The following is a 72,089-nucleotide window of genomic DNA, read 5'->3' on the forward strand; positions in this document are numbered from 1 at the left end:
ATACCTCAATCTGAGAATCGCCAACTGTGACTTATGGTTACCTCAGCACGTGTGGTTACTATAACATGGTTCTGCCACCACCAATGAAGTTAACGGGAGTCGTTAGGTTCTCCGCTCAAATCTCAATTTGCACACTCACTTACATATAGGTACGTAGCTTTGACCTCACAGGCTCGTGAATTCGACAAGAACACGGAGAATACACTGGATTAAGAAGGTTTAATCTGAAAAATATTTCCAAGGTTATTGATTACAGAAAAAGATAGTACAAATATGGAGAATACAAATATATCACAAATAGGTTTCTGAAAATAAAAGGAATTAAAATGAAAAAGAACCCAGAGTCTTTACATCTAGACTCCATCGTGAAGGAGACACAGGAGCATTGGATTCTGGCCAGTCGTCAGGACTCTACTTGGGCACAAGAATACTCATCACTGAGGGAGATGCATAGTTATACCCTCACAGCTGCACTAGCCCCCACCTTTGGGTTTTTCACTCTTTCATTGCTGTACACTGGGCATTAAGATATCGGCCACACCCTTCCATATTGTCTATAGGAAGTGGGAGTCTTGAAACAGTGTGAAGGGGTCTTTAGAAACCAATAAGCAGGTAACATACCCTACATTCCTGTCATCTCCCTCCTATAGGATTTTATATCCCATGTCCTGGCTTGACTAGGTCTGACCATCTGCATTAAGGATGGATCTCTCCCCAAACTTTATGGCCTGTAGAGAGAAGAGAAGGTTATCTAGATGCCTGGTTCCAGGAAGACAAATCTCCTCCAAGCCTTGTATTCCTACAGGGCAAATACAAGACACTGCCTAGAATCCATGTTGATACACACATTTATATATATATATATATATATATATATATATATATATATATATATATATGTGACATCATTCCTGGTGATTATTCTCGGGAATAAACGCCACAAAGTGAACCAGTTCCATTGGCAGCCATACATGCCCACGCCATGACACTATCACCACCATGCTTCACTGATGAGGTGGTATGTTTTGGAACATGAGCAGTTCCTTTCCTTCTCTTCTCTTCGCATCACTCTGGTACAAGTTGATCTTTGTCTCATCTGTCAATAGGATGTTGTTCCAGAACTGTAATGGCTTTTTTAGATGTTGTTTGGCAAATTCTAATCGGGTCTTCCTGTTTTTGTGGCTCACTAATGGTTTACATCTTGTGGTGAACCCTCTATTTTCACTCTTGTGAAGTCTTCTCTTGAGTGTTGACTTTGACACATATACACCTACCTCCTGGAGAGTGTTCTTGATTTGGCCAACTGTTGTGAAGGGGTTTTTCTTCACCAGGGAAATAATTCTTTTGTCATCCACCACAGTTGTTTTCCGTGGTCTTCCGGGTCTTTTGGTGTTGCTGAGCTCTCCGGTGCGTTCTTTCTTTTTAAGAATGTTCCAAACAGTTGATTTGGCCACACCTAATGTTTTTGCAATCTCTCTGATGGGTTTGTTTTCATTTTTCAGCCTAATGATGGCTTGCTTCACTGATAGTGACAGCTCTTTGGATCTCCTATTGAGAGTTGACAGCAACTGATTCCAAATGCAAATGTCACAACTAGAATCAGCTCCAGACCTTTTACCTGCTTAATTGATAATGAAATCACGAGGAATAGCCCACACCTGTCCATGAAATAGCTTTTGAGTTGATAGTCCCATTACTTTTGGCCCCTTAAAAAGTGGGAGGCACATATTGAAACCGTTATAATTCCTACACAGTTCACCTGATTTGGATGTAATTACCCTCAAATTAAATCTGAAAGTCTGCAGTTAAAGCACATCTTGTTTGTTTCATTTCAAAGCCATTGTGGTGGTGAATAGAGGCCAAAATTTGAAAATTCTGTCAATGTCCCAATATTTATGGACCTGACTGTATGTGCACTCTCTGACCCCAGTCTTGAGTCTTCTTGCTGTGCTGTTGACGGAGGTTTCTAATGCTGATACCGATATCTGGGCCCAGAGCGTGTGTGTATATAACAACTGTACCTTGGGTCTGTATGATTTATTTGCGCTTATTATATTAGATCACAGCATGTAACTATCTGTAGTTTTCTTGAATAACTTTTGTGCGTTGGACCACAAGTGCCAAAGTCTGAGAGCATTTATTGGGGTGTGCGACTGGTCATAGCGCTACTTAGCGCCATCTATGTCTAGAGGTTTATAGGCATGATTGTACCAAGGTTTAATCAGGATATAACATAAGTAAGTACAGCCCTTTGCAGTGGTGATAAGTATGTACAGTCCTTTGCAGTGGTAATAATAAGTACAGTCCTTTGCAGTGGTGATGATAAGTAAGTACAGTCCTTTGCAGTGCTAATGATAAGTACAGCCCTTTGCAGTGGTAATGATAAGTACAGCCCTTTGCAGTGGTGATGATAGGTAAGTACAGCCCTTTGCAGTGGTAATGATAGGTAAGTACAGCCCTTTGCAGTGGTAATGATAAGTACAGCCCTTTGCAGTGGTAATGATAAGTACAGCCCTTTGCAGTGGTGATGATAAGTAAGTACAGTCCTTTGCAGTGGTGATGATAGGTAAGTACAGCCCTTTGCAGTGGTGATGATAAGTAAGTACAGCCATTTGCAGTGGTAATGATAGGTAAGTACAGCCCTTTGCAGTGGTGATGATAAGTACAGTCCTTTGCAGTGGTGATGATAGGCAAGTACAGCCCTTTGCAGTGATGATGATAAGTACAGTACTTTGCAGTGGTGATGATAAGTAAGTACAGCCCTTTGCAGTGGTAATGATAAGTACAGCCCTTTGCAGTGGTAATGATAAGTACAGTCCTTTGCAGTGGTAATGATAAGTACAGCCCTTTGCAGTGGTAATGATAAGTACAGCCCTTTGCAGTGGTAATGATAAGTAAGTACAGTCCTTTGCAGTGGTGATGATAGGTAAGTACAGCCCTTTGCAGTGGTGATGATAGGTAAGTACAGCCCTTTGCAGTGGTGATGATAAGTACAGTCCTTTGCAGTGGTGATGATAGGTAAGTACAGCCCTTTGCAGTGGTGATGATAGGTAAGTACAGCCCTTTGCAGTGGTGATGATAAGTACAGTCCTTTGCAGTGGTGATGATAGGTAAGTACAGCCCTTTGCAGTGGTGATGATAGGTAAGTACAGTCCTTTGCAGTGATGATGATAAGTACAGCCCTTTGCAGTGGTGATGATAAGTACAGTACTTTGCAGTGGTGATGATAAGTAAGTACAGTACTTTGCAGTGGTAATGATAAGTATGTACAGTCCTTTGCAGTGGTGATGATAAGTATGTACAGTCCTTTGCAGTGGTAATGATGAGTATGTACAGTCCTTTGCAGTGGTGATGATAAGTATGTACAGTCCTTTGCAGTGGTGATGATAAGTAAGTACAGTCCTTTGCAGTGATGATGATAAGTAAGTACAGTACTTTGCAGTGGTAATGATGAGTATGTACAGTCCTTTGCAGTGGTGATGATAGGTAAGTACAGTCCTTTGCAGTGTTAATTAGAAGCAAGTAGAGTTGAGACCTAGGTGTGCAGTGGTTCAGGCCTAGAATAGATTAGTAACACCAGCATATCAGGTGCAGTTTAGGCCGGAACGAGCCCAGTCACTAGAGCTTCACATTCTTCTTCACGTAACATCAACATTTCAGCAATAAATAAGAATATGAATCTACACAGTAATTACAGCATGAACTAAGGGCCTGATTCAGAGCCACTCGCAAACAGTTTGTTTTAAGAAATCCGTCCTCCTGGCTGCTCGCTAAGCTGTGGGTGACCACCCACAGCTTTAGCGAGCGGCCAGGTGATGCGACCATTGGGCTTGTGACGAGACTCTTGTGGTAGGGTCTTGTCTGCCGCAAGCCCCAGTGAGCTTCCAGCTCTATTACTCGTGATGTCAGTATGGACGCCCACAAACGGCAGGCGTTCCTTCAGGAACGCCTCCGTTTCTCCAGCCACCCCCCACCCCGCCTACAAAACGGGGCGAGCTGCCGATCAACATCGACAGCCGCCCCATTTGTAGTGAGCCCCGGAGCGAGAGAATTTCTCTCTCGCTCCAGGGCTTGCAAACACCGCGCGTGCACAATGCCCCACCATTGACCCGCTTGCGAGCGGATAGCGCTTGCGTCCGGCTCTGAATCAGGTCCTAAGTTTCTTCTTCACTTAACAACAAAATACTAGGAATTAAATGCACATCACATGGACTAATATTCTTCTTTGCATAACCTCAGCGTTTCATCAGTGGATAGGAACATAACTCTGCATTGTAACTACAGCACAGATTAACCTATTTTCTGCACATAACATGGACATATCAACAATTACTAGGAGCATAAACTTGTATACAAACAGCAGCATGAATTAGCATTACCGCATTTAAGCAGCCACGTTGGAAGGTTTCAACTAAACTGACCCCTAAGCCTAATACCAAAGGAGGATTTCCTGAGCTCATGCATTTGGGGGCATCCTGGAGAATATCAGCAGATACTTTTTTTTCCACAGTTCGCTTTTAGGGGGCATTCTCAAGGGTGAAGGCTATTTTTTTTAAGCCTGCACCCCTAAACCCCAATTCTGCACTTTTTTTCACCTGCTAAAGGCTGGCGAATATTTATCCCCGTTTTTTTACCTTGACTTTTCGCACCGGCGAAAAGTCAATGTAATTGAATACGGGGATAATTGAAATAGGCGAAGATGACATCATCCGACATTTCGCCTCAAATTGAAAATGGGCATGAGATGGTTACCTATCCGGCCAGGAACTAAAGGGAGATACCCCACCTTCCCCTACCTATATAATGTGGTGTGTGGGATCTGGTGAGGAGCTGACTCCTAACACTGAAAGGGTTTGGCCATACTGATTCTCTTTGCAGGAGGGCAGGGGCATTTTAAGAGAGAAGGGGGCCCATGTGCAGAATCCATTTGGGCCCCCTTCTCTCTGTCGGTGCACTAAGGAACTCAGGCCATGATTCAGAGCCGGACGCTCTGACAGAGCGCTCGCTCTGAATCAGGGCCGTCCCTCCTACCTTTTGGAGCGGCCTCCTGGCCGCTCGCATAGCTGTGGATGACCACCCACAGCTATAGCGAGCGGCCAAAATGATGGTCGCGATGGTCAAGACCATCGCGACCATCGGGCTTGCGACGAGACCCTTGTGGTAGGGTCTTGCTGCCGCAAGCCCTGGAGTGCTTTTGGCTCTATCAGAGCCAAAAGCACTCCCACTGACATCACTAGTGATGTCAGTGGGGCCGGCCCCAGACGGTAGGCATTCTCATGGGAACGCCTCCGTCTGGGCAGCCACGCCCCCACCACGCCCATCAAAGGGGGTGTGCTGTCAATCACCATCGACAGCACGCCCCCTTTGGTGCGAGACCCATAATGATGGCTTGGCCGTCGTTATTCGGGTCTCGCGCATGCGCACGACAGAGCCGCCTCCGTCGTCCGCATGCACACTTGGGCAACATTGACCCGCTTGCGAGCGCTCAGCGCTCGCGAGCGGGTCTGAATTAGGCCCTCATTCAGACCTGCTTGCTAAGATGCATACTCTCGCTGCTGCCAATGGTATGCAGTATGCGCATACCTTAGCGAAAGTTCACAATGCATTCGCTCGCTGCGCAAAGACAGCCCAGCAGAGTGAATGACAGGGGAAGCCATTTGTAGGTGGTAACAGGGGCCGGCCATTAAAAACGGGGGAATGGAGGTGCAAACGCAGGCGTTCCTGAGCATCTCAATGGCGTTTTAGAGGTGTGCATAATTAAAAGACAGCGTCATAGTACACGTTACCTGGCTTGTTCTTACACTGAAGTGCTCGCAGCGATTGGTCAACCTGGCATGTTGCGATAGCATCCGATGTACTGATGGTTGCATACACTTCCTGGACATGACGTGCACAAGTGGGCAGTTTAAAATAGGCGGGTGGGTGTCGGCATAATGCATTGCAGTGCAGTAGTATTGCCTACGCAATTTACACACACATCGTGCGAGCGGTCGCATCTAGCGAGTGGCTCTGAATCAGGCCCTGAGCACAGTAGATTCTGGCTTCATGCTATTTTCCCGGGTACACATGTGCAGTTCGCCGAGGAAATGTCCGCCGCCTTTTTCCCAGTGATTTTTTGCTGCTCTGCAGCGCCAGTGTGGCGTTGCGGAGCACCACATCGGAATCTGTGGAGAGGTACTATACGTATTTATTAACTATGGGTGCAGGGTGTGTGGTGTGGTCCCCCCTGGACCCAGGGGCCGAGTGTACCGCACACCATGCAGCCTTTATACAGATGCCTATGCAGGAGGGAAGGAAGGCCGGGCTAACAAGGGTTAATAGACACCATGTATCACTGTCCTCCGGGATTTAACTCATAAACTGACAGTGTCACTAAACAAGGGGAGGGAAAAGTTTGATCTCACCCACTACGGCAGCCCAAGTCCTTCCTCCACGCAGCACTGAATTCCTTGGCAAATGGGGCAACTGGCGAGGGGCCATCCTGTGGACACGTCTCCTCCAGCCGCGGCTCCCTGGCAGCGAGGACAGAACCAGCAGGAACCAGCAGCGTACACCATCCATAGCAGGACCTGTAGGCGATATGATCCACTGTCAATTCTCTGGCTGCTCTCCAGACCCATGCCCTAGCAGAATCTGCCAGACATCATCCGCGCAGAATGCGCCCACCACTGATCCCTGAATTCCTGAATTCCTGCTCTGCGGCTGCCCCAAAGCCCTTCCCTGGTGTACATCCATGTGTGTGATTGTGCAAGGACTGAGACGCCTGTCTAGATGACTTGCTCCCTATGACATACATGTTTATCCTTAAATATCTAAGGCACCTGAAATAACTATTTTCCCTAATGAGCCTCTTCATACAGGAAGGGTAAATACTAAATGCTCCTGACGTCTTTGGATGCTCCCGAGTTCCCTGTATTGTCCCAGTCCACGTCACTGCAGCCACTCTCTCAATAACCCAGATTACTGTAACTGCATCTTATAGAATCTCCTCTGAAACTGACTTGAAGAAGTTCCAACATATACTGTATGTGGGTTCACCGACTATCTGCCAATAGATGGAAGACAGACGTGTCCTAGATTTCCCAGGGCTCCAAGTAAATGGAAATGACATAAAGGCCCCAACTAAAGACTGATTCCCCCCCCCCCATACTACATATACAGCAGAGAGGAAGCAGGGGTGTTAGAATCCATGGTCAGTTCTTGCCACAGTCTGATAAGTAATGACTCAAAAGAAAAAAGAAACCTGGAGACACTGCCTTTCAATTCAAAATGGGATTAAAGCCCATTAAAAATATCTCTTACTGTAGCATAATAAAACCCCACAGCTAGACTGCGGAGGGCGAGCCCATCACATTAACTTGAAAGAATTCATGCTCTCTGCATCCCACCCTGGCCACGCATCACAGGGCATGTCCACACAACAAAAATCAAAGTCTTTTTGGTGTGTAGCATTCAGAAAACTTCAGGCCGTGATACAGTGTGTAAGTCAGTAGGTCAAGGGCCAGTGGCTTAAATAATATAAAAAAAGGAAAATGATCCCCTAAAGGTGTGCAAACCTCTGCTGCCTCCTTATAGTTCTAAAAATGGAGCATCACCTTACTCCAATACGGTGAAAAAGCTAATTTCTCTGATCGAAACGCGTTGGTGGAGGTACCCTCGACTGATACACTGTTTTTACTCTGGGAACTATACTAGTTGGTAGTCTGGGAAAGTCCGGCATTCCTACACTAAATAGCATTATTTATACCATCTTTTCCAGGGTCATTATATTGGTATTATCCTGATGTTTTTTTAGATTCTATGTAATGATTATAATAAACCACATGACCGGTTCCCTTTTTTTGCCATATAATCTACTGCATATGTGAGGGGATGAGGAATTAATGAGAAGAAGTGGAAAAGGATTTTACATAAAGAAACCTTTACATACATATAAAAGCCGGCTGAATTGCGAGTCTAGGTACGCTTTTTTTCACCACTCAAGTTTGAACCACACACCGGTTGAATTTGGGATTGGAAAAAGAAACCTTTATGTCTTCACACCACCTGCTATATAGTGAGTGGGGTATGATATATATCTAAAGTTAAAACAAACTTTGATATTTGTGGTCTATAAAAAGGAAAGAGACTTGAATAGACTTTCACTATTTTCCATTTGTTATATTTTTATATTATTTCTGTTGTGAATTATCATGTTGGAATTGACATTTGAAGTTGTATCATTAAAGACATCCATTTTTGGATAATTTCACAAGTCAAAGTATTATTGTATCTTAACCAGCACCAACTTGTGTTCTAAATGTTTTGTGTGATATGGCTTAAATAATATGTTTCTGCATAGTGCTTCACTCAGAGTTGGTGGACAGTTGTTGCTTTTCTAAAAAAAAAAAATCAAAGTATTTTTAATGTGTGTACAATAAACGTCAGACTTCGATATGGGTCACGTTGATCAATCTATAGAACAGCAGGAGCACCAACCAAGTACTAGCACTGCAGCTGCTGCCATGAGTCATGATGGTGCTAGTTCTCTACTAAACATCATCTACTAAAGCTGGTACTCAAAGGCATAGAGATTATAAGTCAGGGCATCTGAAGTCAAAACAATATTTTGCATTGTTGCAAAGGGAAAGTTTCCTGCAGAAAAAACATCAAATTGCCAACATGCCATACACCACACGCAGTTCAAAGGCTCAGACCTTGGCCTTTATTTTTGAGTTATAGGCACCACTGTCAATACCTGAAAAGTTAAGCCAGACACAAGTGCAACAGGGGACCAGGAAAGGATGCTAACTGTCCATTCTACCATCAGCATTGGTGAAAATTATTTATACCAAAATTAAATTCTAACCAGTCCCCAAACAGATACAGAAATATAAAATAAACCCGGATCACTTAAATCATAGAGGCACGTATGGTAGGGCATCCTCTAATAGCTATTGATATCTGCCCTGCCCATGACATGGTCTAGGTGACCCTGAACAAGCAGGTAATTTGGAGCATAGAGCTTTAGGGTCTGTGGGATCTACAAAGCGGGTATCACCTCCTTAGCTGTCTTAGATTTGGTGCTGGTGCCAAGCTTTGCCTCTATTACATCTATCACTATGGGGCTTATTTATCGACCTCTCCTGAAATCATCCCAAAATAATAATATCTAAACATATATATTTTTTCCCATCAAAACTTCAAAATTGCTTTAAAACTTCTGTAGAAATATTGAGGCTACTTTAAGATGTTAGTTGACCTACAAAGACCATTGGGAAATTACAATTCCTTTAGCGGGTACACCTTATCATATGGGCAGCCTGTCCTGGTGAGCCCAGGGTATATGCCCCTAGTGTTGCCACTTTCATAAATGCATAATATTTGTCATAAGCAGCGGCAGCTCCTATCTGTTACCTCAGGGGGATAGGGGAGGTCTGAGCTCTTTGCCAGTACATGCACCCAGCCTGTGCCCATGAGCGGGATCCCGATCACAGATAGCCCAGCTTCTGGCGAGTGCATCGGCTGCAGCCCCTAGAAGCCATATAGGGCAGCCATTATAGCAGGGGAGTGGCTTACTACTGGAAGTGTCTCTCTCTCTGCTAAATGCCATCCGGCTGGCAGTCCCAGGCAGAGAATACACCTACCCCTGTGACTGGCTGTCCTGTTATGATTAGCACTGAGCGCTTCCAATGGGACCCTGTAGGTGGTGGATTTTACTGGGGGGGGGGCTGCAGACCCTAGGTAAAATCTAACACTAGTTATAAATAAGTAAATAACCAAAAAAGGACTACCAATATTTAGCGTAGTCTTTTACCAGCCAAGTCCAAGCAAGGGGTGTAATGTATTTCTCAGTGTCAGTTATGTTTATGGCAGGAACACAGCCTACTACAGACCTGAGTTACAGAACAGCAGAGAACACAATATATTTTCCCTCACATAAAGAGTGAAGTGAGGACAGGAGAAAGGTCGCTCTCTGCATCTCTTAATCAAAAGAAAAGCCTCTGGTGCATTTGGAAAATGTTTTGAATTAATGTGAATTCTTTCCTCTACACTCTAGGCCTAGGTATTGTTTTACCATAATGTACTTTTTTTGTACAACTGGGTGCATGACACACACCCCAAGCCCCCAAATGCATTGCATGTAATATAATAATTCTCTATGATGTACCCTGACCTCCATCAGGTATAATCCAAAGGTGCGTATCCACTAGACGATATATTGGATGATTTGACCGATAACAATATCATTATTGTTCATCGTCCGCAATATCCTTCAGTGTGTATGCCGTCAATGACCAGCGATGCATGCTCCCGCTGGTCGCTGACGACATCTTTCATCGCTCGTACTTGCAGGGCAACCTGACAATATCATTAGGTTCTGCAAGTACAGGGTTGAGGGAGGGTGGCGCCACTGAACTATGGGCCTGATTCAGACCCGGTCACAAGTGCTGATGGCTCGCAACCGGGTCGATGTTTGCCCACTGGGCATGCGCACGACGGAGCCGGCTCCGTCATGCACATGAGCGAGACCATGCTAGTGAAGGGTGCTTGATGGTGATTGACAGCTCGCCCCGTTTGGTAGACGGGTAGGGGGGGTGGCTGGCCAAACGGAGGCGTTACTGAAGAAACGCTTGCCGTTTGGGGGTGGCCCCACATCACCAGTGGGGCCACCTCCAAGCTCTCTGGGGCTTGCGGCCACGAGACCCTACCACAAGGGTCTCGTCGCAAGCCCGATGGTCGCAATGGTGTTGACCATCGCGGCCATCAACCTGGCTGCTCGCAATAGCTGTGGGTGATCACCCACAGCTATGCAAGCGGCCATGAAGCCGAATAAAATAAAAACAAAAACGCCCTGATTCAGAGCGAGCACTCGTTCAGAGTGTCCGTCTCTGAATCAGGCGCTATATCGTTAACGAGGAACGGGGAAAAACTAGACGCTATCACTCATGGAGCATATCGTCTAGAGGATATGTGTCTTAAGCCTTCAGTGACAAGCAGCGGCCGTGCTTCAATGTCTATGATAGAGAAATTAGATTGTAAGCTCCACTGCTTCAGATTGTAAGATCCACCAATGCGATAAAGACTTCTGTTTGTAGCACACAATGGGATAAGTTACTGCTATATAAACAAAGGATAATTAAAAAAACATTAATTGGAGTCATGGATCAAATGGGCAAAAGCGGTTTTCCTGGAGCAGCATAGTTAAAGCAGCCCCTTATGAATAATGAATAAAAGGGAACTGAAAGTAATTTATAAAGTAACTTTATTTAATAACTTAGTAGCCAAAGTGATCTCAATCCTCCTGTAGCTTTTATTGGATTTCATTTGAAGAACATGACAGGAGGAGAAGATTAGCAGCTAGAATTATTATTGGCATGTAGCACTGCTCGTTCCTTTATCAGTGACAGAACCACCGGCATTATTTCATATATACTGGCTACTGCGGGGTCTGTATTTCCCGTGGTACAATCTGTACAGTGCTGGTGAATCCGACATGATGGCTCTTTGCTTCTGACACTCCACAGGTGAAACAGCTGAAGGTCACAAGTATGGAAATATAAATAAATGGGGTCTTCACCTTCAAATGACTTTGACCCAGACTGATTCCATTGTGTAATGCCCTGTGTGGCTGCTGGGTGCAGGCACGGATACACCAACCAATCTATAAATAAAATATGCACCTTCAGTAAATCAATTTCATTGGTTTGTAAACTTTGTATATGCCGTCCTGTAGCTTTTACTTCACACATTGTATTATGTTCCAGTGTTTTTCAACCTTGTTTTTATGTCTTTAGAGTTATTTAGTTGCCCAGATAGCTATTCCTGTGGTATCAGGACAGGGGGTATTGCCACATCCCATCATGACGTGGCCACACACACTATGCTGATACCACGGATAGGAAATGTTAGTAACTACTCAGGTCTTCTAGCCTAGCTGCCCCATACTCTCCACCAAGCACCCACTTATTGCTGTAAGCACCAGCGGCAGATGCATGTACCCCATACCCCACTGTCCTGCTCTGACATCTCCCCTCTTTCCCACCCACCCGATAAAGCTGTTCTGTTTGGGAAAGCAGGACATGGCGCTCAAGTCGGGACTTGTGCCGCCTAAATCAGCACGGTTGGGAGGCATACCTGTGTGATCATCCAGAGTAACACAAATGCCTCATTAAATAATGGCATACTGCAAGAAAGACAAACACAGATAGAATGACAGAACAGTGTAATCGGCATCACTCTCCACTGTCCTGATTCTTGGACAGTCCCAATATGAGGGATTTGTTCCGCCATTGTCTGGACTGGGTGGCCCACGCTCCTACCACTGGTGTGCCCCAGTGACTGGTTGGGTGGAGGGGTGCGGAGAGTTATAAGGGTAGCACAGTGCTTTTCAGCGATAGGCGCTCCCCCGGGGGTGAGGTTATGCCTCCATGATGGCGCTAGGCCACCCCCATTGGCCAAACATCCTCTATCGATTCACTGAGCCTAAACTTTGGGATGTATGACTCAGTAATTGTCATCTGAAGGTGGATTTAGTATTTATTAATGCCTCTGACTGCAATTGTGGATTAAATGAAGATGCTAGAATTCGGCAGTACGTGTCTCTACGACTGCACCCCTGACTTTGGCCTCCAGTTCCACAACAGTTGGTCATCAATCTTCGCATTAAACCAATCAGATGGTATCTTTATATAGAAAAGCGGACTCTGTATATATCAATGGCAATCACAGGAGAGACCTCAGAATGCTTATGGCTTCAGCAGATGTTTTACTCCAAGAAATGATTTACTATACAAGACATTCAGAAGACAAAATACAAAATAGAAGCCGTCACTTACCCATAGGCTTCTGTGTCAGTTCATTGTTTGGTTCTGCAATGCAGAGATTACCTCGGCTGTGATGTTGTCTTATTCAGTTAATATCACAATTGTGCTATAATTTATTGATGGCTGTAACATTGATTAAGACGGCTTGTACTAAAAATTTGCCAATAACGAGAGTCGTTTTAAGCAGTTAGCTGTCAGCTGGTAGCTGGTAGATTTATGGCCGGACCGGGCACCGCAAGCCTCTGTAATTATAATTCAGGAGGTGGTTTCACACTTGTATACTCGCACTTCAGAAGGGGCTGTGGACAAGAAGAGAATTTAAAGTTGGACAAGCGAGACAATTATACAAGTTCAGAGCTTAGAGTAGTAGCTGTCCACTCTTTTATTTCCATTTCTGAAACGTTTGTAGAATAGCACCTTTATTCAGTTTTATACTGCTTACGGTCGGAAAAACATTTCATTGTATCTGCAGCTCTAAGGAAGAAAAGCGATCGTCTGACTGTTTTGCAGAGAGCCGCAACTCAGAGTTCCGAGCTCTGAGAGTCAATATAGCAACACAGTCTATAGTGGCGCAAACATTGTATGTAATCACACAAATTGTAATATATGGATGGAATAATAACAGTATCAGTATTAATAATAATGACAATTATTTTGCTGTTTATTTTAGTATGTGATACTGCAAATAGAAATTACAGCCGGGATGAAGCAGGCAGAGCGGGACACATGCACTTTACAGCGTAAAATACAGATGGGCCCAGCTAGTTTGTTGCTCCATATGCCATGCATCTCGCTCCACACACTACGCCTTGAATGTTTCGTAAGGGAACATAGCGTAGCACTGGAAAAAAATCATAACATGTAATACAACTTTTTGTCCACCAAGTGTCACTTTTCCTAAACTACACAGCGCATGCGTCAGAATTCCAATGTTTATTGTATATCACCCCCCGATGATTGACTGACAGAAGCTGTGATTCGGTACACGAAAAAAATTGGCAGTTTGATTCTGAAAAAAAAAAAGACCCCTACAGTACTGCACAACAGTACTATTACAACAATAGAATTACTACGGGTATTATTACAGTACTGAGAAAAAAAACACAAGTACAGAAAGAATTAGTGTGTAAGGAGAACAAGGTTGGAGATGAGTACCGGAGGGGGAGAGTCACTGTGAATGGGGAAAAAAAAGTAGAGAGATACAAGCCAATGTAGTGTACAGTACTTACAAAGCCTAAAGGAGGAGGAGGCTCCTTCTCCTCCAGTTCAATGACCAGGCAATCTGTGTGTATAAGAAAAAAAAATATACAAAAAAAATAAAAAAGGCAGTAGCAGTACACTAGTGTGTCCATAACTGATGTAATCATTACCCCTCTCACCTTCCTCCTCCTCCTGCATTGATGGTGTTGGTGGTGTCTGCACTGTGGAAAATGAACACTGTACCGTCAGTTTCCTTCAAAACTATTTGGAAACAATAAACCCCTACTGTACAATTCTTGACCAGACCCTACATATCACCAAAAACAAACACAGTCTACTGAAGAGTCTACATACAGTACTGTAGTGCTCACACGAGAAGTGAAAAGTACAGTAACACAGTACAATTAAAAACTGTAAACTCTGAAACTTTTTAAACTGGCCCAATGTAACAGAGTCGGAGAACATGCACACTCCCATGTTTTTACAGACAAAAAACTCTCACCATGTAAACTCTCATCCACATGTTTTCCTATTTTGAAGATACAACTCAGCCCATGTGAGAGATTACTGCTAACTCTCACTCTATTACATTTGGCTCGACGACTTCAAGGGCTCTATTTATTAACATTATTTTTACTAAAATAAAGTGAATAAGGCTGTTTTGTGTTTTCACACCATTTCTCATTATTTTAGTTTCACCTATAGTTACTAAAGAGCAATTGGACTAGAATTCGTAAAATTCTGCTCCAACCCCTAAGTATCACTTACCGTATATACTCAGTATAAGCCGAGTTTTTCAGCACATTTTTTGTGCTGAAAAAGCACCCCCTCGGCTTATACTCGAGTCATGCCCGCATGGTACGCTGCTGAGTAGCGTACCATGCGGGCCGCGGTGCAGACTGTGTCACTGTGACACAGCCTGCACCGCGTGTGTAGCGCTGACCGGACGGAGTTCGGTCAGCACTACACACTGCCAAACACACAGCCGCCGGAGCCGGCAGCTATGTGTTTGGTGTAATCAGCAGCCGCTGAGAGTCTGTCAGACTCTCAGCGGCTACTGCTGCTCCCACTGCGGGAGCCATCTTCCAGCTCCCGCAGTGGGTAATGGGAGAGACGTCGTCATGACGACGTCTCTCCCATTATGCAAAGCGGCGGAGGAGCCTGTAGCAGCGTCGGGACCAGGAGCGGGGTTACAGGTAAGTGTTTTTTTTTTTTTTTACATGTCTTTCTACTGGGGGGGCTACTACCGGGGGGTACTACCAGGGTGGGGGATATCGCTACTGGGGGCACTACCAGAGGGGGGGGGATTAATAATGGGGGAACTACCAGGGGGGGGATGTTGCTACTGGGGGCACTACCAGGGAGGGGGGGGAATACTGGGGGCACTACCAGGGGGGATGTTGCTACTGGGGGCACTACCAGGGATGGTTAATACTGGGGGCACTACCAGGGGGGGATATTGATACTGGGGGCACTACCAGGGGGGGGATTAATACTGGGAGCACTACCAGGGGGGGGGATGTTGCTACTGGGGGCACTACCAGGGGGGGGTTAATACTGGGGGCACTACCAGGGGGGGATATTGCTACTGGGGGCACTACCAGGGGGGGATTAATACTGGGGGCACTACCAGGGGGGGATATTGCTACTGGGGCACTACCAGGCGGGGTATTACTACTGGGGACACTACCAGGGGGGGATATTACTACTGGGGGCACTACCAGGGGGGGATATTACTACTGGGGGCACTACCAGGGGGGGATTACTACTGGGGACAGTACCAGGGGGGGGGGGGAATACTGGGGGCACTACCAGGGGGGGATATTGATACTGGGGGCACTACCAGGGGGGAAATTAATACTGGGAGCACTACCAGGGGGGGGATGTTGCTACTGGGGGCACTACCAGGGGGGGTTAATACTGGGGGCACTACCAGGGGGGGATATTGCTACTGGGGGCACTACCAGGGGGGGATTAATACTGGGGGCACTACCAGGGGGGGTATTACTACTGGGGACACTACCAGGGGGGGATATTACTACTGGGGGCACTACCAGGGGGGGATATTACTACTGGGGGCACTACCAGGGGGGGATATTACTACTGGGGGCACTACCAGGGGGGGATATTACTACTGGGGGCACTACCAGGGGGGGATATTACTACTGGGGGCACTACCAGGGGGGGATATTACTACTGGGGGCACTACCAGGGGGGGATTACTACTGGGGACAGTACCAGGGGGGGATTACTACCAGTAGCTGCTGCATTTCCCACCCTAGGCTTATACTCGAGTCAATAAGTTTTCCCAGTTTTTCGTGGTAAAATTAGGTACCTCGGCTTATATTCGGGTCGACTTATACTCGAGTATATACGGTATGTTTAGTAAGCAGATCGCATTTCCCATAATTGTAATGGGAAATATGATCTGGCCAAAGTTACTAAAAATAAATTGAGAAAAAATACTGGGGAAAGCCCTGTGATAATAATAACGCCACCTGGAGGTGATGTTATCCAGGGTCTCCCCCGGTTACCGGACTCCTGCTCTGCTCTGACGGGGAGAGCAGAGCCCGGAGCCAGCCCCAGTGATCAGCTGTGTGGTCTAAATAGACCACATGCTGATACAGTGTAAAAACAAGTAAAAAAAAAAGTTCAAAAAAATTAACTTACCTGACTCCAGGGACCGGAGTTCGGGGCTCTGGTGATGTCCTCCCTCCGGTCAGCTGGTCTTCCATACTGCACTGTGGCCCGATCATCAGGAGACTGGGTCCCAGTGCAGTATGGGATGACACCTGAGGACATGGAGGACACCACCGGAGCCCGGATCATGCAGGTAGGTGTAATTAAGGGAGAGGGGGGTCGCAGGGGGTCCGCGATCGCAGGGGCGGGGTTTAGCCCCGGGGGGGTAGCAGCAGTGGCCGGTCGGCGCATGCGCAGGGCACTTGTCACGGTATTTTTTGGTGAAAGTACAGTGACTAGTGTGCGGAGGGGATTCGCAGGGACAGAGCTTTATCGCAAGCTCTGTCCCTACAAGGGATTTGTAGTAAATCCCTGTGATATTGCCTGAATTCGCAATGCGTATTCACTCGGTAATATCACACTAAAATCTGCATTACCAATGCGTATTGTAGTAAATAGGGCCCCAAGTGAGTTAAAAGGCAGGGAACAAAGGCAAAAAATCAGTGAGAAAGGAAAGTACTGTGAGATGCTTGCTTGTAAGAAATACATTGGTTTATTGCTTCTAACCCTTAACAACCTTGTATAGCTTACTTAACTTAAACTAATAAATAACGACACAGACAACCAGAGCTTGGCTAAAAAAGGTCACAGCTTTTATTTATAATGAATTAACCTAACCAGGGTGGCAAAGAGACGCTGCAGACTCAGTTCTAGCTTTTTCTTTGCTGAAATACTTGGGGAACGACTGACACGTCCCCCCTCTAGACGCACTAATGCTGCGAGGGTCCCACTTCCCTCCTGGGCCAATCCGAGGCGCTTCCGTACCAAAAAGCGCCCGGGTCCCCCCCGTGCGGAGCAGGACAAATTCGCCAGGTTCATCGAGGGCAAGTGCCCCCACAACGTATCTTACGCCACATAAAGCCACTGAGCTGCAGCGTACTCCCGCCAAAGCCAGACTCCAAAGGAAACTGGCCCGCCACCCAACACGACCTAGCCCAAAACAAGAATTCCTAAATAAGGAAACTGAATCCAAGTCATCAAGATGCCCTCAATCAGGATTGAAAAATACCGAGTTAAATCTCCAACTAAAAGCTATGACTCACAACCAAGCCACCCAGTGACTCCTAATGACAGTCTTCTGACACATTCACCTTCTTCTTCGTCCTGTCTAACGCACCATGCTTATACACCACTCTCTGAGTCACACTGTACACCATACAGATCATACATCCTCCCATTTGGCTTGAAGCCCACAAAATCTCTCACTACGAACGATCACCTCTCGCCTTTCTGCTGACGCACCTTGTTGCTCCTGACAGGCAACACCTCCTAGTCAGACATATCCTATTTAGTCACTGAGGACACAAGAAACTCAAGCACGAAACTCAACACCAAACCGCGCACATCATTCACAACCCAAATTGTCAACTGCTGCAATCCCAGTGGGCCACAAAGACCCGCACCATGAGTATCGCACCAAACCCAAACCATCCCGACACAACTTTAAGAAAACACATGGCAACTAAATAGCAGGGATGCATAAGAGGGGAAACAAGTAACCTGAGTGAAGGGGAAAAACTAAAAAACCTACCTGTGAACCAAATTGGGCCGGATCAAGGCTTCCGGGAGGAAAAATAAAAAAATCCCTTCACCACCCCCCAATTGTTGAATGCTAGTCGTTCAACGATTGGTTGGTAAACAACGTTTCAGGTTGTCGCCAGGTGCGCAACTAGTTCTATTCGCAACTGAATACTTGTCTCATAGGCAGCCGTTTGCACACCCTAAACTCTGCAGGAAAATGCCCCCGCAATCGCTGCGCCGATTCGAAGAAAATGAGTACTAGAAACTGAAGCATAGAAACTGCCCCAATAAAAACTTAGGCCAAAAACCGCAGAAAACTAACATGTAGTATGTAGGATAAGAGTGGCTTGTAAACCACCCTCGTGCTCTAGGTGAACTGTAGAATGCAGGGTAAGATTGGCATGTAAACTTTCCTTGTGTTCACTAGCAGGGCACCGCATCTGTAATGAACCGCAAGGTGTACCGGGCAAATAAACCTCTGGATGTTGATAAACGGAAACTATCCACCCCCACCTTTATGGTCTGAACTGCCCAATAAAAACTTGCAAGGCACCACTAATCTCCTGAAAAAAAATATTTTAAACCAAATCCCTAATGAAACTAAACACTCCAAAATTGCAGCTGGAAAGTTCAAATGTAAAAGCGAGGCCTCACGCCCTCCTTGTAAACTCTCCTTGTGTTCACTAGCAGGGCGCCACATCTGTAATGCACCGCAAGGTGTACCGGGCAAATAAACCTCTGGATGTTGCGAAACGGAAACTATCCACCCCCACCTTTATGGTCTGAACTGCCCAATAAAAACTTGCAAAGCACCACTAATCCCTGAAAAACAATGGCCCTCATTCAGAGCCGTTCGCTATTTGCGGTCGTTCGTTTAAAAACAAGGGGTGGCTATTCAAATGATCCGTACGCACATTGCAGTCTGTTCACACCTCTAAGTCTGAACGAGCGAGCAAAACATACGCTCGTTTATTTGTTAAAAACGCCCCCTGGCCGCTCGCACCATACGTCATGTCCGCTATTTATTAGATTAATCGAGTACATCGACCAGCGTATGAATTGCTCGCTATTCTTGTGGTTGGTGTTTGCTACCACAACTTTGCGAGCAGTTCTGGCTATAAAATAACCCAGTGACGTGGTCAATGACGCTGCTGTTTTAAATATACACACCCATAAAACGCCTGTTTTGACCTTTAAGCACGCCTGCGTTCGGATCTCCACTCCCCATTTTCAAGCACCTTCCCCTGTTACCACCCACATACGCCTCATTCTGTCACTCAAAATAGCAGGCACTCGCTATATAGCGTACAAACGATTTTCGGCCGCACTGACTGGTTCACGCATGCGTACTAAAAAGCGTACGCATGCGCAGATGTGCAAACATCGCTCGGAACGAGCGTACTGCCGCTAACGAGCGGCTCTGAATGAGGGCCAATATCTTTAAACAAAATCCCTGAAGAAACTAAACACTCCAAAATTGCAGCTGGAAAGTTCAAATGTAAAAACGAGGCCTACCACCCGTCAGAAGCCACCTGCCCCTAACCACAAGCAATGCATCAAAAATGCACATCAAAAAGCCGCCGGGAGACGACGCGAACGGGGAAACCATTCACCCAACATGTAATAACTGACTGGGTATGTACATGAATACATTTAAGCTTACAATAGATGAGATCCCCGCTGGCGCCGCCACCGCAGAGACTTTGAAGCCACTCCACTATGAATGGCTCCAAACAAAGAAGTAAAGTAAATATTGAAAAACCGTAGATGGCTGAGCCCATAAACTCACCAAAATTGCCAGGTAGACGAATACCTCCTAGGTATCATTGGGACGAGAGACCGAAGCGCAATTTGTATGTAGAAATATAATATTCTGAACCTAAATGCACAAAACTAAATGACAAAACAAATGCAAAAGGAACGAGTTTCGGTTGTAGATGGCATGAGCTGCACCCAATTGCGTAGATTAGAAAATAATTAATCCTCAGCGCACTGACCAGCCTTATAGGGCCATGAAAATTGGGAACAGCTCCAACAGCAACAATTACTCGAAAAAAAAAAAAACCTGTATCGTAATAAACCACGCTGAAAAATTTCCCTCCAATTGAAAGCCCAAAACACCTGGCCAGCCAGCCGCATTGGTAAACAAATTGCAGCAACAATTGCCGCTGAAGTACAAATTAGTTCACCGTTAAATTGAACAAGAAACCATGCCTAACAACGAAATGCGTGCTCAAACTGTGTAAACCTATAAATCAGCCGCATTTAAGCAAACAACTTACCAACCCCGTACATCATTCTTTTTTTTTTTTTCTTTTTTTCTTTTAAATGTTTCCACTGAGGCTCAAAACCTTAAATGCCTAGTGTGATATGTGGTCCATTTCCCACTACGCTACAAAATCTACCAAACAACCATAACCTGCTATCGTGACTATCTCCTTCTCCAACCTACCAACTGGACACAAAAACCTATCAACATATCACGCGCAACTGGAACACCCAAAACACGGAAAAAAGGTGACTGCGCCCCAAGAGGAGGTCCAAACAGACGTCACTCCTTCCCGCCCCCATGAAGAGAAATCCGTACGGACGATGTGCTACACCGACCTGGTCAGTGCCGGCCTAAACATGCGAAAGAAAAATGGATTTCTCGATATAGGTGCCGGAAACCGCACCGCCTGAAGGCAAACATTATTTTGCTAATTCACCTGAACACCACTAAAACCCCACGCATTGAAACAGAATACATGGAGGAACACAAACAGAGGGAGATATCAGGCCAAGGTGGAAACCGAACCCATAACCTCTTCGCTGGGAGGGAGGAACGCTAACCACCACACCACCTGCGCTGCACAGAGAAAAACAGCCAAACAAAAAGGCGCCTGAGCCCGACTAGCTCCCTTAGAGCTAACCCCTGAGACGGGAGATAAAACCACCTATACACGTAGGCTATCCTTGGACAGGAGCTACCCCCGCAAGTGCGGCATGAGGGCAAACGACAGCCCAACCTACAACGCATCGGGGACCATAACTGGTGAAACATATACCTTAATAAACCAGGATTACCCCTGTTTCGAAGAGGTAATGCGGAGGCAGCCCCGTGACCAAGGAGGGTCGACGCTGCTCCGTGACCTATAAACAAATTGAAACACCCTTTGTACCCAAAAGGGATAACCACCCTACCGCCATGGTTCCGCCCTCATTGGGCATCGAAATCGCCCCATGCCAAATTCCTGGACTAGACAAACATGTTACTACAACACAAATGTATAATAAATCCACCTGTGATCCGCACTCTGTTCGACAAATAGCCCATGGCACAGATGAGAATGTAACTCCACCCCCAACCCAATTTATTATATTCACAAAAATTGCGACACTCGCCTAAGTCGCCTGATTCCACACTATGACATCCCAAAATTGCACAAGAAAAATCAACAAATTTACTTCTGCGGATCCTTATTCGCTGAAACGCAAAGAGCACAGCAAAAGCTGAATTCACACAATGAACAGTACCCTTGTTTCCTAACCCCCATAACTGCGTCATAAGCCTCCCTGTAATTACCGCCTAAACCCCTTTCTAACCTCTGCGCAACACTCCTGTCAATCTAACGCGAGCGCGCCAGGCAAACGTTAGATGTAAAACAAAAACTGGAGTCATAACAAAATTTGTGACACAATCATACTCGCCAGCACCAGGTGGACCCAGAACCTCCTCTACCATGCTTCTGCGAGGCGCCATCTTTGATGTTTTAAGGCGGCGGAGCCACCAGCTCGACCACCATAACCGTCTCCAGGATCACTAGAGTCTTCTCCCAACACTCTTCCGTAATCCCGGGCCATCTCGGCGCGCACTGTAACAGCAGCCGTACAAACTACTGCATTGACTTGAGTGACCACATCTGAGCCCGGCAGACCTGTAACTAAAGGAGAAAGGTGAGCAGAAGAAAAGGGTGCAGGCACAGGGGGGGGAAAACACTAGGTGCAGAAGCAGGGGTTGCAAGCAGAGGGGGTACAGGGGACCAACCGGGGTGGAAGTATGTTGAAACGAAATAGGAAGATGGGGTGCGAAAATGCCAGGCGGCAGAGCCGAAATAAGGGGCAGTGTGCCAATGGGGTAAACAAATAAGGCAGGGATGAAGGTGAAAGGAAGGTTAGCCAAAAGAATGGGGGGGAGCGATACAACAGAAGAAAAATATGGGGGGGGCAGAAACAAAAACACATAAACCTAGGACGGGGGGAACGGGGGGGGCTGGTGGAAGAGAAAAAGGGGTGTGAGGCAGTGAGGATGACATAAAAAAGACAGGGAGCAGGAGATGGGGGGGAAACAGGGGCGGTGGCTAGGGTGGGCGGCAGATGTGTAGATGAGCTGACAGCGCAGCTGGGGAAACAGCCTGGGCTTACATGCTGGGGCTGGGTCCCCCTACAAATGTGGGACCCAAAACGGCCGCCATGTAAAATGGCCGCTGGGCATGTAGTTAAAGCAGGGCCGCTGGTGAACTGGGGAAGAAAGGAAGGCCCGCCAAGTGCAGGGGACCCGGACAGTGAGGGAGCCGCCAAGTGGGCGGGGCGTAGGGGAGAAAGAATAGCGGCGGAGGCCTGAGGGGGACGCAGCGGGGAGAGCTCCCGCCCGCCGGAGAGGTATGCGACAGGGAGTCTGGAGGGCTGGGCGGAGGAGTGCGCTGGGCGATGGAGGAGGGGGAGGGGACCGCTGTACTGGCCGCCGGGATAGTGCTGGAGGAGCCCCGACAAAATGGCCGCCGGGAGAGAAAATGTCCGCCGAGCCCGCTGCGCGGGCAGGGCCCGGGACCGCCGGCAGACAGAGGGCAAGTGAGGGATCTGAGAGATGCACAATGGCGCTAACCTCCAGGGGGGGGGTAACAAATGCAGAGTCAGGGGGAGCTGCGGAAGCGGGATCTCCCGCTGGCAAAATTGCAGGGTGTCAGCGAGTGAGCTGCTGGGGTTTGCGCAGGCAGGCGCCTGGGAAAACCTTGGCAGGAGAGGGGGAGGGGGGGGGGATGTGAAAGAAGAGAAGAAGGTGGGGAACTAAGACAAGGAGGTGTAGATGGGTGGGATGGGACAGCCGGCGTGGACACTGTATAGCTGGCTGAAAGATAGCACAAGTGAGAAAGTAGGGACACGGAGACCAAAGAAAGGCATATAAAACTGTTAATACAAAGAAGGAAAGAATGTATAAAAAGGGCAAAGATACTCAGCCTGATCCTGTTTCAAAGATCCAGGAACCAAGAGGCTGTCCATGCTCACACAGCCCAATATATACTGATCATCTGACCACTCCTTCAAGCCATATCATTGGCTCACCCAACCAGCTGACCAGACAGCCTTATAATCTGCCCAGCAACAAGGCTGTCATCAACAGCCATACAGCAAAAAACATAGGGCCTGATTCAGAGCTGGTCGCTATTTGCGCTCGCTCGTCCAGAAAATAGGGGTGGCTATTCAAATGAACCGTTCGCTGTTTGCGGTCTGTTCACGCCTCTAGGTCTGAACGAGCGAACAAAACTTGCGGTCGTTTTTTGGGAAACTACGCCCCCTGGCCGCTTGCAACCTACGTCATGTCCACTATTTATTAAATTAATCGAGTACATCGAACAGGGTATAAGCTGCTCGCTATTCTTGTGGTTGGTTTTTGCTATCACAATTTTGCGAGCAGTTCTGCCAATAAAATAACCCAGTGACGTGGTCAATGACGCTGCTGTTTTAAATATGCACACCCATAAAACGCCCGTTTTGACCTTTAAGCACGCCTGCGATCGGATCTCCACTCCCTGTTTTCAAGCACCTTCCCCTGTTACCACCCACATGCACCTCATCCTGTCACTCAAATTAGCAGGCATTCACTATTTTGCAAGCACATGAATTTCGTCCGCACTGACTGGTTCGCGCATGCGTATAACGATCCGTACGCATGCGCAGTTCGGCAAACATCGCTCGGAGCGAACGAGCTGCCACTTACGAGTGGCTCTGAATCAGGCCCATAGTATTCTTAGTTATACTCACGCTTATTCCGCCTTCGTATACTATTCTGGAAACCATACTGTACAGTACTGTATCTTTTGGCATTTAAAAAAAACTAATTGCAATGGGCAACTTCTCTAAGTTTTTCACTGCTTCATAAATAAATCTGTGGTACGATTTCACCTAGCACTGAACTGCTCTCTGTGTTTAATAGAACTGCATTTGAGCAACCAAAAGACAGAGGGCCTCATTCGGACCCGCGAGCGAGCGAAGGATGCTCGCAAGCGGGTCGATTGTGCCCGAATGCGCATGCGCACGACGGAGGGAGCTCTGTCGTGCGCATGCGCAAGACCCGGCGAGCGACGAGGAATACATCGCTCGGGGTCTCGCACCAAAGGGGACGTGCTGTCGATGGTGAGTGACAGCACGCCCCCTTTGGTGGGCGTGCCGTGGACGTGGCTGCCAGACGGAGGAGTTCCCATGGGAACACCTACCGTCTGGGTCCGACCCCACTGACATCACTAGTGATGTCAGTGGGAGTGATTTTGTCTCTGATAGAGCCAAAATAACTCCAGGGCTTGCGGTCACCGAGACACTACCGCAGGGTCTCGTCGCAACCCACAGCTATGCGAGCGTCCATGAGGCCGCTCCATTTTTAGGGAGGATAGCCCTGATTCAGAGCGAGCGCTCTGGTCAGAGCGTTCGGCTCTGAATCATGCACAGAGACAGCAGTTTAATATACATTATACAACACCCAAAATGAACTTTAATAAATTAAATTCTATGCCACTTACATTATTAAACTAATAGACTCAACTCTGCTTCTTGTCAAAACAGCCTGAATGCTGTTGATGCGGGATGTAGTTCTCTCATGACAGTATTATGTCAAAAGCTTGATGGCGTAATTACAATTTCCCAATATACCTAAGTACTGCATTACACCGTAAAGCTCCTTTGCTGATAATTACTTTTTTAAGATATTTTTTTTTTTTACGAGGAAGCAATTTGCTGTGTAAGAAATGTAAAATTGAAAAATTTTTTTTTTTACCAAGTTCTGTTTTACTAAAATGTTGATACCGTAGATTAAAATGAAATACAGAAATTATGAATGAAAAAAAAATGAATCACAATATAATACAGTATGATCTTTAATCTAATGCTGAGCCATCAGCTTTTTACTGTATTCTACTACAACTTTAAAACCATAAATGTTGATTTCAGTTTTAGTGGGACTTATATACTAATGGGCTGATTTATTAAAGTGTGAAAATACTTAGCATCCGGGTCTGAATCAGGCCCTATTTGCGGCCGCTCGCTCTCAAAAAGGGGCCGGCTATGCAAAACATGTGCTCGCTCTTTGCGGTGTAAGGACGCCTCTATGTCTTAGCGGGCGAGGGCTTATTGCACTCGCAAGTGTTTAAAGACACCCCTTGCCACTCGCAACAAACATCTCCGGAAAATGTAGGATTAATCAGGACTATCAGGAGCCATCGGAGCTTCTCGCAGCACTTAAGGTAGACCTAGCCTCCAGGAAGCAGTGTGAGCAGTTCATGGAAAAATCATCCAAGTCACATGTTCAATGACGCTACTTTGCTAATTATGCACACCCATTAAACTCTGTTCTGATGGTCGGGTACGCCTGCGTCCGCACATCCACTCCCCCGTTCACAAGCACCTTCCCCTGTTGCCACCCATAAATGGCACTGTCACTCAAAATAGCGACCCAACTGCGGGCTACGGCTGAGCACTTTCCCATTCTGGTTCGCGCATGAATTATATGCATGAGCAGATTGAGAAAAATCGCTCAATGCGAGTGAGTGCAGCATAGCGAACAGTTGCAAAGACGAATGCAGTCGGTCGATTAATTTGCATTGCGCATGCGTATGCATCGAAAAGGAAATAAATGGGGTGTCACCATATGATATTCTCAACAGGAAAAATAAACCAACACTGTTTCACACCCTGTGAAAGTGTATGGTGCCCTAAAAGAATGCATACCCGACTCACATAAAATACATATGGAGGCCTCCTATAAAGGTATCTTTGAAAGGAGAAATTAACACCCAAAGGGTATCTGGTGTAAAGACAACGATTTGGCGTACCATTCACTCACATCAGAGCGGGTTTAGTGATTACACAACGGTTTCTTTTAAGAATTGCCTAAAGTACTGCGTACCAAACTCACAATTTATAAAGTATTAGGACTGCACATCAAGTCTTTGTGCTTCTTGTCCTCAGGTTGAAGTAATCACCAAAAATCGACCACAATCCATAGGTCAAAGTCCAAAAATGTACTCATACAAATATTCCAAATGATAAAACATGTATATGTATCATTACATACAATATGTACAGAATATGTTCATAAAAACAGGTTATAAAAAGTATCAAAAATACTTTGCCAGAGAGCAAAGAGCAGAAACGCGTCGACCATTTGAGGAGGTATATGACTATTAGAATACAGAGGTATGTCATAAAGTTTTTCTGTTTTTCCATCTTTGGATTCATTGGTTAATCCGACCAGTTAACCTTTTTTTTGGCTACCTCTGACAGTATTTTTTGATACTTTTTTAACAAGTAATTACACCTCTGCTATATAACATATGATATCGCTCTGCTACCCTCTGGCATTTTGAAGGAGAAAAGTGTGATGCCTGAGGTCAGCAGGGAGTGTAATGTTTTCCCCGCACAGTGACTATAACTCTGATGTTCATTTCCTTTCTGAGCAGGAATCACAGTGTGATACCAGCCCAGAAGGGGGAGTCAGGGAGTACAGCAGGGGAATTCAACATGCTACTGTGGAATGACACATCCAGTGGTGGCTCCAGGCACAAGCAAGCAGGTCAGTTGCCCGGAGCGTCATTGTATCCGGCGGGCGCAGGAAAAGCCCCCCCTTCCGTCCTGCGCTAAATTCAGGATATATAAGCTCAGGGGGAGGGAGCAGAGGAGGGAAGGGGCGGCAACACAGGACGGCAAGATTGGTAAGAGCGGTCCTTTGTGAATGATGGACTTCCAGGTCTATGACCCAGAAGTCTGATCCGATTGGATCCCTCTCAGAGCTCTCTCCGGATAGAAGTCCATAGGCTTCTATAGGGTAACACCTGCCCCCTGGCTGTCCCCAAATACTTAAAAGTGTGCCAGACTGGGGGCAGGGCCCAGCCTGCCCCTAGCCGCCAGTATTGGACGGACATCACACACATACAGCCGCACTGCAGTCTTCTAGGGAGGGTGGCACAGCCGGAGCAATGCCCAGTGGATGGCACGGCCGCTGGCCCTGCCTTCCATTAGATTCAGATTCTCTCAGTAGAGAAGAAGTGGCAGGCGTCCGCCTCCCTCCCTTCCTCTATTGGCAGTGGCAGGTTAGTGACACTGGGCTGGGAGATGAGACATCTTATCTCTCAAGAAGAACGCAACAAGGAGCAGTAGAAGGACTCAGCAGTTTTTATTATTATTATCATTTATTTATATGGCGCCACAAGTGTTCCGCGGCGCCTTATGAAGTACATAAACAAATAGATTGATTTACAGTGACTTACAGTACAGTACAATACATTACAGGACATGGATAATATACATTGCTACATTCGCGACCATATCACCCAGATAATCAACAATGCAAAGCAACCAAGTGTTAGGTGCCCTGGTAGAGAGTAAGAAGTAGATGAAGGTAGAGTAAGGAGAAGCACAAGAGGGTAGAGGGCCCTGCTCATAGGAGCTTACATTGTAAGGGGGAGGGACAGACAAACAGGGGTGACACAGATGAGGCAGGCAGGGAGGAAGGAGTATGTAGCAGCAAGTTAAGATGAGAGCTGGAAGGCTTTGATGAAATAGTGGGTCTTGAGAGCCTGTTTGAAGGATTGAAGAGAAGTGGAGAGTCTGATGGGAAGTGGGAGAGAGTTCCAAAGGTGGGAAGCAGTGCGGGCAAAATCTTGGAGGTGGGAGTGGGAGGAAGTAATCAATTGGCATGAGAGGCGGTGAGCATTTGTTGAACGAAGAGGGCGGACAGGAGAGTGGAGGGAGATGATATCAGAGATGTAAATGGGAGAGGAATGGCTGAGGGCTTTGTAAGTGAGTGTGAGAACCTTAAATTGGGTTCTAAAAGGGAAGGGGAGCCAGTGGAGAGCTTGTAGGAGAGGGGAGGCAGATGCAGATTGTTTTGAGAGTAAGATGAGCCGAGCAGCAGCATTAAGGACAGACTGGAGAGTGGAGAGAAGGGATTAGGGGAGGCCAGATAGGAGGAGGTTACAGTAGTCCAATCTGGAGATGACCAATGAGTGTATGAGGGTTTTAGTGGCATCCTGGGTGAGAAAGGGTCTAATCTTGGAAATATTTTTAAGATGAAAACAACAGGACTGTGAGAGATTCTGGATATGTGGTTTGAAGGAGAGGGAGGAGTCCAGGATAACTCCAAGACAGCGCACTTTGGGGCTAGAGGAGATAGTTGTGCCATCAACTGATAAAGAAATATTTGGAAGTGTGGTTATGTAGGGGGGAGGGAAGATGATTAGCTCAGTCTTAGACATATTAAGTTTAAGAAATCGCTGGGACATCCAGGAAGAAATGGCAGAGAGAGATAGTTGGAGACTGAGGACTGAGGAGAGAGGGAGAGAGGTCAGGGGAAGAAAGGCAGATCTGAGTATCATCAGCATAGAGATGATATTGGAGGTCAAAAGAGCTGATGAGTTCATCTAGTGAGGATGTATAGAGTGATAAAAGGAGAGGTCCAAAAACAGAACCTTGGGGAACACCTATTGCAAGAGGCTGTGGGGGAGAAGAGGAGTCATGAGAGGAGACAGAGAAGGATCGGTCAGAGAGGTAGGTTGATAGCCAGGAAAGGGCAGTGTCACGTAGACCAAGTGAGTGAAGGATTTGCAGAAGGAGAGGGTGGTCCACAGTGTTGAAAGCAGCAGAAAGGTCAAGGAGAATGAGCAGAGAGTAGTGGTCCTTGGATTTAGCAGCAAGGAGGTCATTGCTGACTTTTGTGAGGGCAGTTTCAGTGGAGTGGAAAGAACAGAAGCCAGACTGAAAAGGGTCAAGGAGGGAGTGAGAGGAAAGAAAGGTGGTAAGGCGCTTGTAAACAACACGCTCAAGGAGCTTGGAGGCAAAAGGGAGGAGAGAGATGGGACGGTAGTTGGAGAGAGTGTTAGAATCAAGGGTAGGTTTTTTTTAGTATGGGGGAGACAAGGGCATGTTTGAATGCAGATTGGACAGTGCCTGATGAGAGGGAGAGATTAAGGAGGTAGGCAAGATGGGAGCAGGCAGAAGGAGAGAGGTAGAGGAGGAGACATGAAGGGATAGGGTCAAGGGGGAAGGTGAAAGGGGGAGAGGACTGGATGAGGGACATGACTTCTTCTCCAGATACAGGGGAGAAGAAAGTTAGAGTCAGTAAAATGGAAGGAGAGGGGTGATCTGGGAAGAGAGGAGGTGGATAACAGGAGGACTGGTGGGATATGATGTCCTGACATATGGAGTCAATTTTAGATGTAAAGTAGGTAGCAAAGTCAAGGTCAGAGAGTGAGGAGGGGAGGCGAGGAGGGGCTGGGCGGAGGAGGGAATTGAAGGTGGTGAAGAGACGTTGGGGATTTGAGGACTGAGAGGATATGAGGTTCTTGAAATATGACTGTTTAGAGAGGGAAAGAGCAGCACTGAATGATGACAGCATAAATTTGAAATGGAGAAAATCAGCCTTAGAGCGTGATCTTCTCCACTGTCGCTCAGCAGTTTACAAACACTTTTGCAGGTATCTGGTGCATTTGGAATGCCAGGGTTGAGGTGTAAATCTGTGAGGGTGAATAGTGATCGCCGGAGCAACAGAGTCCAGAGCAGAAGTAAGGGAGGTATTGTATAGGGAAATGGCTTGCTCAGGGCAGGAGAGAGACAGGATAGGGGAGAGAAGTGATTCAAGCTGGGAAGAAAAAGAAATGGTGTCAATAACCTCAATGTTACTCTTAGTGATGGTGGCCTTAGGAGGTAGAGGAAGGGAAGGAGAGAGGGATAGGTTAAAAGAGAGAAGGTGATGGTCAGAGAGTGGGAATGTGGAATTGTAGTAATCAGAAATATCACAATGATGAGTGAAGACCAGGTGAAGCGAATGCCCACTCACATGGGAGGGTGAGGAGGTCCATTGGGAGAGACCAAATGAAGACGTGAGGGTAAGGAGTTTGGAGGCAGAGGCTTCTGTTGGGATATCAATAGGAATATTGAAGTCACCTAGGATAATAGAGGGAAGATCAGAGGAGAGAAAGTGAGGGAGCCAGGAAGCAAAGTTGTCAAAGAATTTGGAAGGAGGGCCAGGGGGATGGTAAATGACAGCTACTCTAAGGTGAACTGGTTGGAAGAGGCGTATAGCATGAACCTCAAATGTAGAGAAAGTAAGAGATGGTTCAGAGGATAGGAGTTGGTAGGAGTAACCAGGGGATAGAAGGACCCCTACCCCACCACCATGGTGACCCCCAGGCTGAGGGGTATGAGAGAAGATGAGGCTCCCAGAGGAGAGAGCAGCAGGGGAAGTGGTGTCGGAGGGTGAAATCCAGGTTTCAATAATGGCTAGGAGATGCAAATTTTTTGAGATGAAAAGGTCGTGGGTGGGTACGAGTTTGTTACATACTGATCTGGCATTCCAGAGGGCACAGGATAGAGGGACAGTTTTTGTGGGAGAGATGTGAATTAGATTATTTGGGTTGCTGTAGCGAGAAGATGAGTTTAATATGGGTGGATGAGATGAATGTAGTGGAGAGATTGTGTGGGGACCAGTGCTGGGAAGGGAACATGTAGGCGGTTGGCAGGGAGGGAGTTTAATATGATGGGGGTGGGGTGGGGTGACATGGAGAGGAGGTTTGGAGGAGGGATTAGCAGTGGGGTAGTAGGACATAGGATGGGTAGAAGAGAATGAAAGTGTAGTAGTGAGAGGAGAGGGAGGACGGCAGACAAAGGAGAGGAGATATAGGAAGGAGGAGGTGGAGGAGACAAGGGGGAAATTATATAGGTGGAAAAAGGGGGTAGAGCAGAGGATTAGGTAGACACTGAGTGGAGGGGGAGGTACACATGATAATGGTGTGGATGAGTTGAATAGGGGGAGGAAAACTAGATGTAGGAATAAAGTATGGCCCTCATTCAGAGTCGATTGCAAGAAGCGATCACTCGCTCTGAATGAGGGCGTGCACTTCTTGTTTTGAAGTGCTGCCTCCAGGTCGCAAGCTAAGATGTGGGTTACCACCTACAGCTTAGCTTGCGATCAGGGTGATGGTCATGATGGTCATCACCATCGTGACCATCGGGGCTTACAACCAGACCCTAAAGTTGGGTCTGGGCACTCGTAAGCCCCAGGGAACTTCCTGCTCTGTTTGAGTAGGAAGTTCCCCACTGACATCATCAATGATGTCAGTGGGGCCACCCCCAAACAGCAAGAATTACGACTGGAACGCCTCCGTTTGGCCGGGCATGCCCCCGGCCCGCCCAGCAAATGGGGCGAGCTGTTACTCAACATCGACAGCTCGCCCTGTCTGCTACGAGACCCCTAGCAATGGAGCTCCCATCGTTGGCCGAGTCTTGCGCATGCTCTGTGGGGACCATCGACCCGGTTGCGAGCGCATCGGCGCTTGCGACCGGGTCTGAATGAGACCCTATGAATGCAGAGAAGCAAGTAATAGTACAATGGAGGAAAATGTGCCTGCAAAATTTTCAAGCTATTATTGAGCAGCGGAAAAGATGAGAAATGGAATATTAAAGTAAGCTGAATTAGAAGACAGATGACAGGCTAGGGAAAGAAAAGAGGTGGGAAGACATTATTTCTAAGAAATAAACTGAAATTGGCACTGTATACAGTAAGATATGAGTTGTTTGTGAAACGAGCGAGTCAGTACAAATAGTATAACCCCTTTACACCAAACAAATAACCCGGATTATTGCCAGGTCAATCTGGGTTGAGGCTCTGTGTGAACGGCTCCCAAAAAAATAACTCGGGTCGATTTACCGGGCAATCTTACTCGGGTTGAGAGCAGGGTTAAAAACGGGTTTTTCCCGTGTCATGCGGCAATGTGAACGGGTGCTACCCGGATTATTTGACCCAGCTATATTCTGCTATTAGCTGATTGGAGCTTCTGGGGCGCTGGCAGATGATGTCATTTGTCAGGGCCCTGCAGAGAGACACACATGCAGCCATTACTTGCATGCCAAACCTGCACAGAGCCCGCACCACAGCCTGATCAACTCCCACAAAACATAGGCTGATACACAGCCTGCCACAGCCAGAACAGCAGCCTGCACCACAGCCTGACCAGCAGCCACAAACGCAGCCTGATACACAGCCTGCCACAGCCAGAACAGCAGCCTGCACCACAGCCTGACCAGCAGCCACAAACGCAGCCTGATACACAGCCTACCACAGCCAGAACTGCAGCCTGTATCACAGCCTGACCAGCAGCCACAAACACAGCCTGATACACAGCTTACCACAGCCAGAACTGCAGCCTGCACCACAGCCTGACCAGCAGCCACAAACGCAGCCTGATACACAGCCTGCCACAGCCAGAACTGCAGCCTGTATCACAGCCTGACCAGCAGCCACAAACGCAGCCTGATACACAGCCTACCACAGCCAGAACTGCAGCCTGTATCACAGCCTGACCAGCAGCCACAAACACAGCCTGATACACAGCCTACCACAGCCAGAACTGCAGCCTGCACCACAGCCTGACCAGCAGCCACAAACGCAGCCTGATACACAGCCTGCCACAGCCAGAACTGCAGCCTGTATCACAGCCTGACCAGCAGCCACAAACACAGCCTGATACACAGCCTGCCACAGCCAGAACAGCAGCCTGCACCACAGCCTGACCAGCAGCCACAAACGCAGCCTGATACACAGCCTGCCACAGCCAGAACTGCAGCCTGCACCACAGCCTGACCAGCAGCCACAAACGCAGCCTGATACACAGCCTGCCACAGCCAGAACAGCAGCCTGCACCACAGCCTGACCAGCAGCCACAAACGCAGCCTGATACACAGCCTGCCACAGCCAGAACAGCAGCCTGCACCACAGCCTGACCAGCAGCCACAAACGCAGCCTGATACACAGCCTGCCACAGCCAGAACTGCAGCCTGCACCACAGCCTGACCAGCAGCCACAAACGCAGCCTGATACACAGCCTGCCACAGCCAGAACTGCAGCCTGTATCACAGCCTGACCAGCAACCACAAACGCAGCCTGATACACAGCCTACCACAGCCAGAACTGCAGCCTGCACCACAGCCTGACCAGCAGCCACAAACGCAGACTGATACACAGCCTGCCACAGCCAGAACTGCACCCTGTACCACAGCCTGACCAGCAGCCACAAACACAGGCTGATACACAGCCTGCCACAGCCAGAACTGCAGCCTGACCAGCAGCCTGACCAGCAGCCATAAACACAGGCTGATACACAGCCAGAACTGCAGCCAGTACCACAGCCTGACCAGCAGCCACAAACGCAGACTGATACACAGCCTGCCACAGCCAGAACTGCAGCCTGTACCACAGCCTGACCAGCAGCCACAAACGCTGGATGATACACAGCCTACCACAGCCAGAACAGCAGCCTGCACCACAGCCTGACCAGCAGCCACAAACACAGGCTGATCCACAGCCTAAACAGCAGTCTGTACCACAGACTGACCAGCAGCCACAAACGCAGGCTGATACACAGCCTGCCACAGCCAGAACTGCAACCTGTAGCAATGCTGTAATCAGTCCCCACCCCTCTCTTTTGTTGCCTTTTGTGACCTCATCTTTGTCAGACCTTAAAACAGACCATTTTTAATGACTTCTATAGAGAAAAGCAGGGATTACCCGGGTTCAGTGTAAACGGGGCATACCCGGGAATAACACGGGTCAAGTTGCAATGTAAACGGGGTCTGAAGCAGAGTTCGATCCGGGTTTGACCAGTGTTCAAATTCCTGGGTCAGACCCGGGATTTTGGTGTAAAAGGGGTATTAGCAGGTGTAAGTTCTTATAGTGAGCAAGCAGAGACCAGTGAGGATTGTCCAGGTGATGCAGACAGCAGGTGCTTGTAGTGTAGATATTGTGAACTTACATTTCCTGGTTATACTTTGTCCATATATTCTTGTTGATGAATGGTTTAAGGTTAGAGTGGTCTCCTTCAGTTATACTTCGGTATAATGACAAATTTGGTAAGAAATGCACTTAAAATAATTATGCCCTACACAGCCCAAGGGCCTTCAACCTTCCTATGCACTTAAATAGTTAGTGCTTGCATGTGTATGCAATGAATCCAATCATCCCCCAATACCCTCCCACTAATACTGCATGGCTAGCAATAACTGTCCTAACATAAACACACAGGGAATGCCACAAAGCTAAGAATAACTAGGTCTAGTAATCTATTCACTTTGCAAATAATTCAAAATTAGATGATCTGCAATAATGATGGTTACCAGCCAATTAAGAAGCAGATACCAGGCCAGCTAGTTGCAGCCTGGCACTACCACTGGCACTGAAACAGAACTGATCATTGTTTTTTTTAAGGAACTGGGAGCATGTAAGCGAAAGGCGGAGGGTGGGTCACTGGGTCACACAAAATGATTAAATATATGAGGGGGGTTGGGTATGTGAACCGACAGTCGGGATGTCGTTGGTCAGAATATCGACAGCTGCATCCCGACAGTTACAATCCCGACAACCTTAGATAAGTAAGCTAAGACTAACCCTTACCCCTACCCCTCCCTCCTTGGTGCCTAAGCCTAACCCTCCCTCCTTAGTGCCTAAGCCTTAAGGTGCGTACACACGAACAGATATATCGTTACGATTTGAACGATAACGATATCGTTTAACGATATATCATTCATATTGTTCATTTTTATGCAGTGAACGACCAACGATGCGCGTTACCGCATGAGCGATAATGATATCTATGATCGTCCGTACATGAGGCCAATCTGGACGATATCATCAACTTTGCATGTTCAGAGATGTGGCAGGATGACTCACTGAAAGATATCTTTCATGTCGTTGGTGGTACAGATCGTCACGTGTGTATGCACCTTTACCCTCCCATCTTAGTGCCTAACCCTAACCTCCCCCTGCCCAGTGCCTAAGCCTTACCCTCCCTCCTTAGTGCCTAAGCCTTACCCTCCCTCCTTAGTGCCTAAGCCTTACCCTCCCTCCTTAGTGCCTAACCCTAACCCTCACTCCTTAGTGCCTAAGCCTTACCCTCCCTCCTTAGTGCCTAAGCCTTACCCTCCCTCCTTAGTGCCTAAGCCTTACCCTCCCTCCTTAGTGCCTAAGCCTTACCCTCCCTCCTTAGTGCCTAAGCCTTACCCTCCCTCCTTAGTGCCTAAGCCTTACCCTCCCTCCTTAGTGCCTAACCCTAACCCTCACTCCTTAGGCCTAACCATAGCTTCTTGTCTCAATGCCTAACCGTAACCTCCCATCTTAAGGAGTGTACACAATAGACGATATGCTCCCTGGGCGATATCGCCTAGTGTGTCCCCGGCAGGCTGTGCTCAGTGTCGTACATGACATTGAGCACACCCGCTGAACGATATCATTAACGATATCGTTCAGCGCCGGGCTCTCTCCCCCATTCCCCAACATGCAGCAACCTGACGACATCGCCAGGTTGGCCTGCATGTTTACTCGATGAACAATAATGACGAGCGACCCGCGGGAACATGCGTCGTCATTATCGTTCATAGTTTTGATGTTAAAAATGGACGATAAAGTGGATGACTGAATGATAACGATATCGTTATCGTTCAGTCGTCCACTTTAATCGCCCAGTGTGTACGCACCTATAGTGCCTAACCCTCACTCCTTAGTGCCTAACCCTAGCCTCCCATCTCAATGCCTAACCCTAACCTCCCCATGCCGGTACCTAGGCTTAACCCTCCCCCTAACCCTCGGTTCTTACCTTCAGGATGCTGGCGGTCGAGGTTCTGGCGCCGGGATCCCATGTCATTGATGAACAGCCAGACAGGCACACAAAGTGGGCTGGGCCAGTCAAGGGGACCCGGGTTGCAGCAGTGTTGATTTGGTTCTGGCCCACCAGCTGATTACAGTTGGCGCACCAGCAGGCAGACATGGAGAGACAGCGCCACCGTCGCAAGGCAATCAGAGTTGGTAAACCAGCAGCCAATCAGCAGTGGCGATTCCTGATTAGCTGATGGTCCGCGAGCTCCGATTGGCTTGCAACCAGCACCAAATTCAAATTGCGTCAGCGCTGTCTGTCCATGTCTGCCCCTGCCTGCAGGTGTGCCAGCTGTAATTATCTGGATCTCATTTGCAGCTCGGGCACCATAGCAGCCGTACCCCTTGCACCCACAGTAGTTACGCCACTGTTTGCATGCACATTAAGAAAACAGTGGCGTCCTTTTCAGGATGAATGGAATGGGGTTATAGGCGAGGACAATGTACACAAATAAATGCTGCAGGGTAACGCCGGGTATTCCAGCTAGGGTCTAATATCTTATATCTATTGCCCATTCCTTTATTTAGCTACAGAGGTGCAATTAATGAGCCAAACAACCAATGCTGTTTATTTACTCGCTATATACAATACAAATGTTGCACTTTATTATCTATATATCATTTCACAGTTATATTTTATTTCCATTCTATCACCCTTCACTTATATTTACTGGCGCAAACCTAGATCCTGCCTACTGCCTGAGCCTAAAGGGTCCCTACTATACAGTATATAGTTATAGCGGCAAGAGTCAGTATAGGGCACTGGTAGGGTTGTGTACAGCACAAGGACTGGAATAAACGAACATATAGAAGAATATACTGTATATATTTATTTTTCAACAGCTATTTGTATGGTGCACACACACTACGCATCACTTTACACAGAATACTTTGGGCAAATTTACTAAGCATCAGGTTCTAAACCCCGGCGGTTTGGTGGCGGTTTGACATCATGTACTAAACCCCGGCGGTTTGGTGGCGGTTTGACGTCATGTACTAAACCCCAGGGGTTTGGTGGCGGTTTGGAGGCAGTTTCTAAATAACAGCCCTGTTCTGTTCTATTCTAAAATTTGTTTTGACTGCGGTTTTGCAGAGGTTTTGGGGAAAATGCTATAATATTGCACACTTCAGGCTCTGGGATGCAGACTGTCTCATTGTACTTTTTGAAGGACATTTCTTCTACTTTTTCTCTTTTTACCATTTTTTTTTTTTTTACAATATCCTTCGTTTCTCAGCACAGTATGGCTCCCGATTTGTGAACTTTTTGTGTTATATTCCTGGGAACATACTGGTACAAAGGCTTGAAATCTTCGCTTTAGCTGACACTATTTGATTATAGCATAGGAAAAAGTGCTTTATTGTCCTGTGTGCGCTGGATATAGAAACGTATGACTCAGCCTATGTGGGTGTTAAAATAGAACATTTTGCACCGAAGAACAAGAAATACATTGAAATTTACCATCCACCACATAAGCCAGGAGACGCCTTGATTATATGAGGGGCTCCTTCCGGTTCAGGGGTGTCTTTCATATGAAAGGAAAAAGCCCGTTATGTGCTCAGGAACTGAAATGGATGAAAACAAAGGCTGGGAGCCAATGGATGGGGCTGATTGATTGTAATGAATGAAAAAATTCAATCACTGCAGTTAACGAGAAATATGATAAAATATCTCAATAAGAGCCTCGGAAATGGCGCCACATAAATAGAATCATGTTTATTTCATCCTTCAGAGTACTGTATGCTGGATACTTAACTATTGTATTGTTTGTGGGTTGTTTCATTACCTTGTTATTGATGTAAACTGTATTATGTCTGCATGACAGATGCATATTATAGATCTATAATTAGGCAAGCTGGCCAAAACGGAGATTTTCAGATATTAAATTCCACCATCAATTAGTGCTCCCACCTACGGAAACATATTATTCCACTAGAGAGATTTGGGCAAAAGGGCAGCAACAAGCTATATGTGTGAAACCAGCCATCTACAGTAGGTCTCCCTGAGAATAATATACAGTAAACTGCTGTGAAAGGTAATTAGTAGAGACGTGCGCGAACCTCCGTGTTTTGGTTTTGGTTCTGATTTGTCGTCGGGTTTTGGTTTTGCCAAAACTGCTCTCACCTGTTTTGGTTCGGTATTTATTTTTTTAATTGATAAAATAACTAAAATCACATTTGGGGACAATTTGGGCCTGTTTTTGTTCCTACAATATTACTAACCTCAATAACATTAATTTCCAGTCATTTCCAGTCAACTTTGACCACCTCGCAGCTCAAAATATTGTTTGTATTCAGTTTAGGCCAAGAGGTTGCACCAAGCTAGCTGGCTGACTAAGTTAAGCGACAGCCGTGGGTGACAGAAACACGTGGCATTTCAATTTCCAACATGGATCATCTAGGAACCAGAGTAGCATTGCAGTGGCAGACAGTATGGCAGTTTAATATAAACTATACAATGCTATAGAATATTTTCATTAATCAAGAACTAGATCAGAGGCCCGAGGGTAGTACAGGGAAATGGAGATAGAGTATGTAGTGGAAGATTGATTGATTAATTGATTTACTGATTGATTAATCATTATTTTATTACTGCTATAAAAAAACAGAGCAGAGAAGTAGAAAATGCTATTAAAAAACAAAACCAAAATTGACAAACTTTTGACCCTGTTGACCTTTTGTACCTGTCAACCTTTTTACATGTTGAACTTTAGTGTGTCTGACTTTTGTCCCTGTCAACCTTTTGTCCCTGTCTAACTATTGACTGTCTAACACACAGGTTCTCAAACTCGGACCTCAGTACCCCACAAAGTGCATGTTATCCAGGACTCCTCACAGAATCACAAGTGAAATAATTAGCTCCACCTGTGGGTCTTTGTAAATGTGTCTGTAAGTAATGACTGCACCAGTGCACCTGCTTTGGTGACCTGGAAAACGCAACCTGTGTGGGTTCCTGAGGACCGAGTTTGAGAACCTCTGGTCTAACATATGGGGCCAAATGTAATATGGTGAGGGTTTAGAAAATGTGAGAGTTTTGCAGTAATCTCTCACATTGGCCGAGTTGTATCTTCAAAATGGGAAAACATCTGGATGAGAGTTTAAATCATGAGAGTATTTTGAGTCTAAAAACAGGCGCATTTCCATGTTCTCAGACTCTATTACATTGGCCGAGTTTCCATGTTCTCAGACTCTATTACATTGGCCGAGTTTCCATGTTGTCAGACTCTATTACACTGGCCGAGTTTCCATGTTCTCAGACTCTATTACACTGGCCGAGTTTCCATGTTCTCAGACTCTATTACATTGGGCGAGTTTCCATGTTCTCAGACTCTATTACATTGGGCGAGTTTCCATGTTCTCAGACTCTATTACATTGGCTGTGTTTCCATGTTTTCAGACTCTATTACACTGGCCGAGTTTCCATGTTCTCAGACTCTATTACACTGGCTGAGTTTCCATGTTCTCAGACTCTATTACATTGGCCGAGTTTCCATGTTCTCAGACTCTATTACATTGGCCGAGTTTCCATGTTCTCAGACTCTATTACATTGGCCGAGTTTCCATGTTGTCAGACTCTATTACACTGGCCGAGTTTCCATGTTCTCAGACTCTATTACATTGGCCGAGTTTCCATGTTCTCAGACTCTATTACACTGGCCGAGTTTCCATGTTCTCAGACTCTATTACATTGGGCGAGTTTCCATGTTCTCAGACTCTATTACATTGGGCGAGTTTCCATGTTCTCAGACTCTATTACATTGGCCGAGTTTCCATGTTGTCAGACTCTATTACACTGGCCGAGTTTCCATGTTCTCAGACTCTATTACACTGGCCAAGTTTCCATGTTCTCAGACTCTATTACATTGGGCGAGTTTCCATGTTCTCAGACTCTATTACATTGGGCGAGTTTCCATGTTCTCAGACTCTATTACATTGGGCGAGTTTCCATTTTCTCAGACTCTATTACACTGGCCGAGTTTCCATGTTCTCAGATTCTATTACATTGGCCGAGTTTCCATGTTCTCAGACTCTATTACATTGGCCGAGTTTCCATGTTCTCAGACTCTATTACATTGGCCGAGTTTCCATGTTGTCAGACTCTATTACACTGGCCGAGTTTCCATGTTCTCAGACTCTATTACATTGGCCGAGTTTCCAAGTTCTCAGACTCTATTACATTGGCCGAGTTTCCATGTTCTCAGACTCTATTACACTGGCCGAGTTTCCATGTTCTCAGACTCTATTAAACTGGCCGAGTTTCCATGTTCTCAGACTCTATTACATTGGGCGAGTTTCCATGTTCTCAGACTCTATTACATTGGGCGAGTTTCCATGTTCTCAGACTCTATTACATTGGGCGAGTTTCCATTTTCTCAGACTCTATTACACTGGCCGAGTTTCCATGTTCTCAGACTCTATTACATTGGGTGAGTTTCCATGTTCTCAGACTCTATTACACTGGCCGAGTTTCCATGTTCTCAGACTCTATTACATTGGTCGAGTTTCCATGTTCTCAGACTCTATTACATTGGGCGAGTTTAAGAAAGTTTGAAAAGTTTGAGAGTTTACTGCTAAACTCCCACATTTTCTAAACTCTCACCTTATTACATTTGGCCCAAAGTGTCTATCTAGACATTGGCCCTGATTCAGACCCACTCGCAAGCGGGCGCACGTACGTTAGGCGTACGTACAAAAATATTTAAATTCAATGGCTCGCTCGTATTTTCGTTCGCATCTAAAATTCCTCCCTAAACTCTGACGACCCCTCCTCTAACTAACGAGCGTACGAAATAGCGAGCGTACATCCCCGAAATGGCTTGAAAGGAATGCACGCACAAGTATAAACAGGAAGTGGCCTTGTCAGATGTCGATTACCTGCTCCTTTATTCTGCCTACCTCCATCAATCGTATCATGCCAATCAATGTATCAATTAGCTTAATTGTTTTTTTTTTTTCAACACAATGCAAGAAACTTTACTCTTGTCCGTGTTTGTGTTTACCCGCAGAATACGTACGGATGAAACATTCGCTTTTATTGTTCAAAAAACATGTGAACCACAATTAAACAATTGTTCTATTGCTGTGGATCCCCGCATATTTCCCTGGGTTCATTTCTTTATTTAAATTTGCTTACGCATGTCACTGCATCAAGCCTATCATAACTCTCCAGAGATTTCTGGCCCTGTCGAACACATGACTCATACACTAACCAATAAAATTGCTCCTGTTAATTTCCAAAATACATTAGCCAATCAGAAAATTTTTACACACTTTATCAAAAATGATTTTTAAGAAAAACACCATTGCCATCATGAGAGCCTCCGCATTCACCAGGCGCGAGCTGCTGGTGCTTACGGAGGTCATGGATCGCCGGATCACCAGCCAGCCTCCACCCATCACCAACCGGCAGAAGCGCTCCGCGTATGCGGAGGCACGGTCCCGCCTGCGGTCCTTCAGCTCACGCCGCAACATCGGGCAGCTGGAGCGCAGGTGATCCGACCTGCAACGGTGAACGCCCCGCTTGCTGGCATGCTTTCGCATGCAGATCGAGGAAAGTAAGTGTTATGTATTGTGGTTTTAATGTTTGTGTTTGTGGGGCAAACTGCGTGTGCATGTTTTCCTGTCTGTCCTATTTATTATTTGTACTCATATCTGCGTGTGCATGTTTTCCTGTCTGTCCTATTTATTATTTGTACTCATATCTGCGTGTGCATGTTTTCCTGTCTGTCCTATTTATTATTTGTACTCATATCTGCGTGTGCATGTTTTCCCTCTATTTCTGATTTATTCATTCTACTCCTATTTGGCTTATTTTTTGGGTTGTGTTTTTTTTTTAATTTTGGTCCCCGGATTTGTCCATAAACTAACCGCAATTTCTTTGACATATTTTAGGGGGACAGCCAAGACTCCGCCGTCACCGTCCGTCCAGACGGCGTTCCCGGCCACTATCCCCAACCCCCAGCCAACACTCCACCCCAAATCTTTCCCCTATTCCCCACTCCTCCCCATCCTTCCCAGACCCTCTCCCGGAACTGTCGGGCCTCATTCCCCTCCGTCCCACTTCCCCCTCTCCTCCACCCACCCCTCTTCCAATTACCCCCTCCCCGGAGTCCATCATAACTCCTCCCCATTCTTTGGGGAATGACGGATCCTCCGAGGAGGATCATGGAGGCATTTCCGGAGCTCCCGTTTTGGCTCCCGGTATGTTTTTATTTTGTTTTTTTTTAAAGCACAAACTGTTTGTATGTAATCATGTGTCGTGCCTTTCTTCGTGTTTTTGTGGCTTGACTTTTGGTGATTTCGCAGTTTGCCTTTACCTCTTCCTGGTGATTTCAACATACACATATCACACCTGTGGGAATTTGTACATAGGCCTTGTATTTTTGGCAGCACCCCCTTTTTTATTTTTTTTTAGGTTTAGGAGTGATTTCGTTGTGTTTTTGTTTTTTTAATGTGGATTCCCTATTGTTGTATTAACCCACACACTTTTCTCACCCACAGAGGAACAGAGGCGTCGGCAAGAGGTGGCGGATTGTGTTGGCCAGATGCGCCAACATGTAATTGGCATTCTTGTGGCCCTCGACCGGCTGTCTGGCCTCCTTCGCCAGTAGTTTTTTTATTTTTGTTAACTTTTCAAAATAAATTTTTTCATACAAATATACGTTCTGGCTCATTTTTTAAATCCAAAACCAAGATAGTTTAGCCTGACATAAGTAGACTGTTCCTGCAAGGATTTCCCTTTTTTAAAAGTTAGATTGTGTTTTGTCTTTGTATGTCAAACAGACACAAGAAACACATAACAGTAACAATGTCATTTCCCTTTTTGGGTGTAGTGTCAATTACATATTTCTACATTTTACAGGTTCCTAGTTGGTGCGCAAGCTGCTTAGGCCAATCTTACAAATCCCAAGGTTGGGCCAGGCTTCCTTTTGGTGTGGGTTGGGAAGCTGAAAACATATTTCAGTTTAGCTCAACTGGCGTCAGTACTGGATTACCCCTTAGTCAAATGTAACTTGTGTTAACCTGGTTACACTTGCTGTTAACGTCCCAAAAAAGGAAGACCATTTCACTCTCCAAACATTTATTCACAACATAACAGAGAAAACAAAGTGGTCACTCCCAAAAAAAGAACACAGTGATAAATTCAAATACAACACATACCAAGAAATAATTAAATAAAAACAAAAAATCAAGAACTGGTTGACGAAGGACCATGCCAACATGATTCCACAAACATGGCGTTGCGATATGGGTTCCAGAATATATGCCCAAAAGGACCAGATCCAGGTTTGGTAAGGGTAGCAGGAAGTAGTGAGCGTTGGAGTGCCAAAGATTATGTGAACAAACAGAAGATGGTGAGAAAAAAAACACAAAATTAGATGTTCGCAAACAAACACAAACACATTAGGTATAAACACTGTAGTTTTGTTACAACTTACCTAAAAAATCTGGCCACAACATCATCGCGTATGGCCCCCCCACATACTGACCTCCGACCAACCTCGGGGGGGCCATCCTCAGGTAAGGCATCCTCTGGCTGCATTGGGACACCACTCCTTATGGCAATGTTGTGAAATATCCCACACAGGACCACAATTTTAGACACCATATCCGGCACATACATGAGCTCGCCACCAGAGCGGTGGAGGCATCTGAATCGGCCTTTTAAAAGGCCGATACAGCGCTCCACCACTTGCCTGGTGGCTGTAAGTGTGGAATTATATGCACTTTGTGGCCCTGGTGTGGGAGCCAAATAAGGAGTGAGCAGCCAGGACATGCAAGGGTATCCACTGTCTCCTGTGAAAAAAAATAGACAACATCAGGAACACTGTGTATCAAGCTTAACATTGTTATGTACTAAAGGTCTCCACTTACCCAGAAGCCACGCATCACCAGCTTGTAGGTTGGTTAATTTCTGCCATATCCCTGATTGCCGGATGACGAAGGAGTCATGAGCACTTCCTGGTAATTTAGCATTCAGGGACAGGATCTGGAGGGAGGCATCACATACCACCATTACATTCAGGGAGTGATAGTGTTTACGGTTTCTTAATATTGCCTCCAGCCGTGCTGGAGGCTGAAGTGGTATGTGAGTAGCATCCACAACCCCTATGATGTGTGGGAAGCCAGCTATTTGGTAAAAATTGGCCTTGGCCACACTAAGGGCACCCATATCCAAAGGCATTTTAATAAAATGATGGAGGTGCTTGAAAAGTGCCTCCATCACTGCCCTCAGGATCCGGGAAAAGGAGGATTGGGAGATGCCCGCCACTATTCCCACCGTTGTTTGAAACGATCCTGAGGCACAGAAATGTAACACCGCCATAAATTGCGTCAGTGGTGGTATTGCTGTTGGACTGTCAATTTGCCGCTCAAGATCACTTTCTATTAATGAGAGAGTGTCTATGATGATTTTGGGAGGTAGATGGTAGGGTTTTAAAACCTCATCATCGGGCATTCCAAAAAGGGTGACACGTGTTCGAAATATCTGGGGCCTTGCATGCCTACGATGCCTACGCCTGGGACGAGTTTGAGGTTGGTCGTCTTCCGGGAGCAGGGCCAGAACAATTCGCCCCAGATCTACCTGAAATTCAAAGTTTACAATGTAAGGCTTTTGAGCCACCCCAAAAGTAACATAAAACAACTTAGCTTTATGATACCATCCATAGCTGCTTACATGCCGGGGTATTGTCATGATACGTATAAACTGTAAAAAAGCCAAAAATGAGACATCAAAAATTTAGAGGGTGATTTTATGTTTGTCAAATTGGTGCAAGCCAACACATAAAATAGGCGAAACACACATTTGGCCATCGATGAAAACGACATTGCACACCGTACGTCAAATAGGGGTCAAATGGACCCCAAAAATGGAAAAGGGAAAAGCAAAACTGGTTTACATGATGAATAAGCCTCGAAAAATGCCTTAATTATTTCGCAAATGCAAGTCACTACACCAACAGTCAAAAATGCGTTAATTATTTCGCAAATGCAAGTCACTACACCAACAGTCAAAAATGCGTTAATTAGTTCGCAAATGCAAGTCACTACACCAACAGTCAAAAATGCGTTAATTAGTTCGCAAATGCAAGAAAAATAATGGACTTACCAAAATCGAATATATAAGATTTCCCTCAAAAAGGTCTTTGGGTCCGAAAGCCAAAACAAACTAAAATAGATGAAATTAGTGTTAAAAAAAAAATATCAAACAAAAAACCAGAAGTAGACACCAATTGGCCACAAATTAGACTGCACAAAACTTACCAAATCAGGAAACGATGGCAAAAAATAAACCAAAAAAATGCGAACGGAAAACCAAAACAACTGTAGCAAACCAAAAAAAATACAAACACCGCCAAATCCTCCAACCGCAAACAACCAAATCCAACCAACTTAACCGCCAACAATCCAACAACGCAACCTCGACTCCACACACACCAAGCCATAAATAGTGTTTATTTTCCCGCACAAATTAAGGATGAATCATAGGGACGCACAATCAATGATGCGGCCGCAAACTAAGGACGCATGTATAAATACGTCACGAAATCACATTTAATTTCTGGTTGATTTCATTCTGGAAGCAGAGACATGGCTTCAGACCAGGGAAACAATGGCCAAAATTCCGGCGGTAAGGCCTTCATGCATTTTGTCTCAATGATTCTTTAAAAACATAATATTGTGCAAGTTGTGAAGTGGCTAAATCTGCATATTTACCCAAATAGGTGAGGAGGATGACATGGAAGAGACTGCTGGCCCCAGTCAACCCGCCAAAGCTGCCCCCAAAAAAAGGCAGCCACATTTCACAAGCAAGGAGATGGAGGTTTTGATACAGAAGTGCGTTGACATCCTGCCCCAGGCAGCCAGGAATATGAGCCAAAGCCAGAAGTGGAGAATGTGGGAGGAGGTCGCCGTTGCTGTCAATAGGGTGGGTGATTATGTCCGTCTAGCCCGGGATGTCAAACGGCGGTAAGTAAACACTTTCCCATCCTATAAACAAACCCCATTGTAAAAAAAAGGATAATGGTTCCAATTTCATTCCACAGATGGGCAGACTTCAAATATCGTCTCAAGCAAAAACTTGCCGACAGGGCTAGGCATGCAAGGGGGACAGGTGGGGGTCCCACCCCTGTGTCATTGGAGTTGACAGACTTAGAAGAGCTGGCACAGGGGTGTGTGCAGGCTGTGGAGGTGTTTGGCGTGTCCAACATGGATACGGACATGCCAGACTTTGCGGCTCCTCATGTTGGCCAAGGTAAGTCTTGTGATGTCACCAACTCTGAAATGCTATTGTGCCAATATGTAGATTCTAATGTGAGTCTTTTCGCATTTTTCCTAACAGAGACAGAGGCGGATGAGTCTGCTCCAGAGGGGAGCCTTGGCCGCAGAATTTCTGCTGGCTCTGCAGGGGAGGAACCAGTACATCCGGCTGAGGACCCTGCAGAAGCCAGTCCAGGGCGTGCCCCCTCGCAGGCAGTGGGCCTCCTCACAGAACTCAATTTTAAATCGGATTTCCATACGGAGATTCTGCAGAGGATGGACGCCAGTCTGATACGGGTGGCTGAGGCCCTGGAGCAAAATGCTGCGGCCAACGTGACCATTGCTCAGGCCCTGGCGGAAAATACCAGGGCCAACATCCGCATCGCCGATGCCCTGGAGCAGCTCGTTCGCCAGCACATGGTGGAGCCGACCTCCCTTCCTGCCGGAACATCCGGATCCTCCACCTCTGGCACAACATCAGCCAATCCTCCAAATGTGCCTAGCCCTGTGCCTAGTCCAGAGGCCACAACATCTGCCTCTGGACAGGCCAGCCCGATGGCATCCCGGACCCGGTCTGGCGCCCACCCTCACCCAGCCAAACGGCCGAGAAAACGGTGACAGCAATGGCGACTTTTCCCACACTCCTTCTGTGCTTGGCTCATATTCCTTTCTGGTCAAAACTTCCCTCTCCTTTCTTGTGAAATATTTTTAAATTTGGTATTTACGTTTATGTTACCAGTTATGGCTTTTTTTTTTTTTTTAACAAATATCTTTGCCACAAAAAAAAGGCAACAAAATATTAGGCCAATTTGTTTGTGTTTAAACAATAAATTTAAAACAAAAAACTGACATTGTATTGTGACATTATTGTACAAATGGGTTACATTTAATCCTGGCCCTAAAGGCAAAAACTGACCCTCTTAAAAAAAAAAAAAGTCCTCTTTAAGGAACGTTTAAAAAATCACATAGCGATGCAAATTCCACACTAAACCAAAAAAAAGGGGAGCTAATTAAAAGATGATGACATTATTGTTACAATAGGCCATAACCAACAAATTGTGGCCAAAATAAAACCCCCAAAATGTACGCTAATTGATTGTGTAATCATGACATTAGCAGCTCTGATTTCCACCTGCGTACGCTTTTGTGCTATCCCAATAAACTGCTTTCCAAACACATACCAAGCCGGTTTTCAATCCAACACTAATTACTTTACTGACCAGCCGCGATTAATCACAGCACCATCGTTGAGTCCCGGGACGGAGGAGAAGGCCATCGCCAATGTGGTCGAGTAATCCTGACCCTAAGCTGTGCGAGCATTTTGAAGGGAAAGCGGATGTTCCAGTGACGTATGAGACGGTCCGAACACATTTGACGTTCGCATCTGCTAATGTATGTACGCCCCAAAAACGCCTCTCCACGCCTGCGTTTTTTCATCTCCACCCCCGTCAACACCCAAAAACGCCCTGTTCTGTCAATCACATTTGACATGTCACTTCCTGTACGCTATTTTAGGAACGAGAGAAAAAAAGCTCGCAATCTGCCATACGCACATGCGCAGTGTAACACCGACGCATGCGCGGTTAGTCAACATCGTAACGCAACGAGCGTACTGTTGTTAACGTGCGGCTCTGAATGAGGGCCATTGTCTGTCTATTTACTGTCTATCTGTTATACCACACCCGAGTCACAGAGGTAGAAGCTTTTACAATTCTATCATATAGGAAACGTTATCAGGATTTGTAACTCAGGGAGCTGAGTGTAGCTGCGTATAATAACGATACAATGGCAGCCTTGATTCACATGTTATACAGCTGAAGAGAGGATTTTCTTCTTTCTTTATATCCTCATTGTCTCATTATACTCAAGGCCGTCAGCAGCTGGAAAGGTTGCGCACAAAGTTGTGCTTTTCAAACTTGCGGGATTCATTAATTCCAGAAACTACTGTTCCCTTTCTTTCTGTGCAGTATTATTAATACCTTGCAATAGTCATTGTTCCAAAACTGCAGTTTCCTGGGCTCTTTCACATTATGCTGTCAGCCAGCTGCCCCATGCAAGGAGCGAGCGGCCGCACACTACATGCATAGGGCAGCGGGCAGAGAGGCAGACAGAGAAAGATGCTCCTGGGCCGCTCTGATTGTGGATTACACACTTTCAGACAAGCCAGGCAGCATTCTCTACCTGCCTGCCAAGGGGATGTAGGTAATAGACCGGCGGACTAAATGCCGCGAGCTATATCCCGACACCAGAAAACCGGCAACGGACAGAAGATAGGCATCAAAATACCGCCGCCTATCTTCATCCCGATGCCGGAGTGCGAAGGACGCCGGAACGATTGTGGTGAGTCCGGCTGTCCCTAGTACTTAGCCGCGGGAGGGGAGGAGCGGTTAGGTTTAGGCAACCCCTAGGGGATTTAGGCTTAGCCCCCCTGGGGAGGGTTGGGGAAGGGGGGGTTAGGGTTAGGCGCCGCTGGGGGGAGGTTAGGATTAGGCACCCCCGGGAGAGGGTTAGGTTTAGGGAGCTGGGGATGGGGGGTAAGGTTTAGGTACCTCCAGGGGGGACTTAGGGTTAGGCACCACCCCGGGAGATTAGGGTTAGGCAGGAGGGTTAGGGTTAGGGGGGGAAGAGGGGAGGGTTAGGTAACTTACCTGCCGCTGTCGGATTTCCTCCTGTCGGGCTGACGCTGTCGGGATTTGAATTGGCGGTGAAATAGCCACCGGCATTTCAATCCCATTCCCTCCCAAGAAGCTCTGGAGGCAACAGCTCTTCTGCCCAGTCCTCCCTTGCTCCAAGGCCCCTAAAGTTTTTTTTGGGAGGGGGGGTAAGGATAAAGTAATTGTAAGAAATGGTTGGATTATATGTGAGTTTGGCACATTAGTGAGTACTTTGTGTTGATTAGTGGGAATAAGTTTAAGCTATATCCATCACCGTTCCTTGTAATTCCTTTTGAAACAAAATATCTGCTTTTTGTTCTTTTTTTTACCACAGAGTTATATAAAACCAGTTGGAAGACTGTAAGTAAAACCTGGAGGATACAGATATATAATGGATTCAAGCATTGCTGGTGACAATATCTGAATGACCAAGTTCATTCATTGCTTTATGGGCCTGATTCAGCTTTGGGAATAGAGTAAGATAGAGCAGGTAACTATGAACCAGGGCAAACCATGCTGCAATGCAAGGGGTGCAAATACATACATTTTATTTTGCATGTGGGGTAAATACTGGCTGCTTTTGCATGTAGCACACAAATACTGCACAGCTTTATTATTACTCTACAACTTAGATGTCAATTTGGACACTCTCCTCCCAAATCTAAATCTCTCTGCACATTGTACATCTGCCCCCCCTGCAGTGCAGCATGGTGTCACCAAGATGATCAGTTACGTGATGGTTCTCACTCAATTCCCAAAGTTGCATCAGGCCCCATGTTCTCTGAGAGACATATGAGAAGAGATGTGCTCCAGGGGTGTAGTTATCAGCTAACAACATTCATGGCAAACTATTTCCTGGAAAGTGCATCACCCACAGGATTTATGGGACGGAACTTACGACGACAAATTGGATTCAGTCTCTAATTGTCAAAGGGGTTGTTTCTGTAGTACGGAGCATCCTTCCTGAAAATGAAAATAATACAAAGAAATAAAAATAAGACAGAATTTACGTTATAATATTCATGGACCGTTGATACTGAAGAGAATGAATTATCAAACACATCAGCGGAATGTCCCATGGGTTGTCCTAATTGGTGTCTTCTGACATTTGCCCTGTATGGAAGGTCTTCTTCTCTTTCTTTGCTGATGTACTGCCTGTGACGCGATGGCCAATGTAAGCAGCTGCAAAGGGGACAGGTGTGTGAAGCGGCGAGCCCGGATTGGCTCGCCAGGGCTCCAGAACTCATCAGGCTGACATTTATAGTAGCAGCAAGAAATTTTTTTACCGATTCCCTTTTCCCAGTGGTGGAAGCAGGGGCGGATTGGGTTGGAAAACCAGCCGCGGGAAATTTCTGGAAGCAGCTCTATTTGGGGCATGGTCTGATCGAGGAGAGGCAGGATTCCTCCTCAGACGGCATGATTCTGAGTTGGACGCAGCTATTATATATTCTAAAATCAAAGCACAAGAAGTACCAACTAGTATAGTAGATTCATACAGAGGGGATGTAGTTGACATCCCGGGGGTCAGGATTCTGGGGCTCATAATACCAGCACCACAATCCAGATGGTAAGTATTAGGTTTAGGGGTCAGGTAGATAGATAGATAGATAGATATGAGATAGGTAGATAGATAGATAGATAGATATATATGAGATAGATAGATGATTGATAGATAGATATGAGATAGGTAGATAGATAGATAGATAGATATGAGATAGATAGACAGATAGATATGAGATAGGTAGATAGATAGATAGATATGAGATAGATAGATGATAGATAGATAGATAGATAGATAGATATGAGATAGATAGATAGGATATAGATAGATAGATAGATATAAAAGAGATAGATAGATATGAGATAGATAGACAGATAGATAGGAGATAGATAGATAGATAGATATGAGAGAGATAGATAGATAGATAGATAGATAGATATGAGATAGGTAGATAGATACAGGAGATAGATATGAGATAGATAGACAGACAGACAGACAAATAGATAGATAGATAGATAGATAGGATATAGATAGATAGATAGGATATAGATAGATATATATAAAAGAGATAGATAGATAGATAGATAGATATGAGATAGATAGATAGATAAGATATAGATATATAGATAGATAGATAGATATGAGATAGATAGATAGATAGATAGATAGATAGAAAATAGATAGGTAGATAGACAGATAGGATATAGATAGATAGATAGATAGATTGATAGATCGATAGATAGATAGGATATAGATAGATATATATAAAAGAATAAATAGATAGATAGATAACGATAGATAGATAGATATGGATAGATAGATAGATAGATAGATAGGTATGAGATAGATAGATAGATAGATAGGATATAGATAGATAGATATGAGATAGATAGATATATAGATAGATAGATATTAGATAGATAGATAGATATGAGATAGATATATATGAGATAGATAGATATGAGATAGATATGAGATAGATAGATATGAGATAGATAGATATACAGATAGATAGATATTAGATAGATAGATAGATAGATATGAGATAGACAGACAGACAGATAGATGTGAGATAGATAGATCTATACACACATTTTCTATAAATACTGTAGCATAATCACCTCTAAATAACAAATTACTAACTACATGTGCAACCTACATAAATGTCAGTGCATGATATTGAAGTAGCACAAACACATGGGACACCTTATATATATATATATATATATATATATATATATATATATATATTTATTTCACAACCCAACCCACTGGGATGTTGTGATCATAATATTCTAATCACGTCACATCCTAGGCATCATCTAAATAACTATCATGACACAACTTGTGGGATATATATATATATTATATATATATATATATATATATATAAAAGGAGTCATATGTCACATCATGTGGATAAATTGTGACTCACAGTGTCACTGCCAGTCGTGGCCGCTCACTCCAGTAAAAAACAGCCCTGCCACCCCTGCGGCCTGCCCCTTCTCCCCTTCCTGGCTCCTGCGCTGGACTGGTTGCTGCTGGAGGTGGAGCCATGAGATGTCACTAACGTGGTCCGCAATGTGCCATGGGAGGAGCTGCTGCAGCTCGGCGTACACAGCAGCCCTCCCTCTACCATCTCGCTACTGAACGAGCTTCTGCGCATGCGCAGAAGCTCATTCGTGACCGTCACGCTTTCGGAGCTGAGCTCCGATCACGGTAGCGGCATTTAGAGCCGCCGGCCGGTCAGTCTGTGTAAAGCGGCCCAGGAGGGGGGAGAGGGGACCGGCCCAGCGGGAACTTTCCCGCAGTCCCGGTGGCCCAATCCGCCCATGGGTGGAAGCTCTCAGAGTTGAGTTCCAGCTCTGTTGGTGACTTCCTCCAAGTGGCTCTCCCTCGTTAGATGAATTCTTTGCCAGGCAGTATATGGATCTGTCTCTCTGGGTTCTCCTACTGTGGCTCCAAATCCAATGGTGGCTCTAATGGCTGCTGGCCATCCTCCTGCAAGCCTACGGGTACTGACTTCCACATTGGCATGTGCGGGTGCCAGCATGCAGATGGCCCCCAGTCCATGATTGTACTTCTGTTTAAAAAAACAAAATAAATCAAAATGTTATTATTTTGAAAGAAAAAAGGTTTTACCTGGCCAGTCTATTTTATTTTTATATTGACTGTCAGTAAATTTACTGACAGACATTAAGTTTGAATCATACTCACCTGCTTTCACCTGTTTTCCCCGGGGAAATGTCCCAGAGGGGAGATGTAGGTGCCACTGTATGAGGGAGTTCTTGGCTCTTGCTTCAACAGTGCTTGAACGGAATAGGGATCCTTCTTTGTGCTACACTAACATTCACTGAGTCCTGTTGCGGCAGGGTGGTTGGGGACAGGCAGCGGGCTTGGTCGGCGGGAGCAAGCCTGTCTTCAAGCCGTGCACGTGTAGCTTCAAGAGGGGCTGCGAAGAGTCCAGGCAGCAGGAGAAATGTGCCGAAAAGAGGGATGGGGTAATTGGGTATACGTGCGCTCCTAAAAAGGGGAAAGAGTGAAGAGTGTGGTGGTGGGTGTAGGATGTGTGATGGATCCCATCACACATCCTACACCCATGACCACACTCTTTCCCCTTTTTAGGAGCGCACGAATACCCATCCCTCTTTTCGGCGCATTTACATAGCAAGAACTGATACTCTTGCATACGTTGCAGCACCTACCTGACCCCCCCCTCCCTTTTTTTTCCCCCAACATATAGGTCCCACTCCACCACTACTATTGGAAGCGCGGCCAACCTCTTTTCCAGTTTACAAGCAGGAGAAATGTTCCCTTATTAAGTGACAAATAAGTATAGGGGGCATGATGAATGCCTCTAATACTTCGATTAAACTTGCAGTGAGTTCAATCCTTAATAATCACAGGGTAAACTTTTATTTTAATGAACCGACCCCTTAGACTCACAGAAGTGAATACAAGCAGTATCCTGCTGTAACCGGTGAACTCTCATATCAGTGATCTCCATCGGACAGCAGCGAGATGCGGTGACACGTCTCGCAGAAGAGACCACATCACTTTGGCTTCTCTCCACCTGAGGACACACAGAGCATCATTGCAGAAAGACATTTTTACTTAGCCCTAGGTGGGTCATACAGGAAGAAGCAGCGGCCTGCTGGGAGGAACACACTGCTGCCTTCCCTGGCTCTCAGGCAGTTCCCAGTATCGTGTGAGCTTTCATTACTATTGCTGACTGATACAGGGGGAATGGATTTATAATGAGAAACAGCATCTCCTGAACAAATGGCAGAAATACCATCAATCCACGTCCTCATTATAATGTGACTTTGTAATTGAAATCGCCTCGCAGGCCCGGCATACGCCATGATTATCACCGCGCACGTCTTGAGGACGGGAGGTCTAATTGTTCCTCTCAGAATAGGCTGCTCAGTTAAACGCTTCCTCCAGCACTAGCTGCTGGCAGCAACATGGATGGGATTTAAGGGGAGATGTATCAATCCTCGGAGAGAGATAAAATAGAGAGGATTCCCATATCAACTACTAGCTGTCATTTATCTAGCACAGTCTATTAAAATAACAAAAGCAGATTGGTTGCTATTGCTAATATGGCGACTTATACAATTCCCCCTTAGGACCAAATATTCTGCGTTTCATTTCAAGGATAGCTGAGAGGTTTTGCACAAATATCTGTAAAAATAACCCGGAGATGTGTAGACAAATTCTGCAGTTTCATGGCAGAAACATGGATGGCCGTATATGTAACAAGAAATAAAGAAATGCCCCACCCTGCCCTTCACCCACCCCTGGTTTGTGTCCCTGGGGGTCTGTGGCGCAGAGTGTGATGGGGGATAATGCATGCAGAATTGGGACCTGATTATCGTCTTGCGGCATCATTCATTTTATTGGCCGCCGGATTTTAATTTTGCTTCACATGATTTTTTTATTTAAATGGAGTCACTGGGCCTGATTCAGAGCCGGACGCTCTGACCAGAGCGCTCGCTCTGAATCAGTGCCCTCCTCCATGAAAATGGAGCGTCCTCCTGAAAGCCCAAATCCAGGCACACACATGCACATTAATTACGAAGGGTGGGCAGGCAAAGTGCTAAGTTAACCCTGCTCGGAGGCAACATTTTTGATCCATTGCAGCTATAAGGAAATTCTTCTGATTTTGTAATCCAATGTAAAAACAATACAAACCCATAAAAGAAGAAGCGAGAGCTCTGGTTAAAAGCATCCGCCACTGAGTGACCTATTAATCAATCATTTAGAAAAGTCTGCTGTACTTTACAATCTGTCTCGCAGCAATTTGCGATGAGAAAAAAAGTTATCGGAGCAACTTATCATACAGCAGCTCATCCGCAGTGTTGGAGCTGGAGGAGGAGCTGTTTGAGCATGATTATTGGAGCAGTCTCCTTTGATAAATAGGCCCCTTTGCCCAGTCTAGACTAACTGAGGCCTTCATTCAGAGCCGTACGCTCTGAGCAGAGCGCACGCTCTGAATGAGGGCCGGCCTCCATGAAAATGGAGCATCCTCCTGGACGCTCGTATAGCTGTGGGTCACCACCCACAGCCTATACGAGCGTGCAGTTTGATGGCCGCGATGGTCGTGACCATCGCGACCATCGAAATTGCGAGCCGGAGCCTGCGGTTGAGGTTTTCAACCGCTAGCTCCGGAGTGATTTTGGCTCTATCAGTGGGCCGGCATCTGACGGGAGGCGTTCCCGTGGGAACGCCCCCATCAGGGAGGCACGCCCCCGGCACGCCTACCAAAGGGGGCGTGCTGTCAATCAACATCGACAGCACGCCCCCTTTGATCAGACACAACGAGCGAAGGACTTTCCTTCGCTCGTCGCGTCTGGCGCATGTGCACGACGGAGCTCCCTCCGTCGTGCGCATGCTCAGTCCATAACATCGACCCACTTGCGAGCGGACAGCCGCTCGCGAGTGGGTCTGAATCAGGCCCAGAGACCTCTGCTAGCAGTTCAGCTAATCACTTGTATTTTATTATTTTCCAATGCTGGCCGATGGTGATTGGTATTGGCTAAAAGTTGCTTAATCAATACAGATCGCTGTCATTCTGAGCCGAGCAAATTATTGTCTTTTTTTTTTGCATTTTCTTTTTAAAGATAAAAAAGCCTTTCTATGAAGAAGGAATATTTTATATTCACTGTTTATATTATATATTCTCCAATTACGCGTTATTTTATTATGTGTGTCTGTGAGTTTATTATTTTGTAATGCGCAAGGGTCTTATGCAGCCCTGTCTATTAGATTAGAGCTACAACTATTGCAGAACTACATGTTCCAGCATACTCCTGCAGCCCTTGATGCTAGCGCTTGTAGTTCAAAAACAGCTGGCGACTGGCAAAAACAACTGTTTGCCAAACCCGCCTTTTTCACGTCCACTTCCATCAAATTTAGGGATAATTTACGTGCTGAAGGGTTAGCTGCATTAGCGTCACCTAAAAGCTCCACCATTGACAAAGCGAATTGGCCCCTTACATTTTAACATCTTTATTTCCAGATTACACCAGAATTATCATAGTGTCACAATACGTCACAATGCCCCCTGCACTCACCTTGGACCTCTACTCCTGTTTCAACCAGAGGGGATGACCCATAAGTCATCAGGTGTGCCCCACTGTAGGTAGGTGACAGGCACACTTAGCGGCTGGTGGTGCACTTCTCACCAATCATGGATTTTCTGTCGTTCAAATCGTAAAAACAGATTAACCATAAAAATGTTATTAAATTGGAAATGTTATATAAAGTACATTCCCTTTGTCTTATTATTTCAATTGACATTGTGAAACAAAGTATTCGTAATCAATGCGATAGATGACGCTTATATGCAGCGATATGGGCACTTTAATTTGCAAATCGTTGTTGCTCCTGAATGTGCCAGTGAACAGTTGAAAATGAAAAGAGACATCTCTGTTTTGAAAATGAAAATGACTGTCCCATGGATTCATTTCATGTCTGAGTGAGAGGAGATGAGTGCATTGGCTGGAGGCAGCTGAGGTGAGTGCGTTGGCTGGAGGCAGCTGAGGTGAGTGCGTTGGCTGGAGGCAGCTGAGATGAGTGCGTTGGCTGGAGGCAGCTGAGGTGAGTGCATTGGCTGGAGGCAGCTGAGATGTGCATAGGCTGGAGGCAGCTGAGATGAGTGCATTGGCTGGAGGCAGCTGAGATGAGTGCATTGGCTGGAGGCAGCTGAGATGAGTGCATTGCCTGGAGGCAGCTGAGATGTGCAATGGCTGGGTGCAGCTGAGATGAGTGCATTGGCTGGAGGCAGCTGAGATGTGCAATGGCTGGAGGCAGCCGAGATGAGTGCATTGGCTGGAGGCAGCCGAGATGAGTGCATTGGCTGGAGGCAGCCGAGATGAGTGCATTGGCTGGAGTCAGCTGAGATGAGTGCATTGGCTGGAGGCAGCTGAGATGTGCATTGGCTGGAGGCAGCTGAGATGAGTGCATTGGCTGGAGGCAGCCGAGGTGAGTGCATTGGCTGGAGGCAGCTGAGATGAGTGCATTGGCTGGAGTCAGCTGAGGTGAGTGCATTGGCTGGAGGCAGCTGAGGTGAGTGCATTGGCTGGAGGCAGCTGAGGTGAGTGCATTGGCTGGAGGCAGCTGAGGTGAGTGCATTCGCTGGAGTCAGCTGAGGTGAATGCATTGGCTGGAGTCAGCTGAGGTGAATGCATTGGCTGGAGGCAGCTGAGGTGAGTGCGTTGGCTGGAGGCAGCTGAGGTGAGTGCGTTGGCTAGAGGCAGCAGAGGTGAGTGCGTTGGCTGGAGGCAGCTGAGGTGAGTGCGTTGGCTGGAGGCAGCTGAGGTGAGTGCATAGGCTGGAGGCAGCTGAGATGAGTGCATTGGCTGGAGGCAGCTGAGATGTGCATAGGCTGGAGGCAGCTGAGATGAGTGCATTGGCTGGAGGCAGCTGAGATGAGTGCATTGGCTGGAGGCAGCTGAGATGAGTGCATTGCCTGGAGGCAGCTGAGATGTGCAATGGCTGGAGGCAGCTGAGATGAGTGCATTGGCTGGAGGCAGCTGAGATGTGCAATGGCTGGAGGCAGCTGAGATGAGTGCATTGGCTGGAGGCAGCTGAGATGAGAGCATTGGCTGGAGGCAGTGGAGATGAGTGCATTGGCTGGAGGCAGCCGAGATGAGTGCATTGGCTGGAGGCAGCCGAGATGAGTGCATTGGCTGGAGGCAGCTGAGATGTGCACTGGCTGGAGGGAGCTGAGATGAGTGCATTGGCTGGAGGCAGCTGAGATGAGTGCATTGGCTGGAGTCAGCTGAGATGAGTGCATTGGCTGGAGTCAGCTGAGGTGAGTGCATTGGCTGGAGGCAGCTGAGATGAGTGCATTGGCTGGAGGCAGCTGAGGTGAGTGCATTGGCTGGAGGCAGCTGCTGAGATGAGTGCATTGGCTGGAGGCAGCTGAGATGAGTGCTTTGGCTGGAGGTAGCTGCTTTATACTCTGTGACAAAGCTGCACAGTTCAAAGAGTTTTAATACTTTTAATTACAACTTAAACGTTCAGTCAGAGAACGGCCGCAGCTCTGCTATGACAAAATATCCAATCACCAGTGTCTGTCTGCTGAGTAGGAGCTGTATCATTGCCTCAGTGTGATGGATGAGGAAGGAGTTAATAGGCTCGATTCAGTGTAGTACGCAAACCTGATTATGTAGTATTCCGTTGTTTTGTACGCAGCAGCGATGTGAAAATATGGTAATGGCGCAGTTGGCGCCTTAAGGAAAAAGACACCACCTGCCGGCATCATAGACCAGAGTGCCGCATCTGAAGATGCACCATCGCATTATCATTGAAACCATTGGTTACAAAGGTCACAACCATCGGCCCACTGAGTAGGCCTAAGCTTGCAGTCTTCTCACCCTCCTAGTTGCAGTGGGACCTTAAAAATATCGGGTGCCGCTAAAGTACCCGATGGCCAGTCCGGCCCTGTGAAGAGGCAATTGACCATCTGAGCCGGCAGCATGGATATCTGCAGCTGCACATCATTAAACACTGCTCATCTTTTGAGCAGAAACTTGCCGGTCACTGCGACCTCCTTACATCGGTACTGCACCTAGTTAAGGAGGGTGGAAAACCAATCCCCCAGTTCAGCAATCACAAGTCCGCTGGAAAATCAAAGTACAAGTGCTCTACTCTACCACGAGACTAATACCAACTATAGAAACGATTTCTTTCCTTCCCGGCATCTTATCAATGTAGACTCAGGATACCACTCCAATATCTGACCATATAGTGGATTTATAAGTTGGACCTACATAGTTACAGATGACTCTCTTGTTAAATGTCTGACTGTGGCACATGTGTTATGGCGTTTAAATCCACAGAGAATGATATTCAGTTGTGTGTTGTTGTAAATGTAATTACAGCGCCGTAGCTGGACGGCAGTGTGCCCTGTGCAGCACTGCCTCCCCTCTCGCTCACTCTCTGCCCCCCTCCTCCCCCCTGAGTGCTTACCTTGCCTTCTGATGGGAGGAGGAGGGCAGGATTCTACGCCAACTTTCACTGTGCGGCGCGTCACTGCCAGAGGTCTCTTCCTGCAGACCTCCGGCGCAGAGAAGTGTGTGGCCGGTGCCGCTGGAAGATTCCGCCATGTGTGGAGGCACCGGCTGCACCACCCTCCCTCCGGCCCTGTGTAATTATATTTGTTTGGTAAGAGAACAGACAAAGAAGTAGTCAGGAATAGAAAGGACAGAAGTCTATATTAAAAGTTAAAACACCACTTTTATTAGCCATCGTGACAGCTCATATCTGCTGCAGGTTCTGGCCAGAGCTGAGAGGGTTAACAGGCAAAGACAGCCACAGTGAGGTTTGGTCCAATTTGATTGCTCTGAACTGAGAACATGCAGCACTCAGCTGCTCATAGTGGTAATTACCAGAAGCTGCTCTCTTTTGCTCACACAGGATTGGCTCTGATTTCTGTTATAGGGCAGCCAGAAAGTATAAGTAAGAAGAAGCACAGAAGGGTAGATGACCCTGCTCTTGAGGGCTTACATTCTAATAGGGAGAGGCAGACAAACAGGTGTGACATAGAAGGGGTAGACAGAGAGGAAGGAGCATGTAGTAGCGGGTTAGGATGAGAGCTGGAAGGCTTTGATTAAATAGTGGTGCTTTAGAGCCCATTTGAAGATTTGTAGAGTGGTGTAGAGTCTGATGGGGAGAGGGAGAGAGTTCCAGAGTTAGGGAGCAGCACGGGCAAAATCTTGGAGGCGGGAGTAGGAGGAAGTAATCTGGCAGGAGAGGGGGCATTTGTTGAGCCAAGAGGGTGGACGGGAGTGTAAAGGGAGATGAGGTCAGAGATGTAAATGGGAGAGGAATGGGTGAGGGCTTTGTAAGTTTGTGTAAGAACCTTGGATTGGGTTCTGAAGGGGAAGGGAAGTTAGTGGAAGGCTTGTAAGAGAGGGGAGGCAGATGTAGAGCGTTTGGAGAGGAAGATGAGCAGAGGAGCAGCATTGAGGACAGATTGGAGTGGAGAGAGGAGGGAGGGAGGCCAGATAGGAGGAGGTTACAGTAATCCAATCTGGAGATGACCAGTGAGTGGATGAGGGTTTTAGTAACATCCTGGGTGAGAAAGGGTCCTGGAAATATTTTTAAGATGGAAATAGCAGGACTGTGAGAGATGCTGAATGTGTGGTTTGAAGGAGAGGGAGGAGACCAGGATACCTGCAAGACAACGCACTTTGGGGCTAGATGAGATATTATGCTATCATATGATAAAGAAATAGTGGGAAGTGAGATGATGTGGGTGAGTGGGACAATGATCAGCTCAGTCTTAGACATATTAAGTGTAAGACATCCAGGAAGAGATAGCAGAGAGGCAGTTGGAGATACGAGTGAGGAGAGGGGGAGATTACAGGGGAGGAAAGGTAGATCTGAGTATCATCAGCATAGAGATGATATTGGAGCTCAAAAGAGCTGGTGGTCTTTGAGAGGATGTATATAGAGAGAATAGGAGAGGTCCAAGAAAAGAACCTGGTGGAACACCTACTGTAAGTAAAAGTGGGGGAGGGGACATGAGAGGAGACAGAGAAGGATGGGTCAGGTAGGTAGGAGGACAACCAGGAGAGTGCAGTGCCACGTAGACCAAGGGAGTGAAGGATATGCAGCAGGAGAGGGTGGTCCACAGTGTCAAATGCAGCAGAGAGATCAAGGAGAATGAGCAGAGAGAAGTGGCCCTTGGCTTTGGCAGCAAGGAGGTCGTTGAAAGAAATGTCTGGATGCTGAACCATTTGGAGGCTGAGCAGATCCCTCTCCCAACTCTCTACATGATGGAGTAGATGTAAAACATGTACTGTATGTCATGATGCCACGTTGCGCACACTGGGGGAGGCTGTTGACATGTTGACCTTGTTAATATCGAAACATGTTTAATGCCAACATACTGTCTATGTTGACATTACAAATGTTGATATTCAGAGCATGTTGACATTCTGGTGTTATCATCCTTAACGTATACCTTTGGGCTCATCTCGGCATAGCTCTCTCTATATATCGTTCTCTCGCCCACCTCTGGCCCGGCCGCACAATATCAATTCATCTGAGCAACAAGAAGTCCAGCTCTATCAGCCGCATTTTTACTTTGTCCTTGCAGCACATGCAATATCCTTTAATGTGAGGAGACTTTCAGCTTAGTGCTACTAATGATCATTAGTGACTAATATTCAATAACAGCCATCTTGGTGTAAACAACTTTTGCACTGCAGCATTAATGTACAGTATTTTACATTTACAGATCTGTCCTCTTGTATCTTTGCTGCTGATGTGGAAAAATCGTTCCACCTATGGCGGGAGTCGCGTGCCGGCGACTGGGTACACATGCTGGGTTCACACCCGCAATCCATAGGATTGCATGGTGCATATGCTGCCGCGGCCTGGAGTACCATGGCGTACAGGTCGCATGCCATGATGCGTGCGCACGTTTCCCGTCAAATCAGCAATGATGGAAGAAGACACATCTGTAGCATTTTTCTCAACTAATAGATTTTGCTTCAGACTGTAACATAATATTTCATTATTTGGGGTAACCCTACAGGCTGTTTGCAAAATAATAAATAGAGACAGCAGAGTAACCAGTAGTCACAACTGTATGGAAGTATAATTCCTTTTACTGGTACTTACTCACTTTATGGTAGACCCATCTTCTGTACTCTGCCTGGCAACAAGAATCTGCAACTTCCCAATTTAACGGTATCGGTTGTGACTCCGTTTACATGAATTAATTCCTATTTGTTAATTATGTATTCATATTATTACATTATAAATAAAAGTGACGTTTGATTTGATGCGAGTGGGAAATTCCTAAGGCAATCCGGGGCTGGGCTAGAACTGGTAAAACTCGGAATTTGTCAGATTCAGCAGAAAGCAAACAGCTCATCTCTATTCTGCAGTAATGCGGTGTCATTTCCCTCACATATTCCTTCCTTTAGCTGCACTAAATTCCCTTTATCCCATTCTTCCTGCACTATTTACAGTCGGTGCTTCATTGACTCCACTAAAGTTCCTGCTAATGGGCCAATGTCTGAGACCCGCAGTAGGAACATTTCTGCATTATGCTCACCATTACTGTAGCGTTAAAGACACTCAACGCTTTTATAAACAGATGGAATTAAAGCACTGTAAAGGTCGTAGTCCAGGGAACAAAGAGGCCAAAGGAGAGTCAGCTTTATTCTAGTCATTAAACGGCAGAACTAATTGATCCGATTTTCATAACTAGACTCTTTAGTCCTGACTACGTGTGATGTGAACGGTGTAAATTTGCGCAATGACCATTTGAGGATACGATGTCCTTTCTTATCATCTATGTTGTTTGCAAAATAAAATTTTATTTCAGAAATCCTAATTTATTATTACAATAATTAAACTCATTAATAATTCATCTCCCCCAGGAATATACACCTTCTGTTTGATTATGAAGCATATATTAGCTGACGATTTTATCTATATCAGGGCTCTAACTAGGGGTGCGCCAGTGGTGCCGTTATTCTTGCGGGGTGCCTGGAACAGCAGTAGTGATGCTGCAGAGTCGCCCCGGAGCGTCCACAGGATGTCCCAGGCAGTGCTCTTCATCCTGCTGCTGGCGCACCTGTCCCCTTGGCGTGACATCATTACGTCATGTGTTTGGGGGCGGGCCCAGCACAGGGCGGTACATAATCCAGCACTGTTCTACTGTATATCATCCAGAGTTGCAAGCAGTGCTTAAAGTGGTCCTAGAGAAGTGGTGCGTTTCTTTACAAAACGGGACAGCACGCGCTGAAAAAAGGGGCGTGGTCATAAAAAATGGCGTGGTCACACAATAGAATTCACAATTCAAATCACACCAAACAGTAGCACAATCTTGACGTGCCCCTTTTACACAATGCCCACAGTAGTAGTGCCCTAATACACAATGTCCACAGTAGCAGTGCCCCTTATACAATGCCCACAGCAGTAGTGCCCCTTACACATAATGCCCACAGCAGTAGTGCCCCTTATGTAATGCCCATTGTAGTGGTGCCCCTTATGCAATGACCCCAGTAGTGGTGCCCCTTATGCAGTTCCGCCAGTAGTGGTAGTGCCCCTTATGCAGTCACCCCAGTAGTGGTAGTGTCCCTTATGCAGTGCTCACAGTGGTAATGCCCCATATGCAGTGCCCCCATAGTGATAGTGTCCCTTATTCAGTGCCCCCAGTAGTGGTGCCCCTTATTCAGTGCCCCCAATACGGGTGCCCCTTATTTAGTGCCCCCAGGAGTGGTGCCCCCTGTAGCAGTGACCCCTGTAGTAGTGCCATTAGTAATGCCCACTGTAGTAATGCCCCCAGTAGTAGTGCCCCCGAGTAAATGCCCCCAGTAGTAGTAGTACCCCCAGTAGTAGTGCCCCAAGTAAATGCTCCCAGTAGTAGTGCCCCCAATAGTAATGCCCCCGAGTAAATGCCCCCAGTCGTAGTGCCCCCAATATGAAGCCGCTTACACACACAAAAAATAAACAATACTTACCTTAAGCCCGCTTCTGCGTCCGCTGCCTCCAGTCTACCTGGCTGCTCCGCTGAACTATGGGAGAGACGTCATAGTGCCTGTGGGGGGAGCTGGAAGCCAGAGCTCATGAGTGTGCTCCAGCCTCCGGTTTGGAGCTGCAGGGAGGGAGCTGGGTGCCTGCTGGTAACAAAATCTCAGCGGGCGCCTGGCAAATGGCTGAGGTTGATTGGAGGAGGCGGAACTGGTTCCATCTCCAAATAGAAGTGACGGAACGCAGTTCCACCCTGCAGTTCCGGCCCACTTTAACCCCTGGTTGCAAGTAATTAGATTCACAACTTCAGAGTTGGTCTCATAGGCACTTCTGTAGCTGTGGCTTCCTCCCATAACTACAGCTTTACCGTTCCTGGGCCTGACCCGGCTGGAGTGTGACTGGAGGCGCCGGTTTCAGTATGAATTCGCAGAAGGCTAAAAATCGCACTGCACAATGTAACACATTATAGTTAAAGGCTGGGAAGTGCAGATAATAAGTACCCAAGGAGATAGGTGCATCTGTTATCCTTACTGAAGCAGACACAAATGTAATTCTCCTCTTATTAATGTACAGTATGTGCAGGCTCCCCTTCCCCAGCTGAGCATGAGGCATTCTGCATTTGTGTACAGGAGTGCGCTCGGCTTTGTAAAGTCACTTTTGAAACACAGGAGCAGCAGTTACAGAGCGTTTGCATATAAATGGGTGTGTTTTTAACGTTTGCGTCCAATCAGACGCAGTCATCATCATCATAATCACCATTGTTACACTTACACCAGAGTCAGAGTACTAGCAGCCATAAGACCTCACATCACAAAACTTCTGATATCAACTTGTCAGGCAGTTGACTACTGTTGGACTGTTTAAGCATGTGGATACAATATTGCAGCGCTATAACTCATTTAGCCCCACCGCTTAATTAAATATGCAGCGTTCGTGGCGAATTCCTGCGAGGGTAATGCCGCTACCCGTCCGACCCTGCCCCCAATACCGCCCACCTGCTTCTCCTTCCTGGGCTTCTCCCGTGAAGGGAATCTCAGATGTCGGTAAGTATGTGCTAGTTAAATGCCAAGTAGAATCTGAGTGGTTGCTATGGGCAACATCTCCTCTTCTAAATACTCTCACGTTAGTAAAATATACCCCTTAGAGATTGCTTGACAGTGATATAACCGTGGAAAGTAATTAATACAATTCATTAATTTTCAATTAAGGGATCTGAATATATATATATTAAAAAGAAACGTTTAGTGGACCCCTCTAAGGGACTTATTTCTCAAATTATATTTGCAGGATATTCCCCAAAAAGAGCCATTTTTGGGGACAACTGCAAATATTAAGCATTCCCAAATGTACCCAGGGCCGTAGAGAGCCCGGCCGGGCCCAGGAAAAGGAGGGGGTGTGGCCGAATTGCGGGAGGCGTGGCCACGCCCCCTTGACCCAAAAATAAATCACTTAGGCACTGCGCGCTGGGGTGGGGGGTGCTGTAAGCCCCCAGCCAGGCGCTAAGCGCGGGGGGGGGGCGTGATCAGTGTGATTACTCCCCCCCACAGCCATAGGAGACTGCTCCGGCTGCTGCAGCAGCCGCGGGCAGTCTCGCACTGCAGCCCAGCACAAACTCTTGCACCCCCGGGCCCGGGTAACTTGCTCCCCCCCTCTCGGAGCCCATGAATGTACCATGAATATCTCTCATACCTGCTGCGGTCCTCCCCTATTTCTGACAGCAGCCGCAGCCTCCATAGGTTTCTGGCGTTACCCTATAGTACAGTAGTCCATGGGATACTAATTGGCATGTGTAGTGTGTGCCAGCGATCTGAACCAGGAAGCAGCATGGTAGCGTTACACTATAACACAGCTTCCAGCTCATCGCCAGTACGGGCCCTTATAGGAACATGTCTCCTGGCAGAACGAGTGTTGGTAAATTTGCATTAAAATATTCATTTTCTCTTTGTGAATTTACTCAAAATATATTTATTATATCCAAATTGAAAATACGGATTGTTACCCTAAGCAGTCTCGGTATAAAAAGTGTTAATAGTAAACTAATATTTATTTTCCGATATTTTAAAATAACTTATAGCAAAATAACGTTTTTCCTTTTTTTGCTGACTGGATATTAAGCTAATATTCACATAATGGAATGAGAATCCAGAAAACCTATAATGGAGGATCCCATTTGTACTGATGTACGGACGTGTGCGGGGCTCAAGAAACGCTGTCATCATTACACAAATGAGCTTCTGGCTTTGGTGTCGGAAAACTTCTTAAAGCTCCTTAAAATATTTCAGGATTATTCTGTGTTTCTTTTAATTACCAATTGTCAGCTCAGGACACAGAGTCATCTAAACAGCATCTGTCAAGTGTTACCTTGTATATTAAATAATTCACCTCTCCGCAGCCACCAGCAGATAAGGGATTTGTAATTTTAGCTTTACATAATCCTCACAAACCCGTAGAGAATTCAGCGGAAGGATTGGAACAGTTATTTTATTCAAACAATAAGTAAAGTCATTGACTGAAATGTACTATTAATGGTGCTAAAAGGAGCCACTGTCATTTTCTGCAGATTACGGTAAACTAGAGGTAGGGAATGTGTGGTTCTCTAGCTGTTGGCCAACTAATAGTCCCTGGCTAGCAGAGTATACTGGGACTTGTTGTTCCACAACAGCTAGAGAGACAAAGGCTGCTCATGGTTACTGCAGATCCTCATTTATAAAGTATATCCATCTACGGAGAGCTAGTAATGCTCAGGAAGATTTTTGAGGGCAGGCTGAATAATTTATATGGTATAATCATGACATACTCCGAAATAGTTCACGCTTCTGCAAATCTGTCAAATTGGGTGGAATGACACTTTTACGCTATTTTAATATAACAGAATGTATAGTGGATCCCAATTATTAATAAGTGCCAAATGTGCAGGAAATGAAAATATTCTGTATTATGCAGTGTACATATTCTATACTGGAAATATATAGAGATGAGGTGGAAGGCGTGAGCTATATTTTTGATTTAGCCAGTTCCCAGCTGTGGTCTATACATTATAAATGTCTGCATGACACTGCGGCCGTGCGCTGCAGGGGGAACACAGCTGTCCAGTGCTGCACCCAAGGGACAGTTACTTTAGGTTACGTCTCACCATAGCAGCTGCTCCCCTGGCACCCACGGTAGTTACGCCACTGTTTGTATCCAAGTTACGGTAGCAAACACTGGGGTCCTTTTCAGGATCAATTGAATGGGGTTATAGGCGAGGACAATGCAAGCAAATTAAGGCTGAAGGTGTAGTTCAGGGTCCAGTCTTCATCCCGGGCAACGCCAGGTATCCCAGCTAGTATTAAATGAACCATAATTCGGGTGAGACACATCAGTAGGTATGCTATACACCTTCCTCGAAAGCCTCTTTCCTTACACATCCTGAATACTTGGTAAATTAAATGCTATCATGTCTTCTGCTGATTTGACCACTCTCTTCCCAAACCACACAACATACTATAGGTAACTACGCGTCCCATAATACACCCATAAAACATCACTACCCTTTCCCTGCACATTCCTGAAGCGCATTTTCCCTAGAAACAATAAACGATGTTGAACCTTTTGTTACTGTGGTCTGAGTGTGGACTCTCCACGACAAGTCACTTGAAATGTGTAATCCTAAAAATGTAAAAGACCCCACCAAATCCTATCCATCCAGAACTACAGGATGGGGAGCCTGGCTGTTTGATTTCCTAAAATCACTTACTGTATGATTTCTTTTGTTTTTTTTTACATTTACTCCTAGATTCAATCTCATAATTTTTCCTAATCCGACCTACTATAGCAGTGTAATAATTTGAACTGAGTCAGAACCCGAAACACAATCATGAGTGTACGGGGAGTGCGGTAGGGGGCCCAGCGTACACCCCTGTGCAGATCACAATCTCACTCCATAAGGAATTACACATTCTGACAACCTGCGGCCTGTTTGTCAAAAAGTCCAAAATCCATGCGCAGGTAAATTTATCTATACCAAAATCTGACAATTTAGTCACTAAAGCATTAAGACCTCATTCAGAGTCAGTTGGTGCGTCTAAACTGCGCATGCATAAAATTCGCAGTGCGCATGTGCAAACTAGCTATTACGATCAGAAATTGCTCTCTCCTTCAACTTGGCCAGGTCGTTAGTTTGAGTGACAGGATGAGGCGTTTGTGGGTGGTAACAGGGGAAGGTGCTTGTGAACGGGGGAGTGGAGATCCGAACGCAGGCGTGCCTGACTATGCAAACGGCGTTTTATGGGAGTGCATAATTAACTAAGTAGTGTCATGGCACATGTGACATGGGAGGTTTTTACACTGACATGATCGTAGTGCTTAAGAGAGGGTATGGTCAACCCTAAGGTCTATGACCAGCTCCGATGGTTCCCGATGGTCTCGATTAATCCTTATATGCCTGGAGACGACGTGTAATGGGAATGAGAAGGGGGCGTATTTTTAGTCTTACTGCCGCATCCTCCCCTCGCTCGTCCAGCTAACGATCCCATCTTAACAACGCAACTTGCGAGCGCTTCATTTGCATATCCGGCCCCTTTTACCTTACGACCGTGCGGCCGCAACGACCGACTCTGAATGAGGTCCTAACAGCTGATCTGTGGTCCACAAATACAATTCTAACTAAGGAATCCTTTGTCTCCAAAAGGGACGCCACCTGATGTAACAAGCAGAAGGCAGCATCATCTGTCCATCTACCGAACTGAAATGGGTCTAAATCAGGAGAAAAACTCACGTTAATATGACCCTTCACCAGCCGCTCAAAGGCCGTCATTAGAGGTGAAGTTAAAGCTATTGGCCGATAATCATTAGGCTCACAAGGTTGACTACTTTTTGGAACAGGTACAATTACTGATGATTTAAATCACCTTGGCACAAAACACTGTTCAAGTGATAAATTACAAATCACAGTAAAAATATTTGCTAATTGCTCGGAATATTCTTTCAAAATCTCCCCGTGAATCCCATCCGGGGCTTTACCAGAACTTTTTCTACCAAAACAGCATCTGACGGATACTTCATCCAAAACCACAGGCATCATTTCCACCACTGTACTGTATGTGAGGTATCATTATCCCTGTCTAAACAGGGAGTAAAATATATTTAATGCCTCACCAAAAAAACTGTACTCTGCCTGAAATAGACTTATTTACTCTATAGTCAGTAATATCCTGGAAACCTTTCCACATACTCCTGGAAACCTTGTTGGTCTTAAACCTGTTTTCAATTTTATCAGAGTATTCACTTTTAGTCTCCCTTATCCTTCTTTTCAAATATAATCTAGCAGCCCTATAGTATTAACCATCAATACCATTTTTTTTTGTAAAGCCCTGTCCCTAATAGCAAGTAAGGTTCGACCGCCCCACTTACCCATGGTCTGTCATTAGCCAGTATCTGAACCCGATTTTAATGGTCACACATTGTATACAGCAATCATGGGCATTGGAACAGGGGGGCAAGGGGGTGGCTCGCCCTCCCTCAAACATTTCAAAGGAGCAGTGGCTGTGGACGGTCAGGGGCTGTGCTTTATAGCAATAGACTGCATATATAATATGCTGTCTTTGTAATGTGCAGTCTTTAAGTTAAAACACAGCACATTACACTGTCTCCTCTGTGAGGTACAGGATCTGTGCAGCCTATTACTATAAAGCACAGCCCCTGACTGTCCCGCAGTAAAGGGGGAGGGAGAAGAGAGGAGGGGAGAGGAGAGGGGGAGGCAGATGCCGGAACAATTTTATTTTGACCCCCAATATAAAATCGTTCCATTGCCCCTGACAGCAATTTAAATAACCTAATACCATAGAAGCAAGATAATCAACATTCCCATTACCATCATTCTCTTCCACCCGCGATTCATCAATAAACATATCCCAATCAGTAAAGGGGGGTACCCACTACCAGATCTGAAAATGACTGCACGATTACGACATTGTAATCGTGCAGTCGTTTGTCAGTTGAGTGATGTGCCTGCACTGTACGAGCAGACGTTCAGTGCAGGGTCATCAATCATCTGGAAACATACTGAACCTGATGATATTGTCAGGTTGACCAGCATGTTGGAGAGATCATAGATGTCTAAACGACCAGCGGGCACGCACATCGCTGGTCGTTTTAGACATTTTTGCAAACGATTTGAAAACGATTTGCAAACGATTGAACGATCATTATCGTTCAATCATTCAGAATAATCGTAAGTGGATACCCCCCTTATGTTCAGGGTTGTCTTGTAATTACAGCATAGCACCCTCAGGCCAGACAGTAATAAGTCTGCTAGTAAGCCTACACCGCTTAACCAAGAATTTATATGCTGGAGCAGCGCACATTTAGTAAGTCTCAGATCTGCCCGCTCCCAGTCAGATATATCCCCTCAGAAGTAGCTATATGCTGCCCTCCCCAGCCACCGCCATATTCTCTGGCTAATGTAATGTACTGTATGTGCAAATCCATCCAAACGAGGGCGAGATCTGATTGCTATTACAGATTAATGTCTTTCCTCTGCAGTTCTGCAATTATCAGCATTTGCAAATAAAAGTTTAAAATGAGACAATTACTTATTATAGATGTTTTGTCAGATGTCAGAGAGAGATGCTGGAGAGAAGAGGAGAGAGAGCAAACATAATACAAGGACATACAAGGTGGACAAAATAAATGTAGTCTGAACACTAAGGGTGGCAAGCTCCCTGCTCTGGTGCAGCTCACAGTGCCGACAATGTGGCCACACCCCCTTCATACAAGCTGACTCTCCCACAATGGCCGGGAAGCTCCCGAAAATCAGTTGTCACTCCCGGCCCCCCGTAGAAAGACGGCAAGACTCCCGGAGAGGCCTCCACCCCTTGCAGCCATTTACTTTCTCCCGCACCCTCCCCGCACTTACCTGTCAAAAGTGGGCGGTCCTTAGGGGTCCAATGATGTCCCCACATGGCCCACCATCGCCACCGACACGCTCCCTACAGCGCCGACCTGGCTGCCCCCTCTCGGAGGGGGAAGTCAGAGAGTCAGCAAGCCTCCTTTAGCTGCAATGCAGCTGTATTACCCTTCTGGGGTATTTCTCACCGTTTACGTCACTTCTCCTTTTCCAGTTTACAGCAGAGAGACAGGTGGTCCCCAATCCCACCGCAGAAAAGTGACACAATAAATAAAATGATGTTCTCTTTACTAAGCGGGAAATCGTTAAGAACCAGGAACCACTTATGCAAGGGTAAAACACTAGTAAATGATGCACCTTAATGGCGCACATCCACTAGCAGATGAGGTAACGACCACATCGTAATCGTACCATCGTTCCCCATCCCCTGCAGTGCTTACACGATATGTCGCTCAGTGTAGGCACCCTCCATCATCCCTGAACATGGTCAACGTGTCGTTATCGGCAGATTGACCGGCATGTTCGGCCAATGATAGATCTCTGAAACGACCAGCTGGAGCGCACATCACTGGTCGTTTCTGACATTATAGTGCATGATTTGTGCATGATTAATGAGGGATTGCACACTTACAATGTCGTAATCGTGCAATCGCTCATTAATATCTGCTAGTGGATGTGCAGCTTGACGTGGTTTCATAAATGTTATAAAACAATCAGAGCAACATGCCTGTTCCAATTCTGCAACATTTTACATAAACAAATTGTAACATTTCAATTACCTTTCTCATTACACTTTTTCAGAAGAATTCCTGCCCCCATTTATCAACGATATTAAACATCAGTGACATTTTTCGTTTTAGTATCACTCTGATACAAACAAAAAAATTACTGGTATTTAACAATACTTACCCCTCCGGTGAGGTCTTGCGAAGGCCAGCGAATTCCTCGTCCTCAACGAGGTCCTCCACTGGGCTGCTGGCAGCCTAACGTTGCCAGCGATGGGGCTCCGATGTTATGCACAAGCGCAACGGTCCTTCTGCACATGTTCATGACACGGGGATCCGGCAGTGCCTAGAAGGTTTCGCTGAAGCCGGAAAGGCACCGCCGGGTCTCCATTGCCGGCAATGGGGCCCGCATCGCTCTCGCCATCTATAAGATGGTGAGGGTGATGCTTGACAAACAGCGGTGATCTTAGAATATTGCTGTTTCTTAAATCCAGAAACCTGGCATAATGCCTTTAGCGAGCGCTAAATGGGTTATGCATCGTTGATAAATGGGGGCCTCAGTTTGCAACTATCTATTCCTACGCGTAACGATAAATATACATAACTCAGGGCCCGATTCAGACCCGGACGCGATCCGCAGTGCGCTCGCTATTGCCGATGGTTGCTAATCTATGCATGCGTATGCATCACAGTGCGCGTGCACAAGCTACAGCGTCATAGTGCACATCACCAGCCATTTTTTTACTCTGTTTTCCTCGCAATGCTTGTGGTAGAAAAAAGCTACCACAAGCTACTACAAGTGCTGCGTTCACATCAGATAGTGGTCGATGTACCAATGTTTTCACAAACTT

At 46.2% G+C, this 72,089-nt stretch overlaps 1 long non-coding RNA gene across 1 annotated transcript; it reads right to left on the minus strand.

Moving 5' to 3' along the window:
* Positions 1–11,286: 11,286 nt before the first annotated feature.
* On the minus strand, positions 11,287–34,437 carry LOC148477731 (uncharacterized). The gene is made up of 3 exons (XR_015872480.1): positions 34,319–34,437; positions 12,819–13,105; positions 11,287–11,644 (listed from the first exon to the last, which is right to left on the minus strand). It is a non-coding gene; the product is annotated as an uncharacterized LOC148477731 (long non-coding RNA).
* Positions 34,438–72,089: the final 37,652 nt, after the last annotated feature.

The sequence above is a fragment of the Taudactylus pleione genome, unplaced genomic scaffold (genome assembly GCF_031769625.1).
Source record: "Taudactylus pleione unplaced genomic scaffold, aTauple2 ptg000695l, whole genome shotgun sequence".
In the NCBI taxonomy this organism is placed as follows: Eukaryota; Metazoa; Chordata; class Amphibia; order Anura; family Myobatrachidae; genus Taudactylus; species Taudactylus pleione.